The 60948-nt window shown below is 26.8% G+C and overlaps 2 protein-coding genes and 1 long non-coding RNA gene across 3 annotated transcripts; 2 read left to right on the plus strand and 1 right to left on the minus strand.

Moving 5' to 3' along the window:
* Positions 1–1524: 1524 nt before the first annotated feature.
* LOC113553671 lies at positions 1525–5035 on the plus strand. The gene is made up of 5 exons (XM_026957133.1): positions 1525–1762; positions 2461–2767; positions 2911–3108; positions 3184–3302; positions 3380–5035. Exons 2-5 carry the CDS (start codon positions 2480–2482, stop codon positions 4947–4949), a joined length of 2175 nt encoding a protein of 724 aa, XP_026812934.1. The 5' UTR covers positions 1525–1762; positions 2461–2479; the 3' UTR covers positions 4950–5035.
* Positions 5036–6695: 1660 nt separating this feature from the next.
* Positions 6696–45012, minus strand: LOC113552782 (receptor-type tyrosine-protein phosphatase N2). The gene is given in 24 exon segments (XM_026955707.1): positions 6696–6906; positions 6909–7111; positions 7213–7266; positions 7463–7629; positions 8089–8286; positions 9334–9450; positions 10011–10115; positions 10189–10243; positions 11293–11414; positions 11522–11719; positions 11783–11927; positions 12243–12329; positions 12390–12630; positions 12692–12746; positions 12808–12965; positions 13013–13246; positions 13314–13388; positions 13445–13541; positions 13602–13794; positions 14059–14113; positions 14197–14247; positions 26100–26129; positions 27333–27441; positions 44889–45012. Coding segments are annotated over 23 exon segments (2838 nt in total). The 5' UTR covers positions 27409–27441; positions 44889–45012; the 3' UTR covers positions 6696–6784.
* A 5449-nt stretch (positions 45013–50461) lies between these two features.
* LOC113554538 lies at positions 50462–51878 on the plus strand. Its single transcript, XR_003405277.1, has 3 exons — positions 50462–50591; positions 51184–51359; positions 51667–51878. It is a non-coding gene; the product is annotated as an uncharacterized LOC113554538 (long non-coding RNA).
* Positions 51879–60948: the final 9070 nt, after the last annotated feature.

Below are 60948 nucleotides of genomic sequence, written 5' to 3' on the forward strand. Positions count from 1 at the left end.
ATATAGGTAGTATATATTTGAAAAAAAAAATGTATTATATCAAAAAAATTGTAATGATTCCCACTACGCCGTACTCCTTATTTTAGTGCATTATTGCAGTGTCAGTTGAAAAGTTAATAATATTTAATATTGAAAATTAATTTATGACCGCTGACGGGCACGCGATGGTTAACATGTTTTTTTTATATTTATCAATTTTAAGTGATATTAAAAAGATTAGAACTTATTTTTTTAGTGTTATAACTTCCAAATCCTGATAATAAATAATGATTATCATGTTAGAGATTCATTCATTTATTTATTTTATTTTAGAGTATATATTGAGTTTAAGTCCTTTAGTACAGTTGTCAAGTAATATAATATTATGATATAGGTCATATGATTTACAAAATATATCAATAAGCAACAATATAACAATAGAGAAATAAATTGTAAAATATTATATAACATAAAATCAACAGTATAAAATTGAAAAATAACATTTAAGAAGAGTATTATTTATAATATTTTTATTTAATCTTTATTTTACATAAGATCTCAAAAACAAAATGTTCTACATAAATATAAATTAAATAAATATCCTGTGGTGTGGATAATGAAGATCATCTAATTTTATGATTAAAATATGCAATATATTTGTTTCTGTAGTGCAAAGTGTTATAATGCAATAAAATAATAGTATAGAATGTTTTTCAAACAACACTGTTAGTTAACTGTGTAAGAGTACTTATATCATAATAATAATTCTGTTATAATTTGTGTTTTCGCTGCAAATGTATCGGACCAATCATGATAGGATCGGATTCATTCATGTGCAGATTAGTTATATGCAGTCAAGGGCGGGTTATGTAAAAAAAAGAAGGGTGGGCAATTGGGTATCGTTCTGCTGTATAGTAGAAATGAAGAGTAGGTTACTATAACGAATGTGGTAAATTTGAATGCAAATACAGGTTTTATTGTATACGAAAAACGATTTTGAACCGAGTTGATTTGTCAGTCTAGGATAATTAGTAGGATGTATTATATTATTACCCATATTTAAATTGTAATTTATCGTTATTTTACTCGATTTCGTAAAAAAATTAAATTTTATACGCTCATAGAATTTTTTTTTACGGTATACATCACAACAATTTTACGAATTTTCAACTTCAAAATTCCTTGCAAATTTTCGCGATTTTGATATATTTTGTAAGCATTTGAACTTTAAATGTTTATAAACAAAAACAACGATTTTTGATTTTTTTTTTTTTTACTTCGATAAATACAACTTATGTCTTATGTCTTATAAGACATAAGTTATAAGTTATAACTGTTCTGTGGTTATAATAAACCTTACATTAGATTTTAAATAATCACTTTTACACCTTAAATTTGTTCTATAGTGATGGGGGTCAAATGCGACCTGTTTTTAAACGGTCACTGTATTGTACTTTTGTTATCTATCTCAGTGAATACATTATTCTATATTTTTGTTTATGTACTATATGATAATGTGATATAATGATAATCTGTAAACTGAATAAAAGTAATTCAAAATATTTTGTTCAATACGTTCATGTTAATGTTTAAAATATATTAAATTAGAAATTACAGACATTGCAGTGATTACACGATGATGATACATGTTACACACTACATAGTATTACTGAAACGACTTACGAATTTTTAATTCTCATTTTTTTTTTTTTAATATATTATCAAAATTAAAGTATTCTAATAACTAATTTAAGTTATTAACTATCAGACCATCAGCAATTAAGTATGTACTAAATGGTATAATTTATTAATATAGCTTAGTAATAGTAACATTCAGTATAAATTGTTAATTGTTTGTTTAGATTTAGATTGATAGCTACATTTATAGGTAGATAAGGAATGATAGCCAAAAAATAGGTTAAAATATATTCTTAATAAGTTTACATATAACAAGATGTTGATTATTCAAATGAATTACAGGGTATGGAAATACACGTTTAATGTGTACTTTATTGAGATAATCGATTCTACTAAAGAATACTCTTAGTAAAAGTACTATTAATAACCAAAATACGTATTTGGGACTATAAAAAAAGTTCATTAAATATATTCCTAAGTTGGACCCCCTTTCCCACGAGAACACGTAGAACCACTATTTTACCACGTATAAATATTAAAGAAAACATTATAAACTATAGTCCATAATGCCGATATATATTTCATTTTGTGGAGCATTGTATAAAAATTAGTTAATATCATCGCCCATAAAGTTAGAGCCAGTGCCATTATTTAATTTTTTTTAATGGTGACAGAGCAAATGACTATATTATAAATTCAACTATAACAAAGTCACACAATTTGTATGTACTATATTCTTAAGATTTGCAAACTAGAATGTCAATTTGTCTATCCGAAATATTATATTTTATTAAAATAATTTTTATTGTACTTAGTTTTGAAGTCTTATTTTATTTTTAATAGGTTATCAATTTTTTCAATAATGGATATTTTGTATCCATGCAGTCTGTGTTCACAGACTTTTACGTTAAGAAAACATATTTTAAAACATATGGAAACTGTTCACGAATCTAACGTTTCTAAAATATGTGATGATTCCAAAAGTTTATTAAACTGTTCACAATGTCATAAAAAGTTTAATAATAATAGTGTTTTAAACAAGCATATACAATTAGATCACAATATTTCAATACTAAATTTAAGCAAGTATAATTCAAGGCCATCAAAGAAAAGAGTTTCTCAAAAGCTCGATGCTTATTTATCATTAAAAGTAAGTATATATGTGTAATAAAATTATGTAGCTGCTTTGTTTGATATTTATCAATATTATAAGTTTAACTTTTAAACACTTAAGATAATGGATACTTTTTGAATTGAAAATTATATACAAAAATAATTGTTTATTTACTTTAGGATTGTTTGCCAGATGATTATTCTTATAAAATATTAGCATTCAAAGATATTTTATATGGACAGTTTAAAGCAAAGTTTCTGATTATTAACATCGATAAAGAATCATTTTTAAATTGGTTGGATAATTTATGTCATAAAACTAAAGTTAATTATATAACTGAAAATGTATATTCTATTTCTTTAAAAAACATCCACCGAGTAAGTAAAATTAGCTAATATATTCATTATAATATAATGGTACATTAAAACAATATAACATTTCTCTAATCTTAGAAAGTGTATAAATGCAAAAATATTGATTATTGGAATATTAAGTCCAATAGTATTCTGCAAAAACCAACTAGTTGTAAAGCCAGTCTAACAGTTACAATTAAACCTTTAAACAAAAAATTGTAAGTAAAATTGTGATTATAGCAAAAAGTATGACTAGTATGAGTATGTTTTTAAGACTAATATTTGTTGTTTGCAGAGCTCATCAATCAAAAGCTGTCATACTAATGAAACATTGTCATTGTCATCCTAAAAATAATTTCACTTCAATGAAATCTTTAGATATATTTCATATTTATGATCAATTTGCACATTTATTTAAAAATGGTCTATCAGCAGCTAGTGCACTGCATACATATACAAATAAAACTATACAAAATGAAGGTATACATCATTATTTGAAATTAATGGATTCAGGAGTCAAACCAGATGTAGAATTTGTCTATGAGTTGTACTACAGGTACATTAGAAAGTCTAGATTTTCATCACCATTTGTTAAACGTGTAGATTCATTAATGGAATCTCTAAAATATTATAATACTAGAATAGGAAGAAAGAGTGCAGATATTGAATTAATAGAAAACAATATTGTGGTAGCTGTTCGAACTCCGCTAATGGAAAAAATTAATACCGATACAGTATTTGTGTGCTCAACTAGTTTAGATATTTGTAAGACATGGTTTATGTTTAGTGAAACTAATAAAAAAATAATGATCCCTGTAGGAGTAATTATATCCACCAATGATAAGGACTGTTTGTTAAAGGCAGGTTTAGGTTTATGGGAAAAGTTAGGTGGTAGGACCAAGACTGTTGTAGTAGACTTAGAGTATACACATATATTCCAAACAGTTTTTCCTAAAGCCACTGTATGTGTTTCGAAATTTCATTTTTTGCTGAGCGTGTGGAAATGGCTAATTAATGTCACAGATATAAATAATTTAATTGAAGAATTAAATTGTTTTATTGAATTAAAAAAAATAGTATGTTCTGAAAATTTTATTATCGATCATTTAATAGATAACAATTTTGTTATTGTTTTAGTTGAAAAATATCCAAATTTCAACCAATTTATGCAAAATATTAATAAAAATAATTTTTTATTTTGTTCGTCTATGTCTACTCATCCATGCTCCACAATTTCTGAACGGACATTTATTTATCACCATACTAATTCACTTTCAATATTACAAACATTTCATTTTGTTATTGATGAAATTGACTTTTTCTACAACAATTTGTTTACAGATAATCCATATAATAATCAACAAATAATTTTAAATAACTTCAAAGAGATTAACAGAGATAAAAACTGTTTTACTTACTGTTGTATGAATGACAATCATTCCATATACTTAGTAGAAAATAATAATGGTGGTAAATTTTTTGTTGATATGGATATTGGACTTTGTTCTTGTATTATTAATAATGTGTGTTCTCCGTGTATCCACCAAGAGTTTTTAAGTGAACGTTCAAATAAAAATATCATAAACCGTTTAGAAGATAGTGATATTTGTATTTTAAATACATCTAATTATGACAAAGAAAAACGAAATACAGAAAAAAAAGAATTTGAAAAAATTTTATCTGAATTTCAATCTGTTCATAATAAGATAAAAGAACAATTTGTGATTGATCCTGAATATTTTAAAGTTGGCATTCAGAAGTTTGTTTCAACTTGGAAGAACTATCTAACATCAGATAAATCTTTATTATTAGCATGTAATTCTTTAAGCAATATTTACCAATCAAACTTAGATAACGATTCATAGACCATATTATGAAGCTTATATTTTGGGATTTTTGTTTGTTATTTTTTAATACAATGTAATGAGGTTATTTTTTAATCTTACTTTAAAAAGGGTAAAGCAATAAATAATAATAATAAACTGATAATTTTAGTTACTAAAATAATGTTTTAGGTTAAAATGAAATACATTTTAAATTCTGTTTTTTCATTAAAATATTTCAATAATATAATTTTATAACCTGACATATTTTATTGTCGATCATTGTCTGATGGTTATTTTAGATATTATTAATATAAGTTGTAAAAATGTATTTTGTTAAAATGTTGTTTCTGTTATGTAAATAATATAATATTAATATTATTTACTGCTGAAAATGATTGTAATGCTATAAGATTGTTGTACATATTTTTTTTTTAATATTTTAACAAAAAAATAATCATCCATTACTCACAGTAATTAGTTTGATGGGAGAACTGAATAACTTTTTAACCTGAAATGAATGGATTAGTTTTATTCTTGTTTAGCAATAAGTGTGCAATATCTTTAAAATTACCAGAAAGGATTACAGAAATGTATCCAATTACTATCCATTAATTTTGATGATATGTAAATTATAAAATTTTAGCCTATAAATAATCTAAACTACTTACTTATAATTTTATGTTTTACATTTTAAATAAATTACTTGATACATGTAGTTCCTAACTAATAATGTAACTATGTAGCTACTTAACATATTATATATGTATTGTATGGCGATATTTCAAACTATTTGATAAATAGTTATTTTTCATTCATAGTTTAACCTAATTCTCGTTTCGTATTATTTGTTGTATATTGTTTACTATAATTCAAAATTATTTTATGCAAATCTAATTATAGGTACATAATATATAAATACATTCAAGTAAATATTATTATTTTCATTGATCAAATATGTATAACAAACTTAAAAAACAAATATTGTAAAAATTTTAATTCATATTTGAGAGTGCCAATGATGACTAGATGAGTGCTAACCTTTGATTGTTTATAGTACTATAAATTTATTCAGCTATTAATTATTATTAATTTAGCGAATAAAATTTATATTACGTGATCACTGAAAACACAAGTTGCTGAGGCTTTACGATTCAGGGATGAATAAATGAACAAATAAATTGAACTACTGCTTAATCATTAGGGAACAGTTCAGAGTTTATTCGGATGATTTAGATCTCACATTAGACAGGTATTATAATTTGCATAAATATAATTTAAATACTTCTCTATGACTATTAATATTAATAATTGTTTATTATAATTTATAAGTATATATTATATTTATTTTTAACATAAAATTATTATATATATGTAATATAGGTATATATTATTTGTATATCTGTTAATATAATAAATTTAATTTCAAAGTTGAAAACTATCATAGTATGATCTCTAATAAGTAATAATAGGTAATTTGATTATAATTTTATATGACTAAATGTTATACGATTGTTAAAATATTGGAATGGTTATTAAATAAAATTGAAAATTTAACATAAACAATTCATGACTTTTGAAGAGAAAATTAACAAATGTATACTTATAACATAAAAATAAATAAAAAAAAATTTAAAATTATATAATAAAAAAATACATAATAATTAACCTGTTTTATGGTTATTTTTGTATTGGTAACAATTGACCGGTAAATCATTTAATATTATAACATAAATCAACACTTGAATAGGAAAACGAAAGGCGTTAAGTTTATATAATATGCTGGAGTTTCAAGCATCCGAATAAATGTTTTATTATGATATTAAAAGACATCTAGAAGTTAGTTGATGATGAGATCAAAAAAATATTTTTTGAGCCTATAGTTTAGGAAACACTAGCAAAGGGTAGAGCTTAAATCGTGTATGTGTAACAGGATAAAAGAAATTCAATGTTGGGCTGGTGGTGGAGGTGGTGGTAAAGGTTGAGGTGTCTGTTGTTGGGGCAAAGCTTTCAATATGGCTTGCACTTCTTCGGCCACGGCGGCCAGAACCATTTGGAATTGCGCCTTTGTAGCCACCGCACCCGAACGCTGATCCCGGATGTGCTCCAGAGTAGCAGCTATATCAATCTCCTTAGCTCCTTTCGCCATACGATTAAGCACCATATCCAATAGGCAATACGAACCAGTACGACTAACACCATCACTGCGTATATCATGATAAAATGAGTTAGGTATAGGTACATAATAGTTCCGTACACGTCAAATTGCATGCGAAATATTTACCTAAATAGAAGTGGTACTTACCTGCAATGCACGACAATAGGACAAGATCTGCCACGGAACGACTTATTTACTTTCCTGAAAAAAAAAAGTAGTTTTTTAATATTTTATCGCCCGTGTGTTTATTATATGCGTGCGATTAATGTATCAACTTTAACGGTCGTGTTTTACGTTTTATTTCAACTGTTTTCACATTTTCGTATTAATCTGTAAGACATTCTAATCGCAAAATTGCCTATCTACCTACTCGTGTATATTTCCCATTGTAAATTACCTGCGGAATTCCAGAAGAGCTTTGGTGGTGTTCGGTACGCCTCCGTCCGGCCATGTCAAGAAGTGGAACTGAGTGACGGTCCTGGTTTCTCCGGTTTTCAAGTTCTTCAAATAAAAGCTCCTCACCAAGTAATCGTCGCACCATATATGTTCGCTCACCAAATGCACCTGAAAAATGCACGCAAGAAAAGTATGCATCAATATTAGTAACTGCATATACTTATTGTTTTTTTATATAATAATACACATTGATTCTATTTCGAACCGACTACGACCAGGGATGTATGCAGAAAAGTGTTTAGGGGGTGTTTTTTAAAATCAGTTATTGGAAAGTAGAACTAAAAAAAGTTAATTATATAAATATAAATATAAAATATATTTAAAAAAAATAAATATATAAAAATGTTCTTATGAAAATTAGGTATACTTACAATACTTTTTTAAAATATATAATCATTGATGTAACAAAATTAACATTAAAATTGAATAAGTCACACAAAAACCCAAATATTTGGGGGTGTTTTGAACACCCAAAACACCCCCCCCCCCTGTGTACGTGCCTGACTACGACTAGTGAATGTGTATATTTATAAGCTAGGTACACCTATATATCGTTAAAAAGTTTACCTCATATATGTGATAGAGTTCCGATCCTTCTTCTGGCCAGTAACGATGGCACAACACCACGTCGTTCTCCACTAGTCTGGTCAACATAACGATCACCACGCACCCTTGTTCCCACACCATTTGCCAAAAGTCCGCCGATGTCTCAGCCAACGGTCCCTGTGTTGCGATATACGCCGGGTTACGTGGATCGTGGTCGGTCTGTAAAAAACGCACAGTTAACAAAAATTATTAATCGCACGAAAATTCGTCGACTGCCATAATATGGACACCTAAGTGCAGTGCAGTAGGTACGCCCGGTGGTGGGAAAAATTGCTTACCCCCATTAGCTTTTTTCATTGAGTAAAAATACGAAAATATTTTTATACAACATAGGTACATTCATATTTTAATGAACTCCCATCCCTCAACATTGGATATTACCCCGTACACCATTGGTATTCAAATAATCTAATAATCATCATAATATATATTGAAAATTAGTATACGATATACACCATAGACATATTATATATTTTTTTATTTGAATTGTACGTTATAGATGGGGCCAGATTTTGGGTTTCTATACATAATGGAATTTTTTGTTTATGCTCGTTCAAAAGCGAGTATTAAAATATAAAATTGTTATCGACAGTCCAGAACTTGTTGAGTGTATATTGATAAACTCCACTGGAATGGTCGGTAATTCGGTATGGACGAGTTTTACCAATTAAATGCATAATTACATTTTAATAATTTTATATAATCTAAGTATTATTCTACTACTAAATTATAATACTGTATTAGTACATTGTACGTAATATACCAGTAATAGGTACTATATTATGTGATTGAAAAATAATGGTTATGGTTGTCACAAAAAGTGGGTAAAGGCGACTTCCTAGCTTTCTGACCTTCAGCTGTAGATGAACTGAAATGTATATAGATATTAGATACTACCATTTTTATTAACTATTTGGCCATTTAAATTATTTCTCTACTATTAGTTCATTTCTTCATTGGTTTATGGTAGGTATATTTATATAGGCGCCATGTACATGGGTGTCGGGGGCTTAGGCGCTCGTTGAAGTTATTATGGGGTATTGGGTACCCATTAGAATATTGGATTTTACGGGGACATAATATTGACTAGATGAGGCCAAGCCTCATCCTTCAAATTGTACATTTATGGCTATGATACCAAGCACCCATTAAGTTTTTTAAAACTTGGCGCCTATACCGTATACACAATATATCGATCAGACGTACTATCGTTGATGCGTTGATGTAGTCCGAGTTGTTCATGTTAGCGTACTCGTTGATCACGACCCTGGCATGATCGTATGGAAGTGCATTGATGTAACGATTCTTCTTGGCGTTATCCGGCTAATGAAGAACGCATAAAAAAATAATAATAATAATATAAATACATATATAATCATATAAAAAAACCTCGTTGCATAAGTTGAAACTGTCAAAACGGTGTGCATAGATAAAAATGCAATAAGAATGGCCGTTAAAATGTAGTTATGAGTTTTTTTTTCATAACTCTTTATTTAATTAGATAGTTACTTATTCTAGTGTCTGTTGTATCAATAAATTATAGCTTTATCAATTTAATTTTAAAAATAGTAAGTTAAATAAAAATTATGTTTGCTACATCATCTTCAATTATAAATAACTATGATTGTGGTTAATAAAATAACTTGTTTAATTTTTCTGAAGGTAATTCAATTTTAAATAGAAATAAACAAATTAATATTTTTTGATGTAATAATTTAGTAGATACAAACATGTAATTAATTACCTATAGAACTATAATTAAATTAAATTGAGTTCAGTGAGATCTATTATATTTAATATTAATTTTAATTCATTGAATCTTTGCCTATTTCATTTTATATATTGCGATTAGGCCGGTGATTGGCCGATTTTCTTTTATTCACCTTTCTCGCAACGTTTACCGCACATGGTTCTGCCTCGTACGCGCATAGCGCAGCCCATTCGCTGTCCAATCGGTTCTTGTTGTTCAGATGATCTTCCATGTACGCCTGAAATACATAACGTTAAGCGTTATGTCAGTATTGCGGTTTCAGAGCATAAATACGTTTCAAAGTTAATTACCAAAACCATGTGTCCGGTAGAAATATCCATGTTCGATAAGACTGGTTCCTCTCCCCTTAAAAGTGAATATCATCATAAGTTTTAACAGTTTGTCGTCGTGTATAATATAAGCGTGCGACGTGTTGAAAGTCAACACCAATAGCAGATGCAGCATAAAAAACAAAACAGTCCTATTTGTCATCACTGGTCAATTTATTCAATAACTGAATAAATGTTTTTAATCGATATTTTCGATTCAATTTTTCATAGGTTTTTAAAGTCTTTGTAAAATGTGGCTTGTACATTTTAAAATTAAGTGAAAATAGGTAGGTACTAATAAAATAGTACTAATAATCCAACGAGAAACCACTACCTACACTAAAATATTCCTCTCCATAATTTATCGATTATATTTAATTTTATTGGGGTACCTGTACCTATATTATGTAAATATTGTAATCAACGAATTCAAAACCACACATTTGGTGGGTTAAAACCGCACATATTTAGTAGGTTAAACCCGCACACTAATGAATTCATAATTACTTAAAGTGTATACATTTTTAAATTTAAAATCTATTATTTATTAATTTATTAAAAATATTATGCATATATAAAAACCGACCTTCAGTTAAGTAATAAGTTCTCATCGCAATAATTACCATAATATAAGATTATTCGATATATATTTTATTTATCTGTATGTTAAATCAACAATTTCATCTCATTTGTAAACAGATGTCTTTTCTTTATCTCGAGTAATGCAAGTAGAGTAAAACAATTTAAAATAACATTTTATTCTTCGTTCAAAGTTTTTAGTAAACTAGTTAAAAGTTTTTGACGTTCATAATTCCTGAGAATCTATTGATTAATAATAATAAGTGGTTTTATACTACACTATGTGTGCGGTTTTTGTCTATCGAGCTTTTTGATGTCGAAATAAGTGTGCGGTTTTTGGATGAAACTATTGTAATAATTCCTATTGTCGTCAGGACCTAAAAGGCAAAGATAAGAAAATTGATATTACATGGGTATTGGGTATATATTAATATTTGAACCCCTTTGCTACACCCGCGCGCAAGCTTGAAAGTACATATTGTGGTTATAATTATGACAAAAAAATACCACGAAGACGTGCTTGACCTTGAAGAAGGACTGTTGTCTGGATCTTTCGACAAGCTTGCTATTCTTTGGGACGTGGCATTCGGTTCTTCTTTCTTATTCGACATTCGTGCTCGGCATAATTCCTTAGTAAAAAAAAAAAACCGTAAAAAAATTAATGCATTACAGTAACTACGAGTATTTACTAAACTAAAGTTAAGCATACACCATATAATTTCTCGATAATATTTACCTGATAATCTTTACTGACCTCCGCACTACTACCAATCAATCCTTCAAATTTGCTTTTATATCTTGAATGTCTTCTAATTATTAATAATGCCGCAACTGAGGCTACTACCGCGCACACAGCTGCGACGGACATGAAAATCCATTCGAAATTTTTGCTGTCTTCGTACGTAGAACTCATCATCACTGATGGTGTCTTGGCCTAAATTTATTTTATTAAACACTCAGTTTCTAAATTTAATACGAACGTGTAATTCACATTTACCTTGTCTCCAATGCTCACAAAGTCAATGGTATAACCCGATTTCTTTGCGAATTTGTTTTTCATTGTTTCTATTTTTTTCACTATTTCCGTAACGTTGATTCCAGCACTTGGCAGTATTTGGAATGTGATTTCGGATTCTTCATAGCTGAAAATAATATAATTTTGCCGCAGAAAAAATATTAAAAAACAATAAATGTTTCTTTAAAAATAATTAAAAATTCTCGGACGCAAAAAGTGTTATGAATTTAATTGTATACTTGTATCGGTCTTGGGTTATATTTATGTTTAACGTATAAATGAATAATTAAAAGTAAAAGTATAATATTATGTTATATTATTAATTTGTATTTACAATTATTTATACAATTAATATTTAATAATTATTAAACTATTAGGTATATATTTAAAAATTAAAAATTGTCAATAATTCCTATTACTTAAATTATAATATATCACATACCGAGCATTCACCATTGATTTAAAGTCAACGTTAATAATATTTGCCAGTGTTTTTAGTAGTTTGTCTCCTCTTTCTCGATTACTTATCCTGTATAAAATAATTAATAATAATAATAAAACAAACATTGATTAACAAAAATAAATTCACTTGTCTTTTAGTCGGATGCAGACATAAGAAGTATCCACCACTTCATAATTATCATTATCTGTGTCATTCATTTTATCTTTGGTTTTTTCTTTTTTCTGTCCATCTTTTTCTTCTCCTGGTGCAAGTTTGCTCACATAAGTTATTTTGAAATCATCTTGAGTCAGTTTTGTTGGCTTGCCGTTAGCTGATTTATTATCTTCTGAATCCGTTTTTCGGTTTGTTCCTAACAAAGTTGTTGCATCTGCAAGAACACAAAAATGTAATAGTTTTTCAAAATTTTAATCACGTTATAAATGACGTACCAACTGTTTTCGTTATATCCTCGGCTGATTTTGGTTCATTTCCTTCGTCATTTTTCTGAAATTATTATTACCGAAATTTTAAACCATTGTTTCTGATAGAGATTTAATTAACTTACTACATAATTATTTAATTTAAAGAATGGTCCTGGTTTCTTAACGTCTAATCGTTCAGGTCTTTTGAATCCGGCCCAACCCGATTCCGAATCATAATTATTAATGAAATCGCTAAACATTACATCGTCTTCCTCGCCATTAGCTCCTATAAATATCCATCCTAAATTATAATGTGTTTTAGTTGTTTGCTTACTATCGTTTACTTACCTTTTTTCGGTAAGAACACTAAACCACCTTCCGTGTAAGCTTTATTCGAATTGTCTATACCCTTTGATAGCATGTCCATTTGTCTCAATTTTTTCCACTCATCGTCAATCTTGTCCTTTATTTCTTCACCTGCTCTAAATCCTTCTGGCGTGTTGTAATCTGGATGGAATCTCGGTTGACCATAAACTAACGGACTTGGATCTTCTTCGTACTGTGGTTGTTGTTGTTTTAAGCCTATAAAAGTAATTTATTTGGTTATATATAGTGTTGCACAAGTGTAACCATAAATATTATATTATGCCTGGCATCCATGGTAAGTACAAGGGAGTTCCTTGAAGTCTATTTCGATTGATCATATTTCGACGATATTCATAATCTAAATCAAACACCAGTATTAACCTGTTGTGTTTCACGATCTTTAACTTTAAATACCTATTTCCGGATAGTAATCACGACCTCGACCAATATCTTCAGCATTCACGTACAAATCAGGTTGTTTGTAGTAGTCCGCAAAATCACCATCATCATTCTGTAAAAGAAAAAAAATCAATATAAATCAGTTAAATCGACAGTTATGAAAGTGACTTACTTGTTTATTATCAGGTACTCTTAAATATTGATTACAAATCGAATTGTCAACTGGTGGCAAATTATATCTTATCAATTTCAATCGATTTTGAAGTACACATTGTGTAAAAGGATGCGGCCAACTATAACCGTTGTAGTAGAGGAATTTCATATCTTCTCGTAAGACCATGAGGTTATTCATTATTAATTTGTACCTAAAATAAAAAAAAATTGATCTTCAACTTTTTATTAAATATCTAAGATTCGAGACCTTGTTCCACATTAGCTGAACTAATGTAATATAGGTACGCACAAACTATGTTGTAATTTGAAAATATTTTAAGGGAGAAGACAGGCTACTTTTTAATTGTCAATTATCATATTATGTAACATCAAGGTGAACTATGAACAGTTAAGAGCTATGAGTTGTAGTTTGGTATTAAATCGAGTATACAGATATTATAATCAGATAATCTTACGTGTATTCATCGGCTCCGTTATTATAACTTGGAATGCATTTTCCAAATGCATGATCTACGATAAAATAAAAAACGTAAAGGTTATTAGGTTATTTCAATTATACAAACGTTAATAGTAAATTTAGATAGTCATATTACCATCGAAGCACAATTCGCGTTGAGTACAAACATTACGGTTAAATAAGCAACCTGAAAATTAAAACAAGATATTATTGTTTTGTTAGTATTATTCAGTTATTATAAATAACTTTGAATAACAACTATAAGAATCATTATCTCGAATTTAAATCAAAAGTGTTATTTTATTTCAATTTTATCATGATATTTTGTTTTGTTTTTTAATTTAAAAAGTTTAGAATCCTATTAAATATTGTTTTATTTTACCATATTGTATGAACTATATGGAAATGAAACATTATATATCTACCTATGTGCTTACACCAATTGGCAATTTGTATTCAATACTACCTAATTCATCTTTATTTTTCTACTAAAATACACAAATAACACTGAATAAAATATTTAACTTTTAATTTAATAATGTACTTATAAATTAATGCCAAAGTTATTAAACTTTATACTTTTAATTTAAATACCTACCTTTACATAATCTTAAATTACATGTAAGAGTACCTAAGGAAAATAGGTATTACACTTTTTGTAGAAGAAAAGAATTTGCGTTTAAAGTTTCTTAAAACTTCTATATACGAGTATACGACTATATAATTTAGTCTTTATTGATTGATATTTGAACATAGTTAGTTCGTTGAGCTTATCAGAATTACTAAGTTTTAATTTATAGTTTACAACGTTTTAATATTTACTTTTTAAATAATATAAAAATATAATATTAAGAATTTGTGTTTGGAAAATTATAAAATAATAACTATTTAATATTATTATAATATAAAATCACGTTAACCAAACTATAGGCATAAGCTTAATTTTCTTTTAGTTTGTCAAGTTTCTATCATTGCATTCATTTCATGAGATATTTTCCTAGGCATGTATACGGATTTTTCTAAAAACCAATCAATATTTTATTTTAATATATGTATTATATTTTCCATCACTCAAGATATTACTTTAAAACTGTAAAAGTAGTATAACAATATAATTACACATTTATCCAGTAGATGTTTAGCAGACTTTAAAACGAATTTTGCTGTGCAATGTATCTATTGGAAATTAAAATAATTATAATATAACAATATTTTATACAATAATAATAATATATTTTTTATAGAATCATTATCCAGTATCCACCCTATTGTTTGTCTATTGTCACGTTAACCGAAAAAAATTTAAATTTGATTTGATTTGATTTTAGTTTATGTTGTATTCATTTCACGTTGGCATTTTAAATTATTAAAAAATATTGATAATTAACCATAAAAAATATATTTAAATATTGTTTAGATGACTGCAGCTCTGCTGATAAAATTTTCTTTTAAATCTTCGCTTAATATTAAAATTTTTATATTATAACAATATGTTATTACATACTACGCAATAAATAGACACTAGACAGGTATTTTAAAGTTTTTATTTATTTTCAATGTGTATTAACTACTAATGTACTAGTTTAACTTTTATTATTTTCTGTTATAGGTAGGTATTCTGTAATCCGTGTGTATTATAGGTTGCGGCGTAGATTTCAACCTTTTATCGTGAAATTGGGACGTTCAACTGTATTTATGTAGTTTAGATCCCGTTATCCTTAAATTATTTCTAATTAAAAGTCGTGTTGCAGTCACACAGCATTTTTGAAAAATATCTCGATAACAAAACCACATTGTTCACCGGACCACGGCATTTTGACGTCTGAAAACCTTAATAATTAGATACTCAACCTGACAAAATAAACTGTTCTAATCTAATCGCTTTTATTACGCATCAATGGATATTTGAAACATGGAAGTCCATTACGTCGCACCCTGTAATTTGTACTTATAAAATACACAACCGAAAATAAAAAAAAATCACAAAATTATTATCGTTTGAACTTTTAATTTTATCTACCATACCTACTTGACATGACTATCCTGTTAAAACTATTAAAATACATATATGTATTGCATTTATATAATTTTTGTAATTTATGATTAACTGCATAAAAAATTAATTTAAGATTATAAAAGTAATCAGAATAAAATTTCTAATACAGCATTAAACATTGGAAACAATTTTCTAAAAATAATAAATATTTCAAGTTTAGAATGTTAGCCAAGTCTGCAACACACGAAGTACCTATACTAGTGTATTGTATAACAAAGGTACACCATTATATAAAATACATAATTTATGAATCAGTTAAGTACCTGGCAATATAAAATTATAGTATCTATGAATAGACAGTTTATATTATACTGAAATACATTTTTTTAACTAAAATAAATTTAATTTATACATTATATTATTATTATTTACCTAAACGATGCATGTTTCATGTACGATGTGTACGAACGACAAAACTAACAGTTTAATATTTTAGTTATTAAGAAAATTAAGAAAAAACATAAACACGAAGCCACTGAGTTAAAAGAATATTAAATAATAATATCAACATATTATTACAACAGCCTACTGATAGATTTAATAACCATTGTATTACAAAAAAAAAAAACATATATATCTTAAAGAATAATGAATCCACATAATCCACACTATTTAAATAGTTATAATAAGGAATGATTAGTATTTGCTTAACTCGTATAGGTATTAAAGGTTTTTTTTTTAAATATTATCATGTGTATTTATATAATGTTAATTTCTAAATTAAGTTTTTCTTTTAATAGTTGACAATCTATATTTTAATACTTAAAAGTTTGAATAAAAACATTAAACAAAGATTTTTTTGCAATTTTGTATAGAAGTGGTTACCATTGTGTTTTAATAACGAATTTATTCAAAATATGTTTTTAATTTTGATAAAACTCAAAGATTACATCATGGTTTAAAATATTTAAAGATTCTGAAGGATCTGTATTTTATTGTGATATCAATCTGAAGATATATTATAATGTATGAATTTTATAAATAGTATAGGAATGCCTGTTGAGACATGTATTAATTCAGAGCAGAAATGTTGAATAATTATACTTAACTATTTGTGAAAGAATTGATAGAAAAGAGGAGAACCACGGCGGTGAGAACTAATAATAACCATAACTTTTCAATTTTATTATCTATATATATACTAATATAATGTTATGATCAACGTGACTGATGTTGTTTGAAAATCAATATAATATATTAAAGTTTAATGGCTGACATTTATTTATACATGTACCAATTTTTAAGATAAAACTAAAAGTATAGCATAATATTGAAAAATAAATTATTCTCCTCCGTTATTCTAGGTCTAGAGTTTCGTGATCCCGTTAAAGTTTAATGACAATTATATATCACTTATAACGAACGTAATCTGATATAATTTTGCCATTATACAGTAATAATTTATAGTTGAGCTTTACAAAAAGTACTTTTTCATTTGAAAATCTTTACCAACCAAGGCCATTACAAAAGTAAAACAAAACATCTTTGTATTTTCTACAAATTCTACTCATATTATCATTTGCACTTTGCTGTCGGCATTGTTCAAATAAAAATATATTTTGTTTCATGTACAAACTTCTGTATTAAGCAGATGATTAATTACTCTGGTAAATAAATATATATATATATATATATATCCATGAATACGAAAAAGATATAATATTAAACAAAGAACTATGAAAATAATAGTGAAATTATTTGATGAATATTAATATTATATAAAGAAAATTTTTATTGATTTTTAACAAGGCCAAACTATTATTGTATAATCCATAAGGTCAAAACTTTCATACAAATTATTATTTTTATTGTCCAATTCGCACGTCAATGAAATGTACACATATACACTTACACACACACACACACATACATACACTCGCTTTCTTTCTCGTATTCTTTTTATGCTCTCTTATTTATCGGAAAAATTGATGTTTTTTGTTACCGATGATTCATAGATTTAATAGATAAAGAAGATAAATGATCATGGTCAAGATTTTTACATAGGACCACATGAAAAAGATTTTTAGCGAAATTCCTAATCATTCTGAAACTTTTAAAGTATGTTATTTATTGTAAAAATGTGGTTTATATTGTTGTATACATGAATACCAGAATAATTTAGGTGAACAAATATAATTATGAATATACAGTAGTCAAAACGGTTCTGTATAGTAGTTATACTATAAAGCGTTGGATAAATGATTTGCAATACAAATTATATAAAAATGTTAAAAAATTATACTTAGGTTAGGTAAAGTCTCATTTTTTAATACTTGGCGCTGGGCATTAAACGCATACAATTAAATATCATATTGTTTATAAAAAAAAAATTGGTTATAGAATATAAATTGTGCAATAGTTTATAGAAAGGATCGTGTAAATTTTAATGACTGACCAATAATGTCCGGAGAGAAATACATTAGTGAAAAAAAAAGCGAAAGGATTTAACAACTTGAATAACAATATCATTAATTAATATAGTAATAACGCAATAATGTAGAATATACCATAGTTTAATTAAACAATGCATTATCAATTACGGAGACAAAGAACGAAAATGAACACGAACAGATATCAACGTTGAATACAGGATAGGTATCACAAAGCAAAATATATATATATAATATAGTGTACAGCTATACATATTTCTATAACCATGTATCTATATAATTCGAGTGGATTTGTGAACATTAATAATTAATAATTCATTGTGCCGTAATACGCGTACGGGTGTGTGTGGTTGGAAAATTAAAGCACTTGGTATAAATAAGAAACCTGTAACACGTTTGAAGTTTGTGAACGAGGAAATGGATTTTAAGTTAAATTTCAATTCATACAATATCTAAAAGGCTAATAATTTAATTCATTCTTCAATTATTGCTGAAAACACTGCTCATACAATTTGTACAGTACCTATGTACTACACTATTATATTTATTATACTTGGTGCATGGAATATACATATAAACTTATTTGTACCAGTGTAAAGCTATTGTTTTGTTGAGTGTGAACGTATTTATAATTGTCACCCGAATTATTTTATCTTATTGTAATTTTTTTCAAGTTAAAATAACTGAACCGTACTGTTTTTAAAAAATATAATTTGTATTCAAAAAGTTCAAATAATGAATTGTAAAACAAAATAAAAGTGATGAAAAATAATTTATAAAGGAATATATTATCCGTAGCTATTGTTATTCCGGACCACTTATTTTATACAGAAAATCACGTTTGATATGCGCATAGTAATTTATTCAAATGTTTAGAATAATAACTAGTTAACGAACTATTTATAGACGCGATTCGTTTAATTTTAAATGAAATTTTATTATTATATAATAATATTTACATATTTTATATTATTTTTTTTTTAGATTATCCGTATCGATAAATTTAGAAAAAAAACCACTAATCAATAACACGTTTTTCTAAAAAATGGTATATTTTTTGATTTTATTATTAGTTAGGTTACTAACTATGGTTTATTAAAATATAAAATATTAAGTACGATATAATATAACTAAATACGTATTAAGTTAAAGTTTATGAGGAATTAGTAGATATTTCTATAAAAGTTGAATACAATTCAAGGTAACTCTAAATAAAGAAATAACTTTTACTGGTAAAATGTAAGTAGTTGGATTAAAAATATATAAATACAATTTATTGAACGCTAAATAATGTGTATAAAACTTAAAAATGACCTTATGTCTTTAATTATATAATATATAACTTAAAATGTAATATACTAGTTTAGACAATAATAATATCCATATAATTATAATTTATAGAGAAAAACTACTACGATATTTCGAAAAACGACTAAGTATATGTAATAACTTTTATTTTAATCAATTCGTTTTTTTTTTAATTTAATTATTTTCATTATTATTAATTATCCATTTATATATTAAAAAATAAATGTTAATTCTTATAATTTATTAGTTATTTCTGTTTTATGGTTAGTGATTACACCTTTATGGACTGTATTAATAGATTATGTTTGTTTATTGTTAAGTATATTTTTAATATTTTATTAGATTATACAATTCGTGTTAAAATCAAATACTAATTGCTTTACAAGTATTTTTCTAGTCTATTTGTTTACTGGGCAAAATGTAAAGAAAAAAAACTCTATACTCGATTACTGCAGTGAAGAGAAACAAGTTAGGATTTCATCAGGTATTACCTGCTGAATGCGTTTCAGTGTACAGAAAAAAAGAAAATACGTCGAAAGAAATACGCTATACGTGCATGGGGCAATGATGACGCTGTTTTCACGGTGTACGAGCGATAGCAAAAAGTGATGGACTTTAAAAAAAAAAACACGTTTTGCGAGTGAAATGCTATTATTAAACTTATTATATAGAGGTATCTTTTTTCGATGATATTCTACTCGGATAAGACTTACAATGAACGGTGTCAGTGAGGCATAATATAATACAATGAAGTTAATATAATATATAATATTAATGTATTATATTATGTATTATTTAGAAAAGCACTTTTTATTTTAATCTAAATCTGTTAAGTTAACTATCTGTAACAATAAAACGTACGTTCTATAACGACGCGCATAACGTACATTGTACATTGTATAGAATAATTATAATAATTATTTTATAATATAAGAACGTGTACTAAGTTCGATATACTTACACAGACATATAGCAGTTATAAAATATAGATATTCTATTTTTTAAATTTTTCTTGAGAATAATATACCATAATGGCCAAAATCGGGGTCATTGATATCTTGACAAAATGTATTTTACAACTTGGGAACAATGTAAATATATGAACTCGAATAGAATTACAATTTGTTTATAAATAGAGTTAGTAAGTATAAGTATATTTTTTTACATTTACATCTTCTCTGTATATAAATATATACATTTTGTCCGTCGAATTTTTTTTATCTAACAGACGATTTCATTTTGCTTATAACAACAAAAGTCTTAGCATTTTGAATGGGACGTATAAGGCTGGAAAAGACCCTTCACGTTTTCAAATATAATGTAAAATAAATGGGTTTTTAATGGGAAATATGAAATAGACATAAAAAACTGTTTTTAAGTATAGATTTAAATGCGTAACAAGAATTATTTTTTAAAATACATTTTGATACATTTTATAATAAATAGTCTCTAGTTCTCTACTATTCATAAAATAAAAACAAATGTTTATCAAACCATAACCAACAAGTATTGTGGTTATAGGTACCTATTATAGAACACGAACGTTTTAATAAATCGTTTGCAAAGTGTATACATAATCGAGATGAGCTAAAATGTATATATTGTATAATAATAAAATGTGTGTAGATAAATATTTTGGTTCTGTAAAACACTAAAACTGCATCGTTAGAAGCTAATATATAGATATGTATATATAAAAAAAGAGTGAGAATATGAATGAGTAAGTGAGAAGAGAATGTGTGTGTATGAGAGAGAGATAGAGAGAGTGAGAGGGAGAGATATATTTTAATCGTAAAGTAGGCTATCTAATGTCTTTGGATCACGTAAAAACAAACCTAAAGTAGGCACTTAGGTACCCGAGTAATTGTTTTTTTCTTTCTGCTGGTTCGTGTATTATTATATGAGTTTATTTCTTTTTCGCACGAATAACAAATACCCATTTGTTTATGACATAAATGGCTGTGGGAAAGGAGCGAAAAACGATGGTCAGTAACCCGCTCTGGGACGTTCGCGTTTCGTAAATAGGACGAGCGGAGAACTACCCTCTTGCACTCGACCGACTCTACGACTACGCTGTAATGCCAGAGAGACCGATTCGGATGAGGGTAGAGCGTGGGTGGCAATGATTCTGCCCAAGCAGTGGCGTGACAGAGGGGGTGGTGGTATACGGCATATTGATCGAGGGAGGTTTTACGTAACTCTATACGTGGCTCCACCCGGTCGAAACACCGCCGGAATATGATTCCCACGCACCCACATTTCTACCCTCCCACCAAGGACCTCAAATTGAAAACGACGCGATAAAATACAAAAACACACACACACACACACACACACACACACATACTGCACATGTATATATCATACGTACATAGATATATTCAAACGACGATACAAATGAAGACCATTCGATCAAATTGCGACTGTTACGAGTATGTATACTGTAAAAGATTGAAAGCGTACAATTTATTTCCGCGAAAATGTCACTGCACTAGTATAGCCGTAAATGGGACCATATTTTATGCATTACATCTATACGAATAATTATATGATATGTACAGGATGAAGGTGATAGCAATTTTAATTACAATAATATATATAATTTATATTGAATAATAAAAATAATTATGCGTATGTTGAATGAATATGTTTGAACATTGCTGTGACATGACGATAAATAATGCTGAAATTCGTCATTTTTATGATTTTCTGAAAACTTTACTCTACCATCAGTAGTCAGTACTATCAAATTTATTAGATATTTTTCTCAGTTCGATGTACAAATGTCCAATTTACTAATGATAGTATATGGCTTCGTGCATAAGTTCTAATTACAAACCTCGACAATTACTTCTCGAGAGAAAACAAACCACTGCGTATATAATTATTACATACAAGATAAAAATCAATTAAAAAAAAAATAAGAATAAAATGTCTCTATTTTAACAAAGGCGTACTTATCCAAACATCATTTATTTTGTAAATATACGTTTTTTAACATAGTTGTTTTTTTTATTATTTAAGTTAATAGATATTAGCAGTGATTAAGTTTTTGTACTCGACCCAATTATGTGTATGATTAAAATTTTGTTTACAAAATTTCGAACTTAAAACGTACCTAATTGAAATAACGATGATGGCCTTGGCTCTGTTCATACCGTCCCGTAAAATCGACCCTACTTAACTCGTGCTGCCATCAGTTTAATATAATATTAACAAGTGTATTTACAATAGGTATACTAAGAATTAAGATACGGAAAACTTCAAAGAAACACTATGTGCAACATATATCTGCGTGTGCATTCGTCCTTGTAACGTATTATAATGAGACCTATGTCCTCTGCGCGCATAGACCGAATACCGCGATACAGATATTGTAGAGAGGATTCGAGAATACTTGAATTCCATACAGGTAAAATTATGTAAATCACCTGTATAGCTTATACAAGTTCATTCGCAAAGAATACCCAACCCTATTTTTCTCCAATTATACAGTTGTTCCAAACATGATTATTTTGACCAATTGACCATGTTTTTGAATACTTGAGATGTATCTATATGCATAATTTAAGCTGTTTAAGAAGTTTCCCGTGATGATACAAAATTCTGAGATTCAAACGAGTACTTTTTTTTACTTAAAATTATACAGTAGATTATTATTATTATTAATATTACAATGTAGGTGTAAATCAAAAGTAGTCATCGACTTGTTAAACTTTATATACTAAGTAAAATTGCCCATGGTACTAGCCAGGCGTCCAGTAGGGTTTTACACAGTATAATTAAAATAGACGCACATTTAATATTTGTTTAGTCATGTTATTATTACCTAATTATTTATCAGACAATATTACTATAGTGTTTAACTACTACAATTTGTAAATCAAATTAAAAGCAAACAATACCTATCCTTCCTGTTCTATCATATATTTTATCTAACTTTGTTCATAAATATTACATAATATAGTTTATGTTGTGTGTATATAAGCATATTCTCTATTATCCTTAATACATAACATTGAGTAACTTTATAAATATTTGTTCGAATTTTGATTAGATACATTAAATTTTTTTTTAAATCCATCTACTAAGTAAATTATTGTAAAAATAAGTAGTTCTTATTTTAAAAACAGATGTTTGTATTGTCACATGACATACCTTAAACTCAAATAATTAAAAAATCTCAAGGTTTAAAAATATGATCATTAAGTAGATGTGTTCAAAAATTTAATATTAAATAAAAAAGAGAGTGAGTAGGTTTGACGAATAATTCTGTATAATATAGAAGCATAAGTCATTTGGATACAGTAATTTCGACGTAAGACGCATTTGACATTTTGACGCATGTCAATTTGGTGAATTTTTTTTTTTTTTTTTAATCATTAACGATTTAAAATCATAAAATATACGCATTTCACTATATTTTCAGTTGTCACTTTTATTAAAAATTTAAAAGTTTAAAAATAATATACTTTTGTGAGCATTCGCCGAGGGATTTAAGAAGTTAACGAATAAAAATTCTATTGGAGTTTACAAAATTAAAGAGGTAGCGATATACTTGTTTTTGTATGTATTCAAAAGACCACGTTTAGATAATCGAAATTATCACGTTCAAATGTCGCAACATCATAATATAATATGTTATGGTATTACAATATATACCTATATAATATATGTGAATATATCTACGTGGGTAGTATCTATACATTATACAATATTACAGCACCTTTCATCCGTTCGGTAGCACATAATTAAATATTGTTGTTATTATTTAGGCCACATAGTACCTTTTGCTTCCTTTGTAAACAATTCGTAACTGCGTATACCTGACAAAATTTCCAAAGTAATTGTATTTTCACAACTCCACAAAAACCAAGTAATGGCAACAATGAGAACATTATTTGTTTAAAATAACAAAAAATATATCAAATCAAATAACGCTCACTTACTGTTAAAATATAATACGCACTTCAAAGTAAAAATATTTATTATATACTCGTTTGGTTTGATTTTTTTTTTTTCGGATATTTAATTTGTGTTCTGTACCTAATGTTACAGTTTTATTTATAGTGTTACTGTTATAGTGCAGATTATTATTATATTACATAGATAATATTGATAATAGTCATGTATTTTACCTATTGATATAGCCACGTATTAAACGGATTCATATTATATAGCATTAACAATTAAATATTAATCAAATAACTTTGACCAGATGGGCATTAGTTGAAATATTATTATTTTAATGGTTCCAGTTTACAAACCCTAATGACATTATAGATACTCAATTATTTAAAGTACTTTTAATTTAAGGTCTTGAACTAGTACTAACTTACAGTAAAACGAATAACCTAACTATAAATTTAAAGTAGTGTATCACTCATAAAAATATTATTCATATATTTTTATTTGTTTCTGCATGTTTTTGGAATAATATAAATTTCAAAAATTTAAATTTATAATAGGTATATCCTCTTAATTTTAGTGGTTAATTTACACTTAACAGTCAAATACTAATTAGATTTTGTAAACTTAATTTTGGTTTACTATTTATAGTTAAGACTTAAAACTAACAAAAAGTAGGTAAATAACAATTATAGTAAGTAATAAGTTTACTAATATATATTATTCTTTATTATGCATAAGAATAAAAGTACTTACACATCATTAAGTTTACTAATTTGATGCAACATATTTATTTCTAAGGTGTAAAAATTTGCCATTTATTTGATAATTTATATACAGGTTCTTAAAGTGATTAGGTACTCGTATTTACCGTTTTAACTAATAATATAGATAATAAATCAAATTTTTTTACTCTTGTCTAATCCAAAGTCTATACATTTTAAAGATTAAATATATTTAAGTCGTTCAAACAATAAATTTAAACTTATTATAACTATTTCATTTTAATTTAGAATTGTATTTAGTTATTAAAATATAATTTCTATATTATATTACTAATTAATTCGAAAATTAAAACGATCAGTAAGTAAATTCATAATTAAATAATCTTATGAATCATGAAGAATAAATGTAAACTAATATATTAGTTATATAATGTAGTTAATAGATATTATATTTTTATTAAATGCTAAATTGTTGATAATAAGTACATTATATCAATTGTCACAATCATGCCAATAATATTGCAGATAAATTAAATTTAAAAATGTTTAACATGCTTTAAGTCATTTTCTTCTATAAACTGTTGGGAGTCTATTACTATTGTTATCATAATTTTAAAATACATTTTACCCCGAATTCGTTAAATAAATTTACCTGTTCTCTTCTTCCATTCCAACGTCCGTCCTAATTGTCAGTTTTACGGTTGCATTAAAAGTAAATGAAAAATCACAATAATTACAATAAAAAAGGAAATCATGAAACAATATAATATATATATATATATATATAGAACCTGCCAGGATGAAAATAATTTATTATGTTTAATCTTTCCTTTCATAGATTTATTACGAGCACCTATACGCAAAAATGTATGCATAATATTATAAAATGTTTTTGAAAATAAAAATAAATTTATGTTAATGCCTATACGAACATTATATTGAAAATTGTAATTATTTATGCGTAATATTATTATTAATTGTACATTTATGAATTTATTTATCCGAATAATATTACACGTCTAAGTATAAAAATGAGGATCAATTAAATCATGAATTATATAAATAATATTTGTGGTTTCTACTATGGTGAGTTATTATTATTTGTAATAATTAAAAATATTAGTCAATGTGTAATATCGTTTTCAATGATTTTTGATCTAATTTATTTTATTATCAATTTGGTATGGTAAAAATCTATTTATTAAAAAATATAAAGTTCCCTAACCTATCAAATATTTAATATCGATGTGCATATACATTATACACTTTAAACGTACCTAGGTAACTGTATACTATATAAGATAAAATATGAATATCTATGCTTATTATGATTTTAGTTGTACGAATAAATGTAATACAATTTTAAAATAACTTTTATGCATATAAAAATTGCATTCGGTAGTAATTGTTACGTTTCACATTTAATAGCAAAACGAATACAATATAATTTTAGTTCTGATAAATAAATCGACCCATTAACCAACAGTTTACAAAATAAATAACACAATTAAACACGTTAAATTGAAATTGTAAGTAACTATTAATTCATATTATTGTTATTATTTATTAATAAAGTGGAAATAACTATTTTACTTAAAATCATTTTAGCACACGCAACAAGTCTTGTAAAAATGTCAAAGGATTTTTTTTAATGGTTTTATATCTATAAATCATCTTAATTTGAATATTCATAAATAATATTACATTATTTTGATAAGAGAACTATTTTTTTCAGTATATTTTGCCTATTTATTAAAATAATGCAATTTGTAAGCGTGAGTAGGCATTAGATAGTAATTAAGTAAATTTTAAAATCTAAACAAATAAAGTATTTGATAAAAATAATCATAATAATGCGTAAAAGAAATTAAATATTGCTACTTACCTATGTATCGTTCACAGTGCACGCCACAAATCACAACCGTGGTGATGAAAGCCGCTTTTATTAAAGGGCCAATCATGATCGGTTTAATTGTTCAGCATCTATAATATGGCTGAAAAAATTATAAAATAATAAAATATTATAAGAAATTTATTCGAAAATGATATTTTTATATTTATTGTTCATATTATAATGTATACGTATACATGGAAATATACATGTACATTATATTTACGTTATTAAACGCATTGAAAGGAAACAATGATAATGTAAATATATTTGAATTTTTTACTGTATAAATTATACATCTCTGTTGTTGTGTGTATATATTTTTATTTGCAAAATTTGAACAACGTGACGTACCATCATAAACAAGTTGGTTAGGTAAACGAGTTAAGCTTGAGGATTTGTATTTTTAATTAAATCGTTACCAACAGTATTTGGCAATAAAGCACGTTTGCCGAAATTGCTTTTTTTTTTTTTAAACTTTCAACGTAATTATTAAACGTCATGTGTTACGTCGAAATATAATATACATTTTTATTGTAATATAAGCTTAACTGTTATTAGTATTAGTATTCCATATGCGTATTAGAAATCAAATAAAATTTAAATCTTATACCCACCACAAACCAGGAAATTTGGCATTACAAAAAATACTTCCACGTACTATATTATATTATGTAGGTATAACAATATCATCATACTTTTAATTTTAAAAGTTCAAATTCCAGAACTACAAAATATTTGATACGTTTTTGTTTCACAGACACACACACACACGTGGAAAATTTAAAATTCACACAATCACTACATTTTTATTTAAACATCTTTCTATAGGTACGCGTCATATTGATGTACCGGACGACTATAATGAATATGTCACACACAATGCGTACTTCCGTTATCGCTGCGACGTGTCGCACCAAACTGCGTGGAAACGATTTTCAAATATTCCGCTAATTATTGCAGGCTGACGGTACAAAGTCGATCAACCAGCTGAGTACATAAATCGGACGTATAATGTGCTCTCACGTGACAACTGTACGCCACTCTTTGTATATAGTTTATATTATAAAACGCATATTCAACACTAATATTGGTTGGGTATAAACGATTTTAAAAATTAAAAGTTAAGTATCTAGTTTTTATTTTCAGTAGGAACTTTAAAACGATTTATCGCTATAATAAATAATATCAAAAATTTCGTGTATTATTTTTATGACAACTTTACAATTTATTTATGTGGGTATCTATAATACTATTATTTATTATAATACTTTATAGAGATGTAATTTATAATATGTTTTGATTATTAAACTGTAAATGTAATGTTTTTTTCCTTTAAATACCTAAATATATTATATAGGCGTATATAGAACTGGAAGCTCGATGACAAGGAATTCGACTCTGACGATTAATGCAGTTTTACGGTCGTTCGAAATTCAATATAATAATAATAGGATGAAATAGGTGTACCATATTAAATATATATGTGTGTATATTATATACATTATTGACCCCTTTTTTACAGGATTGAAACGTAATTGCCATTAGGTTCGTACGATTTCGTCCCCGACGATGGCAATATATATATTTATACTGTATACATTATTATTTTATCCACTATATACTGCGGCACGGCCGCCGCGCTTACACGCTGACGTATTATACGATGCATGAATATTAAAAAGGGATCGACGGGGTTTTTACCGGCCGGTAATCGGTCAGTGACAAACGTAACCCGCGAATAAATTGTAATCTTGCAGGATTAACGTGCCCAGCTGCGAACAGTTATTGCAAACGTACCTATAGCTATACGTTATAAACATTGCAACAAATTCGCGTGCATAATATACAGGGTTTTGCCTATTATTGGCAAATGAAAGCTATTGAACTATAACGTAATATATGTATGTACAGTGTTTGAACCATGCCGCGGGCACGAAACAAATAATCGAACCGTGCAGCGTACACAAATTGGGATTGATACGTTTTCTTTGCGAGCGGAAATTCGTACCACGCCGCGGATTATGCGTAAACCTTCTGCAGCACCGATGGTTCTATGTAAGATCCCGCCGCCGCCGCCGCCGTCGTAGTATTTTTTATTTTTTTTATCAAATTTTTTGATTCTAAACGATGATCAATTTTAGCTTAGAATTGGACACGCTTCTGCGCTAACGCGGAAACTACTAATGGCAAACACAGAAGCGCCCATAATATGTGAAGTGTACACAATGTGTCACTAACCGTCGTGAAACGTCAAACAGATCGCATAAAATACTTATGAGCGTTTTCTGCGATTTGTCAGCCATTCTCCGTTTCGATATATTTATACCGAGACAGCATCAGCTAGTAAGCTCATAAGGAATAAAAAAAGGATAGGACAAAAATGAACAGATGCTTTACAGAAACCAATTTAGAAAACTTAATTTAAAGACCTAAAATGTAAACTTCGAACTTTAAATCAAACCAGTAAATAATATAAATTCCCAATATACACGATGTATCTATCTAACGATAAAGATCATTGAGAGATTTGACATTCGGGAAATTTTGTTTATGACGGCTAGTGATCATACTAAACGTCGGCGACAATAACGATATAACATCGTGTTCGGTGTATCACGTTTTGAAATCGGTTGAATTTCATATGATTTATGTGCTCTATATATTATGCACTGCTGAGTACGCGAAAATACTTTGGAATGTTTTGGTATATTTAAATATTATTACTGCTAGTGTTATACTACTGAAAACCAATTAAATTTAATTAAAAAAAAAAAAAATATTTAAGTACAAAAACAAAAATCTACTTAATCACACAATAGTTTATAATACAATGATAAATTCAAAAATGTATAAATAATTAATCGTTTTGTTTGTCGTGATCACAAAAAAATTGGTACTTGTCCAATACCTAGACACGTTGTACGGAAAATTTAAAATTGCGCGGATAAAATACACTGTTGTTTGTTCGCGCAAGACTAATTTTCTACAGCACCAGTAGTGTATAGATAATTCATAAAAATGACACGGAACATCGATGGGTACTAAATTTCAATACTAAGCGATTATTTTAACATTAAACATTGAAAATAAAATGTTATTATGTAACTTAGTCGGCATAAAGTGAAAAAATTTTAAAATAATTATTTTTCATCGGTATAATTTTAGTTTAAAGTTTTTACTTTTTTGAACAACTGTATACATTTTTTTTTATACCATATTCCAAAGCGTTTTCTGGGAATTCGTAGTGCATATAAATTGAATTTATAACGAAAAGATGATTAGTTATAAGTTTAAAGTTTTGATAAGCAGAGTAGAGTGTCACAAGGATACCTATCCCGTAAAATATCGGCTTACAACTCCGCTCGTATAAACTTAAAATACTAGGTAAGTACTAATAACAATTATAAATAACTAGCCGTTCGAAATTCAATATTTATCCATCGGAATTCTCAGCAAAAATATTCTGCCGGAATATGATGAAAATGTATGTTATACTTTGAAAAAAGTAATAAAAGTGCAGACAATGATAAAAACAGTAAAAAATATATTTATTGATCGTTATAATATGTTACTTTGTCCTAACTTCAAATTACCTATGAAAAAAAAAATATATATTTTTAAAAACGTTATCGCTCACCGACATAATAATGAATGTTGACTGTAAAAATAACCACCCTGTATACAATTATAATAGGTCGCGATAAATTGAATATTTTATGTCGTGTAAACAAGTCGAGCAATCAGGTCTTTCACACGCCAGAGTCGTGTTATATATATATATTTTATATTATCAAATAACATATAATTGTGTATACTACAATGTACGCTGTCATTAGTTTTTATTATATACAATGTGTGTTTATTGTTTTAATTTAAACATTGATCAGCTGCCGCCAAGTAATGTACTATAATAATTTATTTTGTATCATAATAATATTGTAGTTCTACAGTATACACCTACACATGCGGGTAATCGTGTACGCATATTATGTTTTATTAATGTTACATATTTGTTACGTGTAAATTCTAAAATACACGAATTACGCGCGTAAATATTATGATAAAACCGCGTACAGTAGAACTGGACAAAGACGAGTTATAAAGTTAAATTTAAGCTAAATAATTAAACTACAATAGGTTAGCATCTTCTTATTTAACGAGTCAAATTGTTTTCCGTTAAGTGCAGTTACTATTCAGTAAGTTAATCAGCTTTATTATCAGCCACGTTATATCATTATTATTTTAACAATATAAACCACGCCGATTTAAAACATATTTGGTTTTGTATAAATTATTGATTTCATAGAAAAAATAAACACGACACAGCAATTATAATATACTACAACATTTTAGAATTTTCACTAAAACATCTATAAAACTCCCCTGAAGAATTATTCCCGTGGTCCTCAAGATGAAAAATTACCCCGAATCCCATCAAAAGTGAAGACAAGATATTTACTTTGGATTTACAAGGATGATTCAGTGAAATACTTAGAGGTATACATAAACGAAAAACTAACTTTAACATCAGTAAAAAAGAATTGGTACACGAGGAAGAAAATCCTGTACCCATCTATTAAACCACACTTCAACATGAAATGTTATCTGCTGCTATATATATATACGGTAATAATAAAACTACTACTAACTTATGTGCTGTTGTTTTCCCCGCGAAAATAAAAGAATTTCAAATTATTTGAAACAAATTCTTAAGAATAATACTCAAAGTTCCTTCAATACATGTTTTTTTTTTTATTATTGGACAATGACATGGGATCAACATGAATAATCTATATAAAAACTTCAACAATAATTTAAATAAAACCAAAGGAGCTTTCTATTATAAAATTGGCGGAAATACATATAGGCAAACTTAGGCTAAAACCACATCTACCACAATATATATTCTTAAGATCAACCAGAAAAAAGGAAAATATTTCTTTGTTTATTCATATTTATTTTTATTTATTATAAATTTAAAGTTTTCTATTATGTTATTGAAAATAATAATAATTATTAGAAATATTATTTTTAATAATATTTTATTATTATGCATTCTAAATATTAAATTGTAGGTTGTCAATATTATAAATGCACTATTTTTGAATTTGAATTGTTATAAAAATAACGTAAATTAATAGAATTGCATATACATTTCCATAGAAATTACAATCTTACTCAAATATATTAATTTAAAACCTCACAATGATAACACTGCGAATGACCAGTTCAACGTTTAAATATGACTATCTTAGTAAATATATTCTGTTTTGTGTACCTAAGTTAACCTTTTATAAAATTTGCTTTTTCTGTTTTCACATGGCAAATATTTCATTAAAAAAACGAAAATTAACTATTTACTTTATTTTTATTTTACAATTTTCTGCATTAACTGAATTTCATGAGTTCAAAAGTTAGTTAATCACTTTTCTTAGCCTTAAATACAGGCTTAACTATAGCATTAAATATTGTCCTGAAAGCATTGCCGTTTTTGTTTTAAAGTTTTAACCTACGAATGCAGATACCGTCACGTTTAATAATATTATAATATGTTACGGGCAATGTCTACATAATACATTATACGGGTATCAACAATTGCAACGTTTTGTAGAAATCACTGGGCCTATCCATGATACGTTGATATAAGCTGTAATATTTAACTTTTTTTAGAAACCGCTTAGAAGATAACGTAAAATTGTTATTTACAATATTTAGAAAAATTACCAATACATAATAATTCATAATAATTATATTATCTAGGTATTTTAAAAATAGCCTTTATGATGTCGATATTATCCTCAGTATAGCTGAACATTATATTATATGTATAATTATGATAAATGCACAATATAATAACTTCAATCGTTGTATTATCGTTCACGTGAAATAAACAATATTCGTGTAAAATTTAATATACTAGTATATCTATTGCTTATCTGTTAAAGTTTAAATTTTAAAGAGTTTAGCTAAAATGAAAAATGGAGTTGTATCGTCGAAATAAAGATAATAATCAGTCTATCAGTTTAATATTTAATATTAGATAGATATTTACAGAGCTTATTAGTTGAACAAACTATTAAATTGCATATTATTAATTCAAATATAGTATATTGTGGGACGACGTTATGTTTAAATACATTAAAGCGAGACGATTATTGTTTTACCGATTAAACTACACCAAGTATTAGGCTCTTGATTGTCAATACAAATTATAGTTGAACGGCGTAATGTATAGGCAATATAGGTACATTATTCCTAAATAATAAAACCATTAAGTTCGATAATTATTGATTTGTGGCACTTTTTAACTTTTTGTGTAATATTAAAAATATGTTTTCTAAGTTTTATTTTTGCTAACTACTCATTAAAAAAATCACTTCAGTCATGTCAACATTCTATTTTATTATCGTGCTAAATTCACTTGTTTAGTTTATTGAAGTTGTAAAATGCTCCGGAGTACTGGCTTTTAAAAATTATAATATATTTAAAAATTGTATTTAGTTTTTCAAAAAGATATTCTTCACTTTATAGGTTTTACATTTTACAGTTAGTCTTGTTTCAATTTCATTATCTAAATGAACGTTAGTAACAAAGCCATTAACGCAATTTGTGCAATCTACATACCTAAGTTATGTTAAATCTAATTAATCATAACAATATCATTTTGTAATTAAATTAGTGGAAAATAATTAAAAATAACTTTACGTAACTAGTAAATTATAATTCAAAAGCTATATTTTATTTTAATATTGCTTATAAATTTAGAAATAGATTTTATAAAATTAAAATAAGTTTTTTAGATCTTAGACAAAGTTAAATTTGTATTTTTATCGATATGAATTATAAAATATGGAAAAAAATATTTCAAAGAAAATTAAATAGCCTATAATAGACGTTTTATTTATAATTCTTAACTAAAACAATAGATTAATTTTAACTTTTTTTTCAAAATAAAAACAATGAAATAATGAAAATAAAGTATATGCATTCCAAAACTAATTTGGAAAACTAAGTTCATTCAAAAATACAAAAACATAAAATTTTGTATTACGACCATATATAGTGAATGTTGTCTACGATAAAATATTATACAATTTATTTAATATTTGTTTTTTAGTTTTGGGTCGTTTTACTTTTAACCGTGTGATATAATATATGTAATATGATTTTTTTAAGTGAATTCATAATTACAATGAATATAAAGTATATATAAAAAAAACTTTTAAATATGAAAAAAAATTCTATGCTTTAAACTTCTCGCGTATTTCTCATTTTAATTTACAATAATATTTATGTAAATTAAAATTGTTTATAATTAACAATGTAAAATATTGAAACCTATACCTTTAATTATCAGTTACTAAGTAACTGAGGTGTTTTTAAATTCATAATCTTTATTATAAGTCAATATATTTATTTATAAGTTCAATAAATTGAAGTTAATAAAAATGTCGATTTTCATAAACTCGTAAATATAAATAAAATAAATAATCTTAAATAGAATACATTTTTCCTGAATTTTTTCAAAGTTATATGCACATAATGATTAATGCCAGAAGAAAAATTAAACATAAATCACATGATATCATAAGTTTACTTTTTAAGATCAAATTCAAACAAATTTTACTGATTTCTAGGTATTTACTGTTTTACATTTATTACACATAGCTAAATGTCATATTGAAGATTCATTAATGAATGCACCAGAAAATGTATTCAGTACTTAATTAAAAATTATAAAATTATGATTAAAAATAAAACAAGTTAGTAATATCTAAGTTAGGTATGTATATTATAATGTAGTAATTAAAGTTTTCCTTTATAAGTCGGTACATAGGTATTTATAACAACATTGGTGTATTTGACGTAATAAAGTCAATATAGTCGTGTATAAAAGTCATTGATGGCCAACTGAGTACTGACAACGGCATAATGCTACAAAAAACAAATTATATAAATACTGTTTTACTTGTTTATACTAACGGTTTTAATTATTTTTGTTTAATTAAAATTTAATGCCAAGCTTTTGATGTTATATTTATTTCAATCAAAAATAATCAACAAGACTGATCTAAGTTATACATAGAATATTATACATTATGACAATAGTCAATAGACGTTATATGGTTTATTAAAATTAATTTTTCAGACAAAAACGATTCCCTACAACATAATATGTTTCAGTTTTATATTGTACATACAACTAAAATTAATATTTAGGTACTTATACATTATTCATTATTACGTATGCATAATACGTTCATTCAATAGTTTTTAATAATTATTGATATTATTATGTCCTAATGAAGTCGAAGTCACATGCTATTTTATTTATTGTCCTGATAAATATATATTATTTAAACTTTTAAAATCAATATAACCTTTAAACCGTTCTTTTTTTTTTTTTTTAAATATAAGTACTTCGCAAGGAAATATATTTTGTGTTACACAATTCGTGACGTTATTTTATTTTTCTCAGGTGAGATAGCGTGCGTAGTTTGTACATTTGTAGCTGTTCGTTGTTTATACAGGTGCACGTGCATAATATATGTCTGTTTCCAGAAGAAATAGTGGTAAAAACTCAAACATTTTATCCATAACTACATATCCATGGTTCTCACTTGAATCATATTGGTGTCGTATAAAGCATTATCCCGCGTCAAGATTATCAAATGGAACTAATCTATAAAAAAAATGATCTGAATTTATTATTTAAAAATTATGATTAAAGGTAATGTATAAATATCCGATGACCTAGTTTTTACCGTGTCAGTTTGACTTTATTGATTATGGATTATATCAAAAACTACAAACATAAAAATAAACTTACTGTTAATGTTTTATAACTTATGATACATATTTCAACAAAAGTTTATGACCATCGTTACTTATATTGTATGTTTTCTATACACATAAAAAGAATTATCAACTTATTTAAATTGGACTGGAATTTATGAATTATAAAAACGAAACAGATAGGAAATTTGTTCGGATCTTATTATAAAATCGTCTTCGCAAGTGCAATCTAATGTAAATTTATAGTAAATCTAGTTAAAAATTAATTACTTAGATTTCTTAACCATTGAAACAATAATAGCTTATTTTAACTTAATTACTGAACTCATTTAGTTTAATTATGCAGTAATTCTCTAGAAAGCTTTAAGCTTTAAACTTAGAGAAAAAATCTTATAGTTAGTGTTTCCGCTAAGGACTTTGATTAGAATGTAATTTTTATATTTAGTATAAAAGGGTTTATAAATATTATAATGAGCTACAAATTCAACAACTAGATGTTTAAATCCAAAATTCCAAAACGAAATGATAAGTCTTACGTCCCTGTTTATATTAATTTATAATAACATATATTATACAATGTCTTAAACTATTTTAATTATGGGATAATTAAAATAATAGAGTAAAATATACAAATAATAAATTATCAACATTTTTATTTAAAGTTATTTTGATAATAACCTGAAATTGTGATCAATACATTATACCATTTTATACAAAACAGTCAATATAATAAACTCGCGGTAACGTATAAAATAGTCATTAAAATACATGTAATGATAAAATCAATTAAATTATTAACTAATTGATAATAACCACACAAATTGCTCATACATAACTTTACAATCAAATTATAGAAACGGTAAGCAATTTATATTACATTTTGGAAAATAGACCGAAAGATGATTAATATTTGTGGTATTATACATAATATATTAGTGGTATTTATAATTTTCATTTTACAAAACGATTTATTTTTTTATTCGTTCTATATTAAATCAGGACTTTAGTTTCTATCCTTTAATTAATCGATAAACCTCTCCAAGTTGGAAATTCCCTGTATACTTATACAAACAAATTAATTGTCGTCCCTTAAATAGTTATGTCTATTACTCTAAGCTGCACCTGTTTGGAATATAATATACAAATGACTTGATCAAAAATGCTAACAATAATTTCAAATTCTACCAAGTTGGCTTTATACGAAACAATGCACATCATACCGAATTCAATTTATCTCCAGTCAGACATATATTAACAATATAATAAACAAGTTCATCGACCAAAATAAAACATGTCTTCTCAAACATGCAGGACGCCTGCATAAATGTTTTCATATAATAATAATAATAATGAAAAAAAAATTACACCGATGTTAATTGTATAATTATATTATAGTATTTATAAATTATAACACTATTATTAGTATTTGCCCATTACTTTTTTATTATTATCATAATATTCTACATAATTTGCTATCTTTTATTCGTAATACTGAAATATACATAATATTTTGTGTACTGTTTACTAGCACTAAGTATAGATGACAAAGTCAGGTATAATTTATAATATAAAAATTAAAATACCGTATTTTATTTAATAGGCAGGTACCTACTATACTACTCCCTAGCTATTTATTTGTGGCCTTCTGTGTGCCTACTGCTGTTTTTGAAATTATAAATTAATATTAGTAATTATACAGGCAACGCGGTTACAGTACCTAATCCTAGCTACATAATAATATTAACTATATTATACTCTAACGGTCGGACACTGGTATTAACTCGCTCAGTAGGCGCACAGTACGCTAATCAATTAACTACGTTGGTTTTAATTATACTGGCGAATCCATTATGATAATGCGTAGACACTTTGTCAATAATATTGTAAACAGTATTTTAATATGTATTACTTAAAATCATATAAATCAACATGTATGTGCAGTATATGTGAACGATGTACTAAACGTAAAGTAAAATGGAAAGCTGTATTTATGGATATTTGGTAGCTTAAACACTTAAGTATATAAGTGGTTTAATATAGCAGTGTTGATATATAATTTTGATTTATTGATAAAAATACACGTACTTATAATATTATAACACGTAGTTTTTTCACCTAATTCTGTTTTTTTTCTATACCATTTTTAAATTGTAAAAGATGCTTTTAAGCTTTAGTGGACACTAAACGATCAGTCATTTTATACTTGCACTAACTTATTTTTTATTTTTGTTTTTTGAAAGCTATTTTAATACTTTAAATAGATAAATTTCTAGGTATTACGAGAAGATAAATTAAATTCAAGTTTGACAATGTAAGATAACCTTTATCGAAATTTATTCAGAATCAATCATAATTAATTTTCAAAAGTTTTGTTTCATAACACTTTATAATCCAATTAACTACCAAAAATATTGAGAAAATTAGAAAACAAAAAAATAAAAGTTTCTTGCATTTTTCAAATACTTAGGTTTAGGAATATTCGTGCTTAAACGTATATTGTAAAATTGTATAATAATAATACCCATATTTATGGTTCTTTTTTTTCATATGTATATGATATAAAAAGTAGGAACGATAAAAATAAATTAGATCTTTAACTTTGAGAGTAGTTGTTGGTAGCAAATTGAATCTAGTTGGTTTTGCAAAATTAAAAAAACTTTTACAAATTGATTTTGTTTTTTTTTTTTGTTATTAAATCTGTAGACTTAAATTTTTTAACAAATACTTATATTAAAATTCTTGAGACGTGCTTAACAATGTTGGCTTTTTTTGTTCTATTTAAAGACATAACAATTTTCAAATTTTTTATTTAGGTATAATAAAATTATTTTAGTTTATGAGTAAAAAGACTAGAAAATTAATACATTATTCTTCATAAGTTGTTCTTATTTCAACCCAAAACTAAGTATAACATAATATATTTTACCAAGAATTTTTTTATATGCATCTTAAGTTAAAATTTTGATGCAGATGGATACATAATCGAAACAAAGGATTTTAGATTTTTTGTTGAAATCAAAAAATATTATTCGTAGTGACTTCTTATTTTTTGCCATTTCATATATCAATCTTTATCATTATTAATGCAATTTTAAAAATATTAAGATTCATTTATTTTCGTTAAATATAAATGCATAAAAAAATGAACGACGTGGTTGTAAATATACACAATGTTATCATTACTTGTCTCTCGTTCAGATTACCGGCAGCTTAAAATACAATACAGTTAATGTTGTGTGATTTTAAACCGTATTATGTGATAAAACGTAGCTGATGCTGAGCAAGAAATGCCCGCCTGTTGTTTATACATTCTATTGAAATCCTTCGCTCGAAAAAACCATGGAACACAATTAGTCAAGATATAAATTTCTCTACGGGATAAAACAAATTCATTATAAACGACGATGTATAAATTTAAATGATAACAGATTATTTAATGTACGACAGTTCTAAAATTAAAAAAAAATACCATGTGATTTCGTAATGCATTTATAGTGATGCTGAAATATGGCTTCGAGCAGTTTGAAATCCGAACTATATATTTGTCCAGTCATGAGAAAAAGAGGAAAATATTCTTTATATATATATATATAATATATATGAGATAATATTGATCGATTTGGTTGCAGTGATACATTGGGGTGTATGGCGTATGCGTCGTAGATTGATGTCTTTGAACTCGTTAAAGTTGAAAAATAAATATGTATCAGATGATTCATACGCAAATCAGCACATGCTATATGAAACAAACAATATCAGCTTTATATCCTACTGAATAAACAGCTAAGTGATTCATTTATAATAGTAAACATTAATTTTTTCGAAAAATAGACGTAATAAAGTTTTTGATAATATTAAAAATAAAAATAATATTTTATATCATCAATCGTAACATGTTAAGTCTTAAATACATTTTAAAATTTATATCCTGCCATTTATTTTTCGATAATTTCAATATTTAAATAATATACTTTGAATGGATTACCTAATTAATTATTTGGATATATGTTTTTAAATTTTTGACAAAGGGAATGAAGTGACGCGGGGATACAAAGTGGAATGTTAGTACACTCAGCATGTTCAACTAAACTTCAATCGCTACCTACTCATAAAATTCATTCGTTATATAAATATCAAAAGCATAACTAGTATAAGAAAATAATTTGTAATCGGAATATGAAATTAAAAATGTATACTGTTATTCAAAAATGTAAAATTAATAAAAAAAAACAATAATACATAGGTATAGAAAAAAACAATTAATTAAAAAAATTGTTTTATAACAACTAAAAATAAGTATACAAAATAAAGAATTTTAAAAACGTTAATAATAATTAAATAATTGGTATTTACTGTTAAGAATTATTTATATATTTATTGAGAATTTATAATATTTTATATTATAATATGACGCTTACTGTGAATAATAAAAATAAACTTAGATATAAATGTATAATATATCAGACGTTTGAATTTATACTTAAGAATTTGTTATTAAAATATAATATAATATCCACTAAATTAAATTATTTTTAAACTTTAATTGTATAAAATCCAGTATAAATCATTGAACTTTACAGACACTGATTTGATGGTCATGTTAAGCTTCTTGTATATTAGTATTTATATACATTTCAACACAACCCATAATGAATTATTAAGAGCATCAAGCAATTTTAGATTATATAACATTATATAGCTATATTAATCATTAATATAGTCAAAAAACTTAAACTCAATTTTTTCCATATTAATATAGAAATAGATTTAGATTTTGAGAAGCGTTTAATCAAATTATTTATAGTTAAATACTAGGTAGTTGACAAATAAGTACTTTATGATGAAATTAAAATTAAGTGATCAAAGTATATTTTACTAATGAACATTTTTCAAAGAATAAAAACAAATATTTGTGAGTCACCTATTAAAGATAAAAAATCAGTACAAGTATTATTTTTGTGTTCTTACTCGTATTACGATTTTAATAAATATTAAGATTTAAACAAGCTATTATAATTTATAATCACAAGTTCACAACTAAAATGTATAAGACAAATAGGTACCTAGGATATACAGTATACACTGTACAAAATAATATCTTATACAATTCCGATACCATCGTGGAAAACCAATTTATTTAAATTTAGGTATTTCTATAGTAATTAATAACAAAAAATCCAATATAGTACATAAACAATTCATTTTGTGTATTTAAATCAAAGTAAATCATTTTATATCAAATATTCATTTTTAAAACTGTTTTCAAAGAAAAAAAAAATTATTTTTGTCAAAGTCAAAGTTGGTTAGATTTATTTTTGAGATTAAGTAATAGTTATATATAGGTAATTTTAATTCTCACTCTACTAAATTAACCTTATAGTCTACCTTTTGATATGACTTTGACGATTACGAAATTGTATGTACTTTTAATTCATTGAAAAATACAACTATTAATGGTTCCCGACAATATGTCTGCTAGTTGCTTATTCAACTGTCGTCAAATATTGCGTACCCTATCTTCCTATTAGACTTAATTTAACCGAAAGCGTCTTTCCAACTGTCTAGAAAATGTGTTCTATAACATCTGTTTATAAATCAAATTATTCCACACATATATTTTCGATATATAATCAAAAATAAAAAGCCCCTAATAACATTATCATTGACGAACAGCAGACCCGAGAAGTCTATAATTATTAAGTGTGTTGTTTTCACATCCTGCATAATTAACATTTAGAGCATACGAACAGACCAGTCGACGTGATCATAACCGGTTTTTAAAAGGCCTTTTATACAGTAGATTATGTTTTCTAACTAGAGATCTAAAAATACTAAGCGTATATGATTCCCCAATTTGTTTACTTTCAATAATTACATTTGTGTACATACTTAATTTAACCTTAATGCAGTCTACACCTAGTGTATTTTTATCTGACCAAAGATCATTTAAAATTAGAACGTATACAAAATAGATTCCTCTTTTATGTCGCATATATACTAACAATTGATCACTCGCTCCACTCATTATTCACTCATTCCATTACACTTAAATTTATTCATGTAATCATCTCGGTGTTCTGACGCAAAATTCAAAATTTATTTCTTCCATTCTTATAATGGCTTTTTTGATGTACATAATCTATTGAACATATTTCGTGTCCTTTCTTACCATGCCAAAAACTATACTCTTTTTTTTAATTCCTCTTCATTCCATTTATTATGATCACAATCATCCCCAATAGTATATACTGCGTACTTTTTCTATAATTGGTGTGCTATCACATGTGTCGCAATCCTAAAGATTTAGTTATCTCAATCTATTTTAGTACCTATATAATTATTGCAATTTATTTTATCGTTTATTATTTATTAAGTCTAATCTATTCTGTTATATATTGTATAGTTATGTTATTCATTCATAAAATTGACGCTTAGTGTTAGTAAATAAATAAATTATACATTCAATACCTAACTAAGTAAAAATTGTGAAAAGAGATTATATAGAATGAATTTAAGCAAATAACATTGAAATGCGTGCTTCACAAATGGTTTCTGATTCTTTTTCGATTTATGAATACCCACAAATCGTTATTTGTGAAATTTTATATACATATAAGATATTTACAGATTAGGTATTTATCACTAAAAGTGAATTAATGAAGTATAACGGTTAATCGTAATGTTTGTGGGATTAAACAACACCAACAGTCTGTATCAACTTCAAATATTTGACAAAGAACAATTCAAATAAATATGTTAATATCCTTTTCTGAATACCATTTTAGCGGTACAATTGTTAAATGATTAAATCTAATATTTTTGTCGGCATTATGAATTCACTCTAAAGTCTATACATTCAGCATATGCAGGTATATACAATATATATATATATAGTCGCCTATATTATACGATATGAATGAAATTATGATAGATATAATGTACACATAATGTTATATTGTAGGTAAGATAGGTAGGTAGCCTAATATTAAAGTTTATGTAAATATGTCTGATCAAGTTATTATTTTTTACGATTGTTGTTACTAATATTTTTGATGTCATGATTAAATCCATACCTAGTGATATCGTTTTAAAACCATTTAATTTAAACTCTAGTGAGTTGTTTAAAATGATTAAAATGTCCGTTTAAAACCAAATGAAATCTAGTTGAATATACATTGAATATATTTTTTTAGCTCTCCTATTGAAATAACTTCAAAAACAAATATTATCGACAGTTGAAATTTGTTGCTTAAAACTTTCTTTTAATACAAAAAATACACCTATCTTGCGCAGTACTGTTGAACGTCAACAGTTGGTCGTTGTTAACGCACGGCAAACTGCAGTTATTGCTGTGATCACGGAGTTAACGTTTCAGATCAAACGAACGTTTTGATTACGAACCTGTAAGTGCACCAGTGCACTTATTATTATATAGTTAAGTAATTTAATGAATACATAGTAGGCATTCAATATACTACTACAATTACAAAAGCCTCTTCGCCCTAAATGCGACGACAAATATTATAACCGTATCAAAGTAACACAAAAACTAATGTCGCACTCGATCGGCATGTGAGTTATCGGGAAAAACAGCTGAATTGCTGACAACCGCTTTGAGACTATCTCTACCGGATGCGTATAATAGTAACATACAGTCCGTAGTCTGCAGTTTGAAACACATACACAGGCAGTATAGTATATGTACGTCTACAGTAGCAATTCAGCTGATAACTGCAGCTATATACTTAAAAACCGTTGAGCAAAACAAACTCATAACGAGGTTAAAACGTAGTTACATCGTAACCGTTGTTGTGCGAGACCGCAATAACCAGCCGTAGCTACAGGTGCGCCCGAGAGGTAGTCGCAGTGCATAAATTATAAAACGCAATAGCGTACATAGGGGGCGGGAGCCCCACCGCCGAAATCGTATTATTTATTTAGTTCCTGATAAAATAGCGCCACCGCCAATACACGATTATAATCATTGGTTGTAATCGATCGCGTCCATAATATATTCATAAGGACATAACAGGTGGACAGCGGACAGTATGTATGGGAAAATGTAATGCAGCAGTCGCCTCTTAACAACTCAATGGTCGGAGGAACGGAAAAATTACACTCGTGGGCAATATGCGACTTATCGACTACGACCGGTCCAACCACAGACCAGATCTCGGGTTTACATCATCATAAATAAATAAATATACAGATATATAGTGATGGAACGCAGGAGGCTATCGGATTTCGACGCGAGTGTAGCGTTATAACGACGATCGGTCAGTGGCACAAGTAAATCGGTTTCGGAATCGATTCCGTGGCGCGACCCGGACCGTCGCCGCCGTTGCCATATGGTAGGAACGCTACAGGGAGACCTACGGACTCGACGTCGGCGTGCGTGCGCGCGCAAATGATGACAGTATTACGATTATTGCACAGCCCCATTATGCGCATTACGTGCACCGTCTCCGCGACCGTGTCGTCTGCAGGTCACTGTTATCAGCAACGACGACGTCGTCACAAGTACAGCGACTGTTAAACCGCGGACGTCCGGTTGTGATATGTAAGTATGACGCGTGCACACGGGCTATGCGGCGGCCACACGACAATTTTATTATTTCCTATCACACGCCTATTATAATATATATCGTTGCAACAATATCAATATCGTGAGAAATATATACAAACGGCCGATTATTATTACGATTATCGCGAATACAGTATATTATATATTTTTACTATGCAGTCACTCACCTGGTACATAATGTTGGACAACGCGCACGCTCATACAATAATATTATGTGGGTATTTTACATGGTGTGCGGGCGCGACGGACCGCCGTGAAATGTGTTGTACGTCCGCGACCCGACGACGTTCGACTGGATGTAATGTTTTGTTTTCGTCCGCGCCGTAGGTGGCAGAGCTTTCGACCACTCCCCGCCGTTCACCCTCAGCCCCGTCCGTGCGCTACTCTCCGTGTCCACCGCCACTCCGCGCGCCACCCCGCAGTCGAGACCTACCGTCGGCCGGGCCACGATGCGCGCGGTTACCTTTTTACACACCGCTCCGCCCACCGTCTATATGTTATATATATACATACAAATGTAATCCTTTTTCCGCCGCCGCCGCCTTTTTCACCTTTACGCCGGCATCATATATATATATATACGTACCCGTGTACATAACGCACACGAGCGCACACGCACGAGTGTATATAACGTGTATATGTGTATGTATACATAGGTAGTTATTTGCTCTCGGGATACGCGACAGCGCTCGCGCAACTCTGCTGTGCGTGGGTGTCCGGTTCATTATCAATGAACGGCCGCCTCCGCCGCCGCCCACCGCCGCCGACGCTACTGATCGCGAACGCGTATCGATCGGCCGGTGGCCACTTGTTGGCGGCCTCGGTAATATTGTGCTCGGACTTGTGCCGCGCCATACGTCCGTATCGGTACAGCGGCGGCGGCGGTCGGGTCGGAATGGGAATATGCACACGTCTGTGGACTGTCATGGTGAATAGCTGTGGTACATACGGGCGGGCACAACAAAGACGAATCAAAGATATACGTTCGACCGACCGGCGGCGAACGGTTTAAAAATCGTTATTGCGGTGTGCCCTCGGGAGAGGAGAATTGGCAAGAGCCCGGTGGAATGCGTGTTTTGTTTTTCTTCAATGAGACACACCCCTCTACCGTGCGGTTTGCGCTATGAACCCGCTGTAGAAACCGGCCAGCTGTAGAAACGACCCGAGTGTGTATGCGATCGCGATGATTCCCCGTGTGACGCTCGTCGCGCTGTGATGCGTGTTATGATAATACATCATATTTCACGCGAGATACGCAAATCTCGTGTCTCTCGTACATTGCCGATTAAAATATATAATACATAATGAATACGTACATAATAGGGACGGAACTTTGGGGCATTGGGTGTTTATTAATTATTGGTAACAATATATATATATATATATATATATATATATACATGAGCAATGTTAACTAAATTTTATCGAAATTCTAGAATCAGTGTAGCATAATATAAATCGGAAACGTCGGAAAGGGAGTGCACTATAGCGTACCATAATAATCATATCATAATATTATACCTAATTTTAATATATGCTAATGATAACCGTATATTAATAATAATTATATTAAGTTCGTATTTAGTTTCAATTGATTTACATTATTGAATAAATTAAAAGTTTGTTTTACTTCAAAATATGTGCATACTGAAATCAATGCATAGGATTAGCTATAAATACCAAATTCGAAATCCTACAATTTGCTTTTGTTATAATTAATATAGGTAAATAGAATAATTCAATTGTATGCGAATGGACTTGGTCAATAATTCAATGGATTTTACAAGGTCTGATCAATGACCATATCACTTGCGGGATATAAAGTATATTTCCAGTCATCAAATCACATATAAAATAGCAGTATAAATATCAAGTTTAAAATTGTTGTTATATTTATGTATAAACAAAATTATAAAAAAAGATATTAAGTGAACGCAAATTAGTATTCATTACTATAAAATATATAACTAAATAAAACATTATTTGGCAACTACGTTTTATTGTTTTTAACTGGTAAAATAATATGTGTTAGCAATAATGTATACATAATATATAAGGTGGACGAGTAATCTATTTTTGCTGTTTAACGGTATTTACCGAAAGATAAAATATAACTTCGATTCGTATACATTTTTATAATATTATGGTATAAATGCATATTATTATAATAATTAAACACTATGTAGTTCAATAAAAAAATTATACCAACCTGCCGTAATACTTAAAGTAAAATAAATGACTTAAATCAAATAGCCATATAAAAAAAAAAACTTATCATAAAATATATGATGGACTTAATGATATTTATAAGGTGACAAACCATTTCCGATCAAAATCGTTTTTCGTATAGGTACAATTATGTATAATTGAATTCAAATTTAACACACCCATAATATAAACCCAATCGATACCTACTGTACTGCAGAGCGATACCCACTTTCCTACTTTTTTTGTTGTTGTTAATACATTTTTAGTTTGACTTTTCTTCGATAATTCTTCAAGTTAAAGTGTTTCGAGGTACTTTTGAATAATTTGCATTATTTATTGCATAACGTCTTAGTAGAAAGACGGTAAATTTGTACTTTCCGTGTAAGTGAAAAATCCTGAAGAAAAATATTACTGCTGTTCCTAATGTACAAACATTTACAATACTTACACTTACAGTTACAATACACATACACATAGATAGCTTTAGGGACAATAAGTTATGTTTTAAAATAACCTCATAAGTCATAACAGTTAATAGTGAACTTTATTAGTTAATAACTTATTACCTTACTATAGTTTATCGATGGGTGAATATCAATAGAAATTAAAAATTAAGATAAACATTAAAGTAGGTATTTCACTTTATACAATACATAAATTATATATCATAATATAGGATGTTCGGCCTATATATTTAGTAGGTATTATTGGCTACGAGGTATATACCTACACTATTATTACGTCAATATCGGTCACTCAAAACCCGCAATGTCACATAGCACAAGCACAGCAGCTGACCTTGGCACAGGCCAGTATTTCGTATTTTCAACCAAGGTACATTATAATATAATATATATTATTATGTTATGTAGGTATATTTTAATATTTTATTTATTTTATTACGACAAAAATAAAACAATATCAAACTGAGATTGCTTGTTTCAAAAACATTAAAAACGTATATTTTTATTACTAACAAGTTATTTCTAAACTGAACTTTCGTAATTTCAATCTGTGGTTAATTCTTTTCAATTGATTGAAACTTTGGTGGTATCATAGGTGGAATGACAAAAACGTCTAAATATTATCCCTTTTAAATCTTTATAATTTATTATTAAAGTAAAGATTCACATTTTTAATATTTTTTTTCAGTTTGATTTTTGTTTCATCATAAATGATAAGTTAAACACTAGAATAAATGATAAAATAATGCAAGTATATTTATCGCTATATTTATGAGCTATAAAGTCCTAGAGATAGTCATGCTCACACAAGATATTAGTATATTATACTATAGCCTATAGATAACTAATTATAATAAATTAAAACGATTTTTTTAATTCAGATCTAGGTATCTCGCAAACACTTTTCTGGCAAATATCGAGTAACTTCTGTTGTTAAATTAAACCATTTTTTTTAGTAAAAAAAAAAATTAAATAACTATCAATAGTTGAAACAATGAGTGAAGAAGGAAAATTCGTTTGTTTAAACAATACACTTAAAATTTACCTAATTGTTTAAAAATATTATATATATATACAGAAATTTTAAAATTCATAATAGAAATTAGATGTTAAAAATTTTAAACAAACTATTTTATCGATAGAACAGCTAAAGATTAAAATAGAAAAATAGAAAGAAACTTGAACCAATATATTTGAATTTATTACCTATATTAGATTGACTTAAAAAAATTGCAATTAGTTGTATTCACCACGAAATATATAGATTAATAGATACTTCATCAATAATAATGTATGTGTACAAGGAGTGTGTGGTAATTAAACTGTCTAGAGGAATTGTCTAATGGAGGAAATATTTATTTAATACTAAGACATAAATGGAAATTAATTTCAACTAAACCTAAACTAATAAACTTATAAATCCTATTTCAGTCGTCAAAATTAAACTTGCAATGTCTTATCTTAAGGAAAACTTTAAATATGTCAGATATATTTAAATTATAATTAATTCAAAGATATTTGATAGACCTTAATAATAACCACTTGTAAAAGTATTTATTATAGTCTGGTAAGGAAGTGACTGTTAATTGACACTTAAATCAGTTAATTAATTATACCGACTATTACCAATCATAATTTATAATAGAATAACTTAAATTTTATATAAGTTTTAATTTTAATCTTTATAATCTGTATTAATATAATTCATACAAAAATAAAAAAACAAATGCTAAATATTACAAAATATATCAACAATTAACTAGTGTGTTTGTTATTAGATTCTCGAATTAGTCATTAAAAAGTGTGAAAACTGTAAAATTGTATACTTAACTGTATTTTTGAAATTATGAATTGCTTTCATTTATTAAAAATTCAACAAATTTTAATTTATTTTATTTTCAATATTATATCTACAATAAGCAGGTTAAGTTGTATAAAATCATATAATATAAAAATAAATTCCTTATTAAATTCTCAAGATATTATCTAATAATTTTTTTATGTTAGTTCATTTCATAGAACAAACATCAATCAATAAATAAATAATAATTAATGTGTTAGTAATAATGAAACAAAATTTGTCGTTTATTTCAAAATGATCGCAAATTTTGTTATATTCTATTTATCAATTTTATTTATGATGTACAATCTCATACATGATCAATACAATTATTATATAAATTTATTGTTAGTAATGTGAACTTGTGAAACTATTAAAGTATATAAAATAAGCATATAATTGTATGTTTAGATATATTATAAATTAATTATTATTACTAACTACAGGATGTTTGATAAATTTGGAAACGGTCATTAGACTAATTGGGACTGATGACTATAAAATACTTATGTTAGTGACGTGTTAATGCAACCAAAATAGTTGGCTGGCTATTGTTGCTATATATTGGATCTGCGTTGGTGCGTTGAACATCCAGCATAATGTTTTGATTCAATATTGTAATTAGTAAAAATAACTAAAAATTAAATACCTATGTAATATAAGACTTTGACCATATTTTAAGAAAAAGAACATTTTCTTAACAGGTACACTAATTTTGGACAGACCTTTACATTTAATGTTTACGATAGTCGTGTATTATATAACTGACCTTGTTTGATCTAGGTATTATAAACTTGTTTAGGTACAACCAGCTAAATACATTTAAAAATGTTTAGGAATAAAAAATTATAAACTTGACATTTTACACATTTTAAATGTCAAGGGTCCATTATTTTTCACAATAGTTACGTAGAGTCTACGTACGTCGTAGACGATTGACCATTAACGCGTTTAAATTCACGGTCTTTCAATTTATTACCTCAAAATAAATATAACGTCGTGTTAAAAATAATGCACTTGTATTTACAACTATATAATGCCTGTGCCGGTTTTTCTACAATGTCACTTTTTTATTGTTTGATTCATCCGAATCCCGATTTTTGTTTGGTTTTCCGAACCGGTTTATTTTAAACATTTTAACAATAAAAATATAATATAAACAAATATTAAATACTTGTTTAAAATATATATGAGTGGGATATCATATAGTTTTTCGATATCGAATTAGTATAAATACTATTAAGATCTTTAGACACAGTATCAGTGATCTACAGTTATTACATCGATACACGTCGAATCTTTCACTAGTTGAGTTACCTCAAATTCACATCCAAACACCCATCATGTACAAGTTTTTGGTGAGTACCTTTTTTTTTTTTTTTTTGTAGGCAATAGTTCAATATTGCAAAAGCACTAGCTACTAAACAGTAGCTAATAAGTAATCAGTAGGTACTAATACATTTGTTTAAGTTTATTGACTAAAAAATAAACATGATTTTTTTCTAAAATTCATCAATATAAAAATTTCGTGTAATATCTACAATAAACTATTAGTTTATTAGTTTATTTTTATATTGTATATTTGTACAATTAATACAAAATAATTTATTAATTTTTATCGTAATTTGTATTGGTCTTTCATTTTTTTTTTTTTTTTTTTTTTTTTTTAATAGCCACACAATTTGTAAATGATTAGTTCTCAATTATGTACATACTGATATTTACGAGTAAATAAAAAACTATTCATAGCTTCGAGAAGCAAATATTAATTGTGGTTATTAACTTTCTCCGAGTTTAAACTATAGGTATAATAATAATTTCAAGCTTTAAAAAAATTCTTCAGAAAAAAATTTAATTTTTCATAACAATAAAAGTAAAATAATGTAGTGTTCGCAAGATAAAATATACTCTTCGTTTTATGTATTGTTATTAATTAAAATCGTTTTATAGTTATTGGTTGTTGCCGCTCTGGCTATGGTCGCCATTGTTTCTTCCCAAGTCTCTTACACCTACCCACATACCTACGCACCGCTATACTCCTACCCATCGTACCAGTACACTTACCCAGTAGTGTACAATCCATACATCATTCTACTTCGTCGATGAACACATTTTTTACCAACTCTGTAAGTATAAAACTTTGAAATAGAAAAATACACGTTTTAAATATATAATTACTTTAATTATGTATATAAATAATAAATAGTTTTATTGTATATGGTAATTATTCATTAAATATGTTATATATATATAGACATATAAAACAATTGTATATAACTTTTTCCCAACTTTTTACTACTTATTAGTCTTTCCTTATTATCCGTCTTATACTTCGAATTATTATTTACTGATTTTTTGTTGATTAAACGACAGTACATTAATAATAATTTATTATATTATCTTAAATAATAACTCATATATGTATATTTTTAGAAACTATTTGGAGTTATTGCGCAGTTCAACGCCAATCTTACGAAAATTATGACAGCTTAAATTGTACTTATTTTACTACATTTATTATTTGCTATTTTTTGACTGTTAATTCTTATATCTTGATGTAAACATTTATTTAATCACAATGTAATACTTTTTAAATTCTTTTTCGAAGAATCATTTAATGTAATATATATCATAATTTATTGAAATTTACTCTTTTTTTTTTTTAACTAATGCATATTTGCATACAAAGTTATTAGCATATTGACTTTATTTTTCCTATATAGTAAAAAATATTCACATATATTATATATCCTACCACGTTTAATTCCTCTTTCTAAAAAAAAAAAAAACTAAATAAAAACAAAAAACCGAGTTTATTAATTGCCTCATATTATCTTCTTTAACATGCTTGCAATATAAATAAAAATGTTAATTTCATTTAAATTATATAGTTAGAAATTATAATTATTTAATTATTAATATTTATAATTTGATAGTTAATTAATAATTACTAAAAACATTTATAATGAATATTTATAACTTAAAATGTGACATACTACGTCTATAAGATATTATTTTTTCTGTAACTAAAAAGTAAATTAAATTGGATGACAAATATTACAGAAACTGTTAAAATAAAACATAAAACAAATAAAAGTAGTAGGCACACTTTTTGTTTTGCGAAATTTACTATTCTTTTATTATTGTTAAGATAAGACTATTTTCAGCTCAACAATAACACTAACAATTCATTTTGGAGTAGTTATAGGTACTTATAATATTATGTATTTATTTTGTTATAATATTATTAATAATTAAAATAGATCTATCCATTAATCTACCAACCTTTTTTTCTATCTACCCATACAAAAGTATGTAATTATTAATTATAATAAATAATGACATTCAAATCATATAGATATAAAATTAATTTTCTTACATATATGTACATATTTAAATCAAACACACAAAGATGTACATTGCCATATATTTTCAAAATTTTTTACGCATACTTATTATAAAGATAATCAAAATATTATATTACCTGCCATATGATGTATGATGCCGTATAGGAAAACCACTCTCTGCGGTCTGCACTTACCAAAATATGATTAGTATTGATTTCAAAAATTAAATTTACAGTATAAATGTAGATATTATATATTTAAGAATCAAGATATATTATAATTTATAAGTTATATTAGTTTTACAGATAGGTCCACGCACACACACATAATTGTAAAATCAGTAAATTTATCGCTCTTTTCAGAATTTGAAAAATTATAATTGTATGTTTTGTTTCAATTTTTAGAGAGTATTCACTAAGTGCACTTAGCCTACAATGCTAAAAGTACATTTATGGCATATGTGAAAACAACTACTCATCCGTTTTGTGGTGCGAGAAGAAACATGATTTAACTAGCTAAAATATGTGAAATATGTTCTATGATTGCCTTTTTTTTTTTAACTAACGTTTTCATGAAAATAAAATGTCTATATTATTGTGGTTATCGTTTTTAAACTGTGTATAATGTATTGAAATAATTGTAATATTTTTTGTTTCTAATAATTGCCGTTGATATTGAGCTGAAAAAAAGTTGATTGGCTAAGCTCAATATTTTAGTTTATGGTGTAATAATTAAATCAAATTCATATAAATGGGGTTTTTTTTAAAATGAGTATTAAGATAAAAAAATAATGCCATTTTAAATTGTGACACAACAGACAACAGTCAACAATAAATTAATCGTTGGCTGATGATTTTTTACTATAAAAATCGTTTACATAATTTACATTTTATGTAATAGTACTTTTAGTTTATTTTTGTTTTCACCTCCATGATCTTGTCTGCTAAAATAGTCGACGGCCTAGGTTTGATTTGTTGTCATAGCTAAGTCCACCCAAAGAGGTGATAATATAACAATGACATCATATTTTATCCTGTCAACTTGTCATTAATTTCGAAAAAAAATCAGATAGACCATAAACCGAAGCATTATTGTACCCAGCCAATTCATTTTTTTTTCGGGTCAATATCAACAGTAATATATTACTAAAAACACAAAATATTTAAATTATTAAAATCTATATACTATACATTATACGCAATTAAAAATCGATTACCACAATAGTATGAATATATATTTGGATGAAAATGGTATTTTTTCATAATAGCAATCAATACTACCTTTGTCACATATTTTAGCTATTAGGTAACTAGTTATTTTTCCTGCGCCACAAAACGGATTAATATTTTCACATCTTCATAATGAGTTGTCATAAATGTATTGAAAAAGAGTAAAAACTCTTTAAAAATGTAATCAAATCATTCAATTAATTATATTTGTTTTTTAAATATAATATTTTAATGACACTTAGAAATACTTACTTCAAACTTTGCGTCTTCACGCACGGGGCCAATTTTCTTTATATCGTTATTAAAAAATAATTGTGTTTTGAAAATGGACATTTCTATAAAAATAGATACACATTAAAATAGATTTTTACATTTTGATTGCATGGAAGTACCGTGAGTATTCTTTTTAATGGTTTTCGTGAACTCATTGACCACCTAGCTAATTATTAAACCTATAATTTTATTTATTTCAGCAAATATATTTTATTAAATTCAACTGACGTATCGATACTGGTAAAATATATCGAGATGAAATTGCCATCCTAATACGAAAATCTACTTCAAAAATCTACTTTCCAAGTCTTTTATATTTATTTATTACGATCGCGAGACTAATCTATAACTGCAGCAATAACATAATATATATATACGTTATGATGTCGCAGTAGTAGGTATAACGTAATAAAAATAATATTCGGTCACTCGGGTATACATAACATAAAGTTCAGATTAACTCAATACATAAACTTAGAATTAAATATGGAAAATAAAACAGTTATGAACAAATATATCGTAATGTTCGTAGGTATTATTGTATCCAATGACCAATACAAGGGTTCAGAATTAAAAGCTGCAGTAAAATATTTTCATAAAAAACCAGAAACTGTAATTTTTAGAATTGTATTATATAATACGCCGGAGAAAATAAATAAATCACTATAAAATAATATTACATAAGGTACCACAGTTAGTGACGTAATTCGAGTTTACAATAAGAGTTACAAACATTTTGATGGTACAATGCTCAATGGTACATAATATAACAAATTAATATAAAAATATTATATAATTGATAAAAATCAATCGCTTCATTCACAAGTTACTCTTCAATTACATTTTTTTCTCAACAAAATATACATCTTATATGACTTAATGTTACGAAGGGCAAAAATATTGCGTAATTTTCGACATTTTTAGAGGGTTCGAATAAAATAAATACAAACTATACAAAACACGACTGCTAAAACCTATAACTGAAAAATAATAAATATTAAATCAGAAATCAGAAATCAGAGATAAATTTGAGTGAATATTTTGTTTTATATTGTATCAGTTAGTGTTGTGTAAAATCGTCTAGCGTTGGAATGGAAAAAAAAGTAATTTTAGAAAAACAGTTGCATGGGATCATAATATTATTGTTATTGTACGTGCCTGGGGTCTGCACATATAAAGCTTTGGAAATGTTTACTAATATATTCCACGTGACCGCGTCTCATTTCCTTTTGACAGAAGAAGAGAATAAACAATATAATAGCTCACGCTTAAAAATACTTAATAGACGGGTGTTATAATATGATGTCTCTTTACACAAAAAAAACCACACCACTTACACCTGGAGAGACTTCAATCGAGTCAACTATTGTTTTTTTTTTTTTTTTTTTTTTAAATCTCGCGGACATAAAAGCATGTATTTAATGATTAAAAATGTGTTAAAAATACATATTAAGCTTAAAAAGTATTTGTGAATCTCAAAAAAATAAATAACGAAGATTGATTACCCCTGACTTATACACGTTATCCCATATCTATTACGACTTCTATAAAAATGTTCACAAGTCAAAGTATTCGAATTTCAACATTATTTATATATATATAATAGAATAATTCCCTAGTAGGAACCTACCTATTACACAATATTATGTTTCCTCGATATCATAAAAATATTCATATTTTTTTACCAACACGACCGTTCCGTTGGGCTGTTTTTGAAATCAGACAAAGATAGATGCCTCCCATGACCCATACCCCTTAAATGACGCCACTACTACGGCCAAGTGGTTATTGAATTACGCGCAAACGGCGTTCTGTGTGCGGTTCAAACACACTTGTCACGTATTTAATCGGCGGCCGCTCGCCTTACTTCGGCGAAGGATACCCGTCGAATGGCGAATATATATATATATATATATACATAGAATTCTGAATCGTCACGGATAAATCGTCCCATTTGTATAACTATTATTGACAGGTAGTGCACAGAAACATTGCACTTGTTTACAGCTGAAATGTGTAATTTTTATTTATATCTATATATAAAACTGCATGCATCGGGATTGCTTAGCTATTTATTACACAGCTATATAATATATTGGTACTTTTTTATCCCTTATAAATGCGCACCAGAAAATGTATATAGCTTATGTGTTGCCGTCGACTTACTGTTTTTATCCACGGCACGCGAACACTTACGGTGATGAATTTGTGTAGAGGGGTTTTTAGTCCCAAGGGTATAACGCATGACCAAAATAAAATAATATATATTTCTTTGTATACACAATTTATTAATTAATTTTACAGGAACGCGGAACATCCGCAGGACGCAACACAACCAATGGGTTTAATCGAGAATTCGATGTTAAATATTAAACGTAATATCTCGATTAGCTTCTCAAAAATATAGAAAACTAGACAACTTTGTAATTAAACAAAGTTTTGGGTTTCATAGTAATAAAAAAAACTTCTCTCTAATGGCTCTCATATTCTATACATATTAATAAATTATTAATGGCTAAAATATAATGTGAATGTCTGCTAATTTATTTAAAAACTTAAATTTTTAATTTCGCTTAGTCTTCATTATTATTTATTATTTACTCACTTTAGTGGGATTCAATTCATTTTCACAAAATATTTTAAATATTACATACAAGTAATAGTAAATATTGTTAAAATAATAGTGTGAGTAACTTATTACCCTTATAATGTGTCGTAGAATTATAGTTTAAAGTATTCTTTTAATGACTATATTTAAAAATGAAGAACTCCGCTCACAAGTCCTCTCAAATTGCTCTAAAATTTCATGTTTGATCGTTTGGTAGCAACTTATTGTTATCTATTATTATTGTAAATGTAAAAGTATTAAGCAATGCGACATTATTAAAATCAAAAAAACCTACTCTGAAAGTTGAGCTCGAATTGATAAATAAATTGTTTTTAACTTAATGAACCAATAATACCAATTTTATGATAATTAAAATAAGATTGCTTAGTTTTTAAATTGTAAAGCTTTCAAATTAAATTTATATAGAATAAAATCAGATTCAAATTAAACAAAAATATTTATTTATTTTAATAAATATTAATTATTTTTAATTCTAAATAATAAACGGGTCTGAACATTTTAGTCTTATAGTATTATTATGAACAGTACAGTACTATAATTATTATTTTATAATTTAGGAAAAATAGTTTTAAATTATTAAAACCGTGTTTTCACAGTTTCCTTACATGAATTACAAATTTTAAGAATCAAAATTCTTGTGTATATTAGATAAGCGTTGAATTTCCAATCTAATATCTAAAATTCTAAAGACAATAAAGATAAAACGGGCTGCTTAAAATTTTAGGTACTTTTAAAGTACTTTGTATCTCATTGTGTGTAAAGGACCAACAATAAACACATTATTGTAAAACTAATAAAATGACATCAAATGTCTCAGATCTAGTCATGAGAGATATTTTCTTTTCACTATTCCAAGACAATAATAATAATAAACAATTTTCAAAACAAATTTAATTTACAAACTCAAATAAGTACACTTATAGAATATAGACATAAAGTGTTTTTTTTTAAATATATGTACGAACTACCCACAAATAAAACTAAAAGTGTGTTGTAAAGTTGTTTTAAAAATTAAATCAATAGCTTTTTTGGAAAAAAAATATATAATAGTAAATATAGTAAATAAAATATTTCATTCATATTTTAAAAATAATATTTGTTTATCTAATTACTAGGGCTAATTTTTAATGCATTATTCAGAATTTTTAGGGAATTTTTTAAATTTCTTTAAAGCATTAAAACTCAGCCCCACTAATTATCTAGCTACTCATTCTAATTGTAAGATTCATAAATAATTACATGGGTCTAAAACTGTATCTATAATTCATTGACTTCATAATAACACTTAAATAAATTCATTAACCAACCATAAAATTATGTTTACTTAGGTCTTGAATAATATCAAATGTTGATATTATGTAGATGCCATAAATACCTACAGCTTTTATTCGATTTATCTATTTGACAATAATTCCTTGAATATGTACATAAAAAAACCATACGATGAAACACCTATACGATACTTTCAAAAACCAAATACCTTATATCATAAATTAAAATAATAAAATAAAATCATTTTGGGTTTACCATTTTTTATTATATTCTTGTTATGTATATAACACATAAGTATTAGGTATACATACTATATGTACATTATACACGGTTGATTTTTTTTTTAAATTAAATATTTTAATAGTTGCTTTATTTTAACCATTACGGTTAGTAAAAATCGATACTCATACATCACAGTATCCGTAACAATTTCTTGATGGCTTTAAAGCCAGTAGTATTATTACTTTTTCAACTTTTTTGGAAAGATTACTTTTTAGTATGAGAGAAAGTTTTTTCCACAACGCATATGGAATAATAACATCGCATGTAATAATAAAATATACAATCATTAGAATATCTATTAAATTAATAATCAACGATGGAATAATAAATATCCTTACTTATGTGTATCTATAATATCATCACAACAACAACTGTAAGTAACAAGTAACATACAAAGTGCATTGAAATCAAAGCAGATTTCGTTCTCATTCACATGTCATTAGCAAAATATGAACGTGAAAACAATGAACAAAATATAAAACAAACAGCTTTTCCTTTATAACGATAGTTGTGCATCGATAATACGAGAATTATTTTTCCGGTGCTATTCCCATTTGAATAGCTTGTGAGTAGGCGAACTACCTAGAATTGTTTAACAGTTCTGTAACACATAATATTTACTTTACTTTTAGAACAGCAATATTCACAATCACAATGTCACCTTTATCATTATTAAGTCACTGCCAACTCAATAATTGTATATCACTATTGGACTATACGATAATTGATCACGTACATAACATGCGTTATATTTAACTATCGGCTCGGTAACTCTATGTACGTCACGCATATTGATCGCATCGTATTCTGAATCTATTTGTATGTACATGCGTTTGTAGAAGTATTTAGTGTGGATATTAACAGGTATATTTACGACATTTTTCAAATAATACAATCTATAAATTATTATAACCATGCGAGCTTTTATAAAGTATATTTCTGATCATTAGGAATTTAGGACCATTAACATCCAACTGAAAGGTATAATAGTATTGTTAGGAACTATTAGAAATGTTCATACAAACAGACAACATAATGCGTATTTCAAATTATTATCGCAAAACATTCAATTTTATATAGTTCTTATTTTATTTTTATATTTCTATTTAAAAAAATATGCACCTGTAAGTGATCAACAACGATAAAAGATTTAATTATATTTAATTTTAAATTTTAATGTCTCAAAGCAGTGGAAAACTCTAATATAGTTAATCATAAAACAGAAAATATTTATAATATTGTATTATTGTCAGTAAAAAATGGTTTAGTTTATAGTATATAATAATATTATATTATTATACCATATTTCCAAAATATTTTACATAAACACTATACTTAAATTAATATGTAGTATTTTATTGGTAAGTTAATAAGTTAAAAAGTTTACTTTTTTCAATAATTCAATTTAAAATATTAAAAAACAACATAGTAAATAGTCTTTCTAGGTTAACACTTTTGTCTGTTACTTACTGATAAAATATATTTTATCTTTTGGGATGTAGAGAAGGCTTTTAGACGAGTACGTGCTTAAGTTATAACCGTTTTGTTTTAAAGTGCAATAAAAAATCTTGATAATCATTCTGAATAGTGTTCATTTTATATTAAAAATTAAATGTTAGCAAATATTAATACGTAGTACGTTTTACTATATTTGTATGCAATTTTATATTATTTATAAAATAAATTGAATGTTTATAGTTTACGTGAAAAATAATGGGAATTTTTGTAATTTCAACAAACTTATGTATTTAGAGTTTAACAAGTAAACAATTAATAAATTTATAGGTTTTTTTTTGTATTATTTGCTAGCAGAAAAAAAGGAAATTAATTTATAAATAAATATAAAAAAGTTACATCCAAGGTTCAATATTTCTCTCAGAATCTAATAACATTACGTGAGTATGAACGAGAATATTAAAAAAAAAAAAAACAGGTGGGTATTCAGAAATCAAATTATAAAAAAAATGTATTAATATTTTTAGCTTTTTACAAATATTGTATGACTTTCCTCTGAGGTCCAACTGTAAATAAGTTCAAAATTATTACTATTATGTATGAATACATATAAATTTTCTCTAATTAAAGTTTTACTTTTTTCTGATAACATATTGCCATATTGCTGACCTACAAGTTCAAAAGCCAGTGTACAATACTACTATTATACACGGAAGTTCAGCGTATTTATAAAATATAATTATCAATAATTTACAATTTTATTTGAAAGTGTTTATATAAATTATAAAAATAGTACGTACATTTGTATTGTATATATTTATTGTGTAGTTAAAAAAATATCACTGTGATAAAATTATAATTAACAATATCTTTTTTTTTATATTTTTAATATGAGATGATATTAAACAAATAATTAAAAATAATGATTCCAATAATATTCATCAGCCTTTAATGAAAAAAATATTTATTAAATAAGTTGTATAAGTATATTCATACAACTATAATCTGTCAGTAATAATTAAATTAGGTATATTCAATAACATTATAAAAAGTATTTAATTTGTAATTCAATTTCATTACCACGGCAAATGGCAATACTAATTACTATATTAAGTAATTTATTATCACAGTCTGTTTGCGCTATAAGAACTGTAAGCAACTACTACACAATAGTATGTAGATTTCACTTTGAACTAATTCTGTAAATTCCCTATTGTTTATTGTAACC

Source organism: Rhopalosiphum maidis, chromosome 2, assembly GCF_003676215.2.
Source record: "Rhopalosiphum maidis isolate BTI-1 chromosome 2, ASM367621v3, whole genome shotgun sequence".
NCBI classification, from domain to species: domain Eukaryota; kingdom Metazoa; phylum Arthropoda; class Insecta; order Hemiptera; family Aphididae; genus Rhopalosiphum; species Rhopalosiphum maidis.

Coding starts and splice junctions, on each gene's coding strand:
- LOC113553671 (XM_026957133.1), top strand. CDS start 2,480: ATGGATATTTTGTATCCATGCAGTCTGTGTTCACAGACTTTTACGTTA. Junction 2,768..2,910: donor ATGCTTATTTATCATTAAAA/GTAAGTATATAT, acceptor TATTTACTTTAG/GATTGTTTGCCAGATGATTA. Junction 3,109..3,183: donor CTTTAAAAAACATCCACCGA/GTAAGTAAAATT, acceptor CTCTAATCTTAG/AAAGTGTATAAATGCAAAAA.